This window comes from Electrophorus electricus, chromosome 10 (genome assembly GCF_041902795.1).
Source record: "Electrophorus electricus isolate QZ-2024a chromosome 10, ASM4190279v1, whole genome shotgun sequence".
Taxonomy (NCBI): domain Eukaryota; kingdom Metazoa; phylum Chordata; class Actinopteri; order Gymnotiformes; family Gymnotidae; genus Electrophorus; species Electrophorus electricus.
In genome coordinates this window covers 24,662,646-24,734,734 of record NC_137506.1, presented here as the reverse complement: position 1 = coordinate 24,734,734, position 72,089 = coordinate 24,662,646, and the positions used below count along the sequence as shown (strand labels likewise).

The 72,089-nt window shown below is 38.0% G+C and overlaps 2 protein-coding genes across 5 annotated transcripts; one reads left to right on the top strand and one right to left on the bottom strand.

The window, feature by feature from the left end:
- The first annotated feature begins 20,064 nt into the window (after nt 1–20,064).
- Nucleotides 20,065–29,874, top strand: thbs1a (thrombospondin 1a). Its single transcript, XM_027000233.3, has 23 exons — nt 20,065–20,247; nt 20,375–20,483; nt 20,654–21,213; nt 21,480–21,555; nt 21,667–21,759; nt 21,859–21,968; nt 22,254–22,379; nt 22,974–23,070; nt 23,267–23,440; nt 23,591–23,767; nt 23,968–24,141; nt 24,370–24,497; nt 24,589–24,741; nt 24,918–25,136; nt 25,228–25,335; nt 25,869–26,028; nt 26,136–26,254; nt 26,777–27,011; nt 27,091–27,318; nt 27,416–27,687; nt 27,806–27,903; nt 28,016–28,155; nt 28,270–29,874. Exons 2-23 carry the CDS (start codon nt 20,420–20,422, stop codon nt 28,275–28,277), a joined length of 3,519 nt encoding a protein of 1,172 aa, XP_026856034.2. The 5' UTR covers nt 20,065–20,247; nt 20,375–20,419; the 3' UTR covers nt 28,278–29,874.
- Nucleotides 29,701–59,670, bottom strand: fsip1 (fibrous sheath interacting protein 1). 4 transcript variants are annotated; one of them, XM_081721433.1, is made up of 15 exons: nt 59,320–59,670; nt 59,191–59,239; nt 58,561–58,715; nt 58,379–58,460; nt 57,932–58,027; nt 56,830–56,966; nt 56,356–56,472; nt 56,025–56,106; nt 55,530–55,625; nt 54,418–54,548; nt 53,966–54,070; nt 51,784–51,843; nt 49,941–50,075; nt 37,864–38,016; nt 29,701–31,127 (listed from the first exon to the last, which is right to left on the bottom strand). In XM_081721433.1, exons 1-15 carry the CDS (start codon nt 59,485–59,487, stop codon nt 30,891–30,893), a joined length of 1,803 nt encoding a protein of 600 aa, XP_081577559.1. In that variant the 5' UTR covers nt 59,488–59,670; the 3' UTR covers nt 29,701–30,890. The 4 variants fall into 4 exon arrangements, with proteins under 4 accessions (XP_081577559.1, XP_081577560.1, XP_026855996.2 ...); XM_081721434.1 differs by having other exon boundaries at nt 59,350–59,670; XM_081721435.1 differs by lacking the exon at nt 29,701–31,127 and adding an exon at nt 34,907–35,129.
- Nucleotides 59,671–72,089: the final 12,419 nt, after the last annotated feature.

Sequence of the window (72,089 nt, the reverse complement as noted above, 5' to 3'; positions counted from 1 at the left end):
GGGCCGTTTTTGTAAGTAAAAAAATAAAAGTGCGCCAAAAATAAGTAACATTCCACACATTCCCTTGTTTTCCCATAAAGAGGTTGTTTAAGTGACTGAGTAGCTGAAGGTTTTCCCTGTGTAACCAGTTGTCACTGTTTATTTATTTTAATCAAGTTGTTTTATTTGATTCTACTAAATCACTTTTCTCTTTTTTCCCCCCATGTATTATAGTAAAATAGCATCTGGATCCTCTAAAATATAACAAATGTTAAACATCTATCTTTTTTTTGTTATTGATGAGTATGGATCTGGGTTTATTTGTTAGCAGCAGTGGTTTGGTAGCAATATCTCTGTATTGTTCATTATCCAGACTTCAGGGGGTAAAACCGGTTTAATCAAAAAAATAGATATTGCATTAATTGTAGGCAAATGTTCGTATTAAACAAAAAGCTTCCAATATCCATGGAAGCTATTTTGTACAATACAAAAACTAATTAAACATTGTTTTCATAGATTGCTTATTGCTTTCATGATTAATGTTGTTTTATAAAATAAAAGGAAAGTTAATTATAATGGAGCATTGGAAAGTCTTAATAAGGCTCAGGCAGGGACAAGGAAAATGTTTCCAACCCAAAGTACATGTTCATCATGTATCTTTTCCAGATTGAGAAGTGAATTATAGGTAAAGTGAGGGTAGATAATTTATTGCTGCAGCGCTTGTCTATGGAACACTATCCCTCAGGATCTCCAGGACTGCCCTATCTTTTCACACTTTAAGATTCACCTTTTTCTCCCAGCACTTTTAATTTTCTTCTTTCTTACTTTTATAAAAACGTTTTTTGAAAAAACTGTGATAATTTGTAAAGTGACCTTGAGTATGGGAAAGGTGTTGTTATATACATGCAAAGGATTATTATTATTATTATTATTATTATTATTAATAAAGTAAAATGTAACTCTACCACAGTCTTCACATGCATGTATAGAACAAGCAGCAAATTTCTAACTGGGTGTTTTACAGTTTCTACTGATAGCACACATTCCTGCATTCACATGCTTGGATACATCTCAGACAAAGCAACTGACTGGAAATGACACCCTGTGTTCAGTATTTTATGGTGATCCCTGTTACTCTGTGTATGAATCACTGAGCATGGAGGCCCTTCTGCTTCAGAGTCAAAGATTTATGGTTAAGCATTATGGTTACAAGTACTGAGTAATTCTCCCCACAGAGATACCAAAAACATGTATTTGACAAATTATTTGACAATTAGATTTTCACTGAATTAGTCATTTTAAAATAAGTAATTATACATAATTTACATCAAAACAGCCTTTTTAAGTGAAAAACATAATCAAGGTTGACCCCTCCCTGGCATCTCAGTCTCCTAGGTAACTGCCCTTGTGTCTTTGTTTTGCTCATCTTTTCCTGGTTTCCCTGTCTCCAACCTTTATTGATCCACCTGCCCCTGATTTCTATCTTGTTAGTGTGTGTATTGAAAACCTGTGTCTTTCCCTGTTAGTTTGCTGGTCATTGTTCTAGCCGATGTCGTGTCTGTTTGTACAAGCCCTTGTTTTGTTTATGTAGCCTCTGGTGTGTTATTTGTGCTCTAGCTTTTTTTTATGTTTATTCTGTCAGTGTTCTGTGTTCTGCATTGTTTTTGCCAGTTTCCTTGTAGCCTGTTCTGTTATCATGTTTTTGCTTTCTGTTTAATGTCTCCCAGATCTGTTCGTCTCAGTGTTCTGACTCTAGTCTTAATGACCCTGATTTTGCTTCGGCCACATAATCACTCCACATTACACACTGCCGTTAGAAAATAAATTTAATTCATTTTGATTTGTCAAAGCTAGACGACGGAAATACAAAAATCTATTATGCAGGCTCCTAACATGTTGCAGAACATAATCACTATAAACTGGAGTTTTTAAAGCCTGTAAATGGAACATCACTCATCATGAGCGTAGCGTTGTTTATGGGCTACAGCCAGGCTGACAGACCTGGCCAGGTCACAGATAAGCAGGCGTGAGGCCCACCACCAATGGCACTGTGGCCTACTGCCAACACAACTCCAGAAGTGGTGTGGGCATGCTGGGAAGCAGGCAAGGGGACAAAACCACTGGCCTTATTCAGTAAGCTGGAAACAGGGAGGATAAAGATCAGAATGTAGCTGCATCCTGAATGAAACACCAATGCTCCTGAAGAATTTTCCTGCACACCTCGTCTGCCATATGACTGTAGAAATGTTCCAACCCCCAGCAACACCCACAGAGGATGGTCATAGCAGCCATCGAATTGTTTTTCCAAGTCCAAGTCAGTTTTCTAGGAGAGACAGAACTTATGTGTATCATATGCAGTGTTCTGGAATTTTCAGCATCCCAAGTCTTTTCAGCAATTTTAGATCTGTGGATTTCTGAGATGAAAGATAGGCTACAGTTAACAGAGACATTGGCTGGTCTACCCACCAATCCATCCAGGTGCTGATGAATCCCTAAGCTACATAAGCAGTTGTTGTCTAGTAAGCACAGTCCTCTTGGTCCTCTTTGTCTGAAACCTGGACAAGGCCATGTACACCCCCAAGTGCATTGCACCAGCAAACACAGAAGGCGGCGACTCTGCTACAGCATTGTTATCCTACTCATCTGTTGAATATCAGTAATGAAATCAGTATAAATATAGGCCAAGTGCCAGTATCTATTCTTCTGTATCTTGCTGCTATTTGGAGCCTCAAGCATTGGGCCATCATTGACATCATTTCGGGATGCAGGCAACACACAGGAAGGAGCATCCAGGCAGGGCATCTGTGATGAACAACAGGCCAGCTAAGTATACAAGGCTGCTGGCACTGTGGGATGGAAGAAGGCTTTGCAAGTTGGGTTACTGAAGGCAGCAAAAGATGCTGGCACACTGTATCTCCTTATGGATGAATGTTCAGGAATATGAATTCCTAATGTACTGTGAATTTGATGCAACTGCAAAAACAATTATATGAAAGTAGATGGATACCCAAAAGCATCATGGTCCATGAACTTGGAGGCTTTTGCATCACCAAGGTCAGGTAAAGAGATTCAGTGAGTGTAAAAGTCTCTAACAGGAATAGTGAATTTATTGTTATCAAGGGCGTCTTTGAGCTCTCAAATGCTGAATGGAACAGGGATGTAGTGATATTCTAGCAGTGTTAGTTGCACTCATATCTTGCAGAGTGATCTGAGCCTCAGGTTGCATGGACCATGAATAAAACTTGCTTCACGTAAAATTTCAGAACAGCTACATTGGAAAATTAACTATGGAATCATTGCAATACTTCAAGGTCACTAATGTAAAACACATGAAAGGCATTTTTCAATGCAAACAAATTAGCTGCACTTTACTTTTGAATGCTGAAGCAACAAAACAAAAGCACAGTATTTATATGTAATCAGTATACAACAATGGATGTCTTTAAAGAACACAAGTCAAGTCATTTATTAATATAACACTTTTTACAATAGTTGTTGTCACAAAGTAGCTTTACAAATGTCTGAGTCCAGGCCCCCTGGGAGCAAGCCAAGGCCGACAGTGGCAAGTAAAATCTACGTAGAGCATGAGGAAGAAACTTTGAGAGGAACCAAGACTCAAAGCGGGGGTCCATACTCTTCTGGCCGAGCTAACAAGCACTAACTAGGCTGGTACATGATTTATTTTATGCTTATGTGTTCCCCAGCTCTACTAAGTAACTTTTTATTTTTCTCATAAAGCCTAATCTGTATAAAAACAAGGGTTTGATATGTGGTGGTTAAATTTCTTGTGCATAAATATAAAGGAGGAAGAAGATAAAACAGCTTTTTAATTATCCAGTCATGCATTTCCATTTGCAACACAAAGCAGAAACAAAATACTCTGAAATATTTTAATGAAGAAGGTATATAAATTAGTTTTGCACTGAAGGAATTAGATATTTTAGCATGTAAATAAGTAAACACTAAAACCATTAGTAGCCTACATAAACTTATAGGGCATCTCACAATGATTAATAATAGTAATAGTAATAATTAATAATTTAATAATTAATAATAGTAATAGTAATTGGCCTTGCTACTATCTGTTCAATACATAGGTTAATACATGGTGTTTATCAGTTAATACATGTTTCTTAGAAATACTAAGAAAAAAATTTGTGGAGACCATGTTAAGTTGACTAGTGTAAATCTCTCATGTTGTGTGGAAATTATTGCTTAAGCAGGTTTCTGCTCTTTGTTTTCTATATCTATACCACTATATCTTAAAACCTAAGAGCTGGAAGACAGGTATTAACTCATTGATCATGCATATGACCATTTAGTTAGCACCAGAAGCCCAAGGGTTAGTTTCATAGTTAAGTTGTGATGTCTTTAATGTTCTCCTGAGTGCCAAAGTCAACATCAGGAAGCTCTGTTAAACTAGACAGAACCCAAACACACCTCCTGTTAACTTGACAGGTGATTTGAGGCAAATTGACCATCAGCAATTTGTTGAGATACCTTATAGTAAAAGAACAATATTTCCAATCTGAGGAGGATCTCAGACCAAAAGTAACATGATTTTTCAATATTTTACAAGACATTGACAGATTTTTAACTATTCAAGCAACAGTGCTATCTCCGCTGTTTTCAGTTGTTGCTGCTGTATGATGATGCGGCACAGTATTGGGGATGTACAAATATCAAATAAATCACCATTCAAAAATGGGGATACAACAAACGGGCTCTCACCTAGCAAAATGCACAACGGGACTATTCTGTCTCAGCAACCTTAAATCGAGTTTGTTTTTATTGAGGGATTCTGACAGTCCAGTATATTTATTTTGTCTCCAGCCATTTCCATTTGCACAAACTCTGTTTGTCTAAGCCAAGTTAAGCTTCGCTTCACCCCAGGCATTGACATTCTCTCAATGCCCCCCGTGGCTCATGCTCTAGTCAGGAAAAACAGACTGGGGGGGGGGGGGGGGGGGGTAATTGATTTACAAGAAAGACCAGTGTATGAGCAGAGGTCAGCGGTTCCCTTTAAGCACTCTCCAAGCTGCCTGAGGAGGCTTGCTGTCCGACTGTTTAAGGGTTCCTACTGGAGGACAGCAGCACATGCCAGGACTGAGCTTGTACCCACTGCACTTTGGAACATTCCTAGGCAATATTCCCATAATCATCATCAGCAGACCCTCTTAAGACTCTCTTAATCTATGTGGCAGTGTGTACAATAGAAGATAAAGAAAAAAGTGAAACTCATGAAAGCAAGAGCTTTTGTTGATAATGTGTATGCATCTCTTACCACGTTACCTACTGAATTACTTTAAAATATTTTGCTTTGCAGTAAACAGTTGGTTCTATTGCATTATATTTTTAGTTGGTTTCCACTTCTCCTATAGTGATGCAATGGGTAAATGATAAAGAATGATGTTGGTAATCTTTATAGTCATAAAACCAGGTATTTAACATTGACTAGTGTTCTTGGATTAAAGTACAGGCTAGATAAATTTAGGATATCTTGGACAGAATCCATTGATGTGGCTCCAAAAAGACAGAGACATAGAAAGGTTAAGAAAGATCATTTCCCATAAAAGATGATCAGCATTTTTGAAGATCTTACAAATTAGTTTCTGTTTATTTCAAGAATTGGCAACCAGTCAAAATAGAAAGACCTGACTTAGCTTTTCAGAAAATTCCAAGTTCAATGGTCCTATCTACTGCTATTTTGAAAATAATTATAGTTTGTAAAAGCATACTACAGTAACCTACTTCCATGCCTATGTAATGATTATGTCAGGTGGCCAGGTCTGAAGGACAGGTTTTATTTAAAAAAAAAAAAATTACTGAAATTTTATTAGAAAGTCATTTGGTATCTTCCCATTGCATTTCTGTAAGTAGACCAGCCTTTAAAGCATGGGAAGTGCATTGCATGGGAAGAAATCTGATTCTGACACACTCACACTCATATATACAAGCCTGATTTGTACTATTTACTGGGTCAATGAGACATAAATGTTCTTCAGATTTGATGTCTTTTTGAAGTCCCAGTGTAAATACAGAGGAATGGATTTTGTGCACATGAATAATGGCACTCTTGTCCAGTGTTCAGCTCAAGTCATGCACACCTAGGCATGCACCTTTAGATGACTCTGTGGGGAGGTGAATCCTCCATGATCCATTCTGTTCCAAGAATTTCAGTCTCATGTTCTAACTTTCCAATTACTGCACTTACAATTTTTCAATTACTACACAATTGCTACACTTTACATACCTTAACTGGACAAATCCCTGTGGATGGATGGCCTCAACAATCTTGGATTATCTTTGATATTTTTTAATCACTGTCTAGTCATGTTAATCATTTTAAACAAACCAAGAGACTTCTCCACTACTAAGTATACTCTGGCAGCTGAGAAGCTATTTGAAAGCACATGTGACAATGTACAAGGTCTAACAATGACTGATGGAATTAAAATCTCTAATAAACATAATAAAGAGTATTTAAAAACATCTGACACCTCTTTAACATGTTTGTCTTCACGAGAGCAAGGGTGCAAGCTCAGTACTACTGATAATTTGTGAATCATCTTGAAGAGAAGCTCTGAGGCTAATTTTATTAATCTAAGAATTTGGGATAAATATCATGGTAGAGTTAGAAACTAAAAGCAGCTGAAACAGACAAATCAGAAAGATTAGAGCTCCTCTTGGACCAACAGTGAATCTTTTTAAAGAGTTTTTAAAAGAAACTGGATCACTTACTCTCTGGCATGTCATTATGATGTCATGAGAAGGATTTATAATGGCCCAATGTGTAGTACTGGGTGGTTAATAGACTCTGACTGGCAGAGAGGCTGCAACTGGCAATGATGTTGTACCGCCCATTCCTAGTGTTGTAGTTTGAGTTCCTGCAACCCTCTTCCTTAAAGAATCTTAGGTAAACAGCTGTGGACCACCATGTAACCAGAACAGGCATTAAAGGAAGGCAAGTAAAATAAATCAAGGGGAGATGCAGCAAATGCAGCAACCATGCTCAAGTTTTTGACACAAGGACATAAAGACAGCAAATCAATGACAAATATATGTGGCTCATTGTACTTGTGCACAAACTCAGGGATGGTCTTTGCACTATGCAATGGTAAGCAGTCACTTGGGGCTCCCATGAACCATGAGACAAATAAAAATTAGATTTATGTGTAGATGTTAAATAACTTGTTCTTAAATATATGTGGATATATATTAAAATAGCTTGTGATCTGCTACTGTATCAATTATGTTTAGTAGTCTTATTGCAGCACCTGATCATGGTTGTAATGGTCTGTTCTATGTTTTATGTAATGACACCACTGTGAATGCAGTTATATGAGTGGAGCAGAGAAAAAAGAGGGAGGAAAACAGAAATTTTTACACTGAATTTCTGAAATTAATAAGTACTTTACTTTCAGAGTACAGTGCTACTATACAGGCTCCGCAGTCCACACATCTTACTGCTAATGTCCATATAGATTACTTATGGGCATTATGACTCCTTTTAGTAAGTTATATTAATCTGCTCAGCTCACCAATTTCTCACCAATAAAAGCAGCTCTTCTGGCTTCCAAATGGCTTTTTATTTACTTGCAGTGAGTTTTCACTTGCCAATATCAATTTACAGCAACTAATTCAGTTAATGTCAGTTAAAGTGAGTTAAAGAAAAAAATATTGCAAGATTTGAATTTAAATCTTGAGAATCGGGCTACATTTCAAGCAAGGGAGTTATGGGACGTAACTATAAAAAAAAAAAACACTTTGGTCTTCAATGCTCCTCTTGTCCACTTAAAAGAACCGGCTCAAAGAACGCCACCTTACTAATACAGATAGCCCTAACAGTCAGACACACCCCACTGTAGAACAGAAGGCTGGAGAACGGAGCATGGAAGGTAAATACTTGTGGTTGGGGTGGGAAGAGTGGAGTGGTTGGGGATACTCCTGTGTTTTGCCTGGGGCGCCATAATTACTAAATCCACATCTGCTTGAACCGCAGCAAAACCAGAGTTTCTATGATTTCTTCCCATCCTTAATTTTTATGTGAAGTTTAGTCTCGGGTAAACTGGTTGAAACATACAGACATGAGAAAGAACACAGAGAGCATTTGTTCCTTCTGTCAAAAGCAGTGAATAGTTTCTGGAGCAATTTATTGAGCAATATTTGGCAGTGGAACACTGTGATGGAAAGAGGAACATGAAACAAGTAAAGACAGATCCAGAGTCTTCCAAGAGATTCTGAGCACAGCTGACATTACTGGATGAGCTTAGCATGACGTAGAATTAATATCCTTCTTGGGTGTGTTGGTATGCTCTTCTCACACCGCTGGCCATAAATGGAGATGCAGTATAAGAATTGGGATGCACAAAAGAAATAGTCATGTTATGGCAATGTATTTCCTTTCCTGTATTATATTCACTGGGTTTCACAACCATAATAAATTATGGCCATATTGTGAGAAAAAACAATGTGACCCTATGATTACTATAGTGAACAAACACACACACGCACCAACAAAAAAAAATTATGAAAAAATTTCAACTGACTCAGCATCAGCTCAAACACAATGTTTTATCTTACCCAAGACCCAGTTTATCCTTGTTTAGAATTAAACATTCAGCGCCCTGCAGATTTCAAGCATCAACCAATCCCCCAGCCTGTGCTATTTGATTTTGGGGGCTTTGTTCTTAACTTTGACATTAATCACTGGCCAAGGGCCCCCAGGTTCACTTGATGGGAAGGATGGACCAATCTCTCTTATCAGTGCTATAACTGTGATTCCCTCTAAATCTTATGGCCAGTTGTTCAGAGATAATTTGATGACCTGCTTCTAGTGTTGTAATAGGTAAGGATCTTTACCCTTTTTCATGACATTGGTATGATGCCACTGGTATAATGACTCTGAGTCTTGTCCTTCAACCCAGCAAATTAACAGTGGAACTAAACTACTAACTAGAATCACAATGCGATATAACAGCTGTACTCTGAAGAGAAGGCATCAGAGTTAAGCTGTAATTATTTTCTTGCTGATGAAACACCATGTTACTCAAGCCTACTGGACTGAACCAGATCCTGCAAATCAATAATAATTACGTATCCTCTCTGAGCAGTTCATCTCCATTTTACAGGGCTCGCAAAACACCACACTTATGTGCTTTGCTGCATTGTTTAAATGAACATTCTGCAGATGCAAACAGCCTCATTTTTTCTGATTACTTCAAAAGTGCCATGTTGGGGCTCTGAGTGATGCATCAATTGCAGCACACTAATTTTTCAGCTTGCCAACAATTACATTTGTGCTATTCCTCAACAGCAAAATGACAACTCTGAGCAAGGCTGAAGTTTGACTTTTCATTGGTTAAAAAGAAAACTAAGGATAATTTTGGCTCATTGAAAGAACTCGACAGGGTCATATTGAACAGTGCTAAACATGCACTTCTTGAACAACAAAGTGGACTAAACACTGTAATTTCTGTGGCAGTTACCAATGCCTTGACCAATTTTTGGTCACCCCAACTTGAACATCTGAAAATGATCAAAAAAGCTACAGCGAGCTTTCAATATGCTCATTATGAACTGGAGTCACCGCAACTCGATTAGCCATCCGCATCTGACAATATCCAACAAGCAGTCCATGCTAACCGAGATCAAGCTCAAGGACTGACACGAAAAGATGAAAAGCTGCAGGCTAAGCCAATCGACATGGAAGATAGGAGTCGCAGGAATAATGTGCGGCTGGTTGGTTTATCTGAGTCTATGGAAGGCAGTAATGCCATACCTTTTTTTTTTTCAGAATAATCTGCCAAAATGGTTCCCTGCACTGGCAGATGCGAGATCCCAATTGAGAGAGCTCATCGCATGAGTGAGAAATAACAGCTCCAGGCCCAGAACTCTTATTTTTTTGACTGCTCGATTACGTTGACAGACAAGCTATAATGCATGGAGTCAGGAACGGAAGCACCACTTTTCAACAACATAGTCTACTATTTTCCTCTGTCTATATTGCGAAGAAACTGTAGCCAATAGGACAGAGATGTCTCAGTTCAGGTGGCACCTGGATGCTACGGGTCTACAGCTCCACTCGTTTCTCCGATATCCTGCTGTCTTTGATAGTGAACCACCGCGGTAAACAAGATTGACTCCACACGATAAAAGAGGTGGAAGATTTCTTCTGTCCAGCGTTGCCACTGGATGACTCTGGCAGAGATTCTGTGTTGATGCTGGACTCCAAGGACTGCTTCCCAACCGGTGGTTGTGGCGTTGGCACCAGATTCAAATGCTGCTGCTATGAAGGATTCTCAATAATAATCTCATCTGTGATGAGATGCTACAGTGACTGGTGCTTTGTACTGTAGCCTATATCGGGTCGTTGGCAGGAGATAAGGGCTGCCATGGAGCAGTCACAAGAGAAGATTGTTTTCACAAACCTAGGGACGTATATCTTTTCCCCTGCTGATTGTGTTCCTTTGTGTACATAGTTTTTTCGTTTCATTCTCACATTTTTTGCTTTGTTGGACTAAGGACAGTCCCAGTAATCTCATTTTGTATATATATGTATTTTTTGTTTGGGGGGGGCGGGGTTCTTTGATCAGTGTTATGTATCTTATTTGTATATCCTAATGGATGATGATAATGTTATGAGCTGGAATCTTCAAATGGACAAGATGTCTGTTGTTTCTACGGCATAAACATGTAGCTATCACTCTTATTCAGGGGTCCCACCTTAGACTTGAAGACTGGGTTATTTGTGCACCATCAATAAGTAAGGGGGTCCTTATTCTGCAGGCCAGAAAGTTGCCACTTAAAATTGAGCCCTCTGGGCATATAGTAAGGCCCGCTTTGCATAACCTATATATTGTTTAAGATTCACCATATAAAAATCATATTTGCATTACTGTATGCACCTAATGAGTACGATCAAGAGCTTTTCCAACTGTTTGCAACACCTTGTTGAGTTTGCTAAACCACTACTTAATCTTAGGAGGCAACATGAATGCAGTTATCTCCTCAACGATGGATCACTCCGCAGGTGTTGAAACTCAACCAGTATTCATGAACCCTCAATTAATTTGTGTCCAACCTTAAAATTGTTGATTTATGCCAGTTGCCTTCTATTCTCCAAAACACAAATTCTGTTCAAGTATATATTACATGCGTCCACAGAAGGCTCCTCCCCCCATGAGTCACATGGTATGGCCCGCCATGTGCACGGGATTCACATTTGTACTGTTTGTAACCACACCCCCCAGGATTGCACACACCTGCACAGGGTTTAATGTTTTATGTCTGTCTGTATATTTAAACTCCTGTCAGTGTGTGCATCCTCACTGGTCATCGTCGCTACATGCGTGTTAATTTCGATCTCTGTAGCTGTAACGTCAGTTTGTATAGTCCCGTGTTAAAGTGTATGTGTTCTTCGTTTAATGTTAAGTGTAGAGTCATGTTTACTGTAAGTGTTGTGTGAGTGCCACCTGTGTCTGTAACGTTGTCGCTGGCCCGAGTGCCCGTGACAGTGTCGTATATGTTTAATGTTAATAAACGTTTTGCACCGTCAAGGAAGTCTGTGCTTGATCCCCCCTCATTTCCCATTACTAACTCATTTAAATACCTGGGGATTACGATTTATCCGTCTTTGCCAGCGATAGTTAAGAACAACTTCCATACCCTGATGCAGAAGTTCCAAGATAATCTACACTGATGGACTACGCTAAAGATTTCACTGGCAGGTACATCTAGGTGGTAAAGATCAACATCCTCCCTTGAGATAATTTTCTTTTTTATATGCTTTCTACCCCCCACTTCCTGAATAAATATATTAAATGAATTCCCTAATCTCTAAATTCATATGAGATGGGAAGCGAGCTGGAATTAACCCTACAGTGTTGGAAGGACACGGATGGTCTGTTCCTGCCAAATTTGTCTCTTCCTTTGGCCTTTCAGCTATGGGCCATTGGCTCCTGGTTAGGTATGCATTTTAGGGCTACCTGGTGACTCATTGAGGAGGCCAGGATCAAACCACAAAAGCTCCAAGATTTGCCCTGTGCTACATGTTGACATAAGAAGGTGAATCTTAAGTTCGGGAGTATAATTACACCCACATTAACAGTCTGGAGGATGGCTGAAAACATTATGGTGGTATCATATAAGTTTGTGTATGTACCTACAACAGAGAATGGGCATGCTTCTCACACCCTATTCTGATGTTTGTAACATCAATTCTGCTGGCATATTCCTGCATATGTTTTGGCAATGTAGGGTGGTTACTGAAGTTTAGGATTATGTCTTATCCATGTTGTTTGAGGTCTTTGGTATTCCTGTCACCAAAAACCCTTGTCTCTGCCTGTTATGTGACGATGAGTCTTTTACTTTTACATTGGCTCTAAATTGTTTGATGTTTGCTGGTTTAACCATAGCCAAAAAGACCATCCAACACAACTGGTTCAATCCTAACACACGACTCCCGCAGCTGCTGTTTTACTAAGACATCACTTCTCTATAACAGACAACTGCAATACTGCATAAGGCTAAAGCAGCTAGTGTCCATGTGGCATTGACTCAAATTAGCGCTCAAGGAATTGCTGTATATCCCTTAACTATCTGTGAATTGCACCATATACACCCTCCCCACTTTCTTTCCTTTTTTAAGGATGTTATAGTGATTATTTTTTGTTTATCCTCACAGATTTGGATTACCTTGTTAGTATCTGTCTGTATTATAGAGCAAATGTGTAATGGTGAGCGGTAAGGAGGTGGACGCATGTGCGGAGAAGAGCGAGATTTATTATTGGCAAATCCAAAATCAGAGTTGTTAGGGCAGTCCAGGGTCATAGAGCCAACACGGAGAGCACAAGGATACATGATTAAACAAACAAAACACACGAAGGCAAACAGGGGAAGCAGGCTATAACAAAGGCTAGGATGAACACAAAGGCATGGAGTACAAAGAAACACAACCATTTGAATAAACAATGAACAGCCAAGACACAGGGAACACAACAGGGTATAAATACATGAACTTAACAAGGTAGAAACCAGGGACAGGTGTAAGCAATCAAACGAGGGGCAGAGAAAACTAAACTATGGCATGGAGCACGGAAACTGGGAGGGACTAATCGTGACAATATGTTTTCTGTTTCTGTTCTGTTTTGAAAGTTAATAAAAAATTGATCACAAAAAAGTGCCATGTGCTTTTTCAGTTCTTTTTATGGCATCTTTGTGTGGAAGCATAAGCAGAATGAACTTGTGTAGATAAAGTTATGAGGAACTCAGGATGTTCTGCTGGTCCATGATGCAATATTCTGCATTGGAGGCCAGCAGTCACATATTACATTATGGTGCTGTATGACCCACAGGTAGCTCAAAGTGGAAGTGAATCTGACATAACTTGACAGTGACGTTCAGTTATGGAGCAAGGAACATGTCAAAGCATCCAACACATCTCTGTCTCTAAACCATGAAGTTGCAAACATTCACAGCATGCTCCACCAAGCATAGTATATGCCTTTTCACCATGGCTCTAGGGCAATCTCAATGCTTGGTATCAATTATTCATCTTTGTTTAAAATTACACTTGCCTTGTGCAGGCCTGTTAGCCAGATTGTCATCCTTGTCATGGAGTAATAACCACTGGCACTTAGGAAGCCCTGCAGCTGTGGAGACTTATTCTCAGTCAACATTTGATTCAATACTGAAGCCATGTGTGATGCATTTTTACAATTCACAGTTTGGTTTAATATGCCTACCCTTGGATCAATCACAGGTTCATTACTTGGGCCCTCTTGCCTACATTTTAATTAAATTCATGCTTATTATTTTACCCCTTGTCCAGTAGCTGCCAGTAATTCCAATCAATGTTTACATTTACCTGACGCTTTTATCCAAAGGAACTTACAATTATGAGTGAGTACAACTTGAGCAATTGAGGGTTAAGGGCCTTGCTCAAGGGCCCAACAGGGGCAACTTGGCAGTGGTGGGGCTTGAACAAGCACCCTTCCAATTACAAGTCAAGTACCTTAACCACTGAGCTACCACTGCCCTTTTTCTCCTGTCTTGGTCATTATGATTGCCAATAGTCTTTTTTTTTTTTTTACATTTTAAATGTATTTTCTCAACATTTTCTTCCATCTGAGTCACAGCAATTTCCCTATATAGAGGTCCTTCTCTCCCCTGATGTATGACAGCACAACCAAAGTAGCACAATTGCCAGGGGAAAGGTCAACAGATGTTGCCTCAGCTGTAGGGAAAGATCATTACCATATCTTTCAAAATCAGACTTGCAGCCTTATTGAGCACTGACAGGTTGTTAAGAGCTCAATGCTAGCACATGATGTCATGAAAATCCAATACATCTCATAGGATAGAGGGACCCTGACTACCCACCCACCCTGAGCAATATTAATAACTGCACAGGAACTACCTCAATTTCATAATATTTTATGTGGGTTAAGTCTCTTAAGTCTCAAATATGGAATGTGAGACTGAGTCTGAAACAAGGCAATTATTTTTTGATTGCTCCTTGATCCTTTCATTTATGCTTTACATTCCCCTAAATGTAAGCTGTGTCTGGTGTATCCTGGCACCATATGAGAAAGCATTCATATAAGAAACAAGATGCAAACATTTTACACTGTGTCAAAACTCCAAAAACACACCTCTCTATAACATTTAGAAAAGGCCAAAGAAACTGCTACATTGCACTAAGGGACCAGATCCAAACCCCTCAGTTAGAAACAAAATATAAAGTAAACATCAAATTGCAGTTGACCTGAAGCTGCTCTTTGCAGATGCTTGAAAAAAAGCTCTCCAGGCTAGATACAGAGCCCAGCCAAACAGAATGGAGCACACTAATTGACTCATACACATGCTTAGTGACTCATATTTTGTCCCAGGGCAAGATGATGAGGCTTTTCACCTGAAAGGTGGCAGATGTGGATTGCATTAAGTTGAGGCCAGTCCAAGCCAAAAAAACACATAAGGTGTGTTGAACAACCTAAACAGAACTCTGATAAATCACAAATAGTCCAGCCCAGAGTCAGAGTTTGCTCACTGTTTATAGCTGCTCAATAAAATGATGACTCAGTTCAGCTGAAAGTGTGGCTAAAGCGTGCCATGAGGAAGAAGAGCAAAACTGAAATAAACAAAAATAATTTTAAGATATTAAATTCAATCAAACTAAATTTAATTTAAATAAACTTAAAAGGAAAATAGTAACCAACTTTAATTAAATAACATAACTGGACTAACACTTAATAAGTTAGCTAAATATTCACCAGAAGAGCTGGCTTTCCCTCATGTACCTAGTGGTTAGATAAAAATTATTTCACTTGCATTCTTCCTCAATTTGGCCAAATTGCTTTCAAAATGGCCTTGACCTTTTTAAAGTACAGTACCCCTTGTCAAGACTACATATGCCTTCACACTGCAAAGCTGTTTGAGACAATGACTGTTAAAGCAATAAATAAATAAAATCAAACTTAATTTTATAGGAAAACACTGATAAAACTGATATTAAGAAGTGTTATAGGTTACAACTAGCATTTTACAATCACAGTAGCGATGGAACAATCACCGCTAACTTCGAGGATGCTGTTACTGTTTTACTTCTTTGGGAAGTTTGGCAACATTGAAAAGATTGGCAACATGGCATTTTAAGAACTAGCAATTCATTGGTGTTTCTAAACACAGTGTACACAATCCCCAGAAATTCTGTAATAGTGCCATTACATTCTATATCAACAGTGTATTTTTTATAGCGAACAGACAGCACAAAGTGAACAAGAGGCCACTGTTATTTCATATTTTCTTCGTTACAGCTAACAAAAATTATGTGATGAACCTAAATATTAAGGTCTTATAGGACAGGGATGGGAAGTTTATCATGTGACAAGTTTGTGTGCCTAATCATGTTTCAGATGTTAATTTGTATTCATATTGGCTTCTTTTTACTTTGTCACGGTGCAAATGTATTCATCTTATAACAACAATAACATAACAGTACATCACATGTGGTATAGTCCTCCTAAGCATAAGATATCTCTTGCTCTGCAACACATATCAAAATACAAATCAACCGAGCTGGGGTTTGAGCCCTGATCTGGGCAAGTATATTGCACTATACCATTATGAGTCCTTGGCAAGACTCCTAGCTCCATATTTACTGTAACTCCTAACTCTCCTTGTAACATGATTGAAATTGCAAGCTGCTCTGATCAAAAGCATTTGTAAATGAAAGAAAGAATTTAACATCATCTCAAAATTCATATAACAACCTGTATAGGCTTTTGAAAATGCTTGTTTTCACTAAACTGTTTTTCCCAGAGTGATTTTACTAAAACCAGCTGTCATATTGACAGATAATGACGTAACTCACTTTGAAAACTCTTGATAAATTGTTTGTTTACTAGCCCCTCTTGGTTTGGCAAATGTTTGGCAGAGTCTCTAGTTACAAACTATAATTAACAATTCTTGTTGAATTGTTACCAATGTGAAATCACTTGTATGTTGTAACACACAAAGGGATATATGATGTGTTAAGCAGCCAATTAAGTCAGTACTGAGACTATATTAAGATGAGATGTTGGAAGTATATATTCTTTGGTATTCCTATGACCTAACTGTCACATTCATAATAAATCGGTTTATTCCTTGACTAGAATATAGGAAACACTATTCAACTTTGATTATAGTTAATGAATTATAGATCACAATTTTCCTCACAAGTGTTCAGTGCTTTTCAAATAGTCCATCAACGGCTGTGCAACTCTTGATTACCTGGCTTGGTGTACCTTTAAGGACTGGACTGAGAACTGCTTTAAGACAGCACAAACCAGGGCTTTCCAGAAAAAGAGCAAAGCCTGACTTTGCATGGCCTCAGTTTAAGCTTAAGATTCCAGTCCCTTTTCAATTGTGGAAAAGACCAGAAATTGAACTGTACATTTTCAGTTGAACTTAATGAAATCAGAAATAAACTGACTGATAAACTAGCCTCATAAGATGGCTGACTTCACCTAAGGAATTTCCTGCTCAGCTTGAAGTGTAGGGAGTGGAGAGAGGGCAACTTTGTCTTGTTAACATGATTTGAATGATAATGAAGAGAAACATTTCCCTGTTCTTCACTCTTTGCAGTATCTTGGAGCTGCTGGAAAGTGAAGCCCTGGCTTTTTTGCCCACCCAACAGTGAGAATGGCAGGCGGGCAAGGAAACTGCTACTGTCGTAATCTGGCAAGATCCAGTGCTCTCTCATGCCCCGCTTCCCTACCTACGCTCTGAAGTCACAGGCACGTCTTAACATACCTGCATTTACGTACTCACATTGAATTCCAGGAATAATAATGTTACTGCCCAGTAACTAAACAAACATGTTCACACATATACTAACACACACAAAGACACACACACACACACACACACTCACTCACACAAGCACAGACAGAGAGAGAGAAAGAGAAAGAGAGAGAGAGAGAGAGAGAGAGAGAGAGAGAGAGAGAGAGAGAGAGAGAGAGAGAGAGATGCTCTACAGCATGTCAGAGTTCCACACAATTAACCCAGGGAGCTGGTTGAAATCTTAATCAGTGCATCATGCAGTAAGAAAAAGGCAACCATTTCCCACTCTCCCCCATTAGTCTTCAGAAAGTCACTGAGCTCTAAATGAATCTAGTAATCTGGTGCAGTGGAAATCCCTGCTAAAAATCCTTTTTGATCCACAGTATTTTGGCAACAATCATGTGCTCTCTCATTTTATGTGGCTAAATTAAAGCAGATGCATAGCTTCAGATTAAGATGCGTCTCTGTTTTTTTCTTCAAACATGAACTCAACCTAAGTGAAGAGGTTAGAAATTTCTGTTGTGCCAATTAACTGCTTGAAGTGGATATTATGGGACACATTAGTGTCAGAAGTTAAAACATACACTCACCGGCCACTTTATTAACTACACATTGCGAGTACCGGGTCGTACCGCCTTTTGCCTTCAGAGCTACCTTAATTCTTTGTAGCATAGATTCAACAAGGTGTTGGAAACATTCCTCAGAGATTTTAGTAATGCAGTTGATGCAGATTTATTGACTGTACATCCATGATGCAAATGTCCTTTTCCACCACATCACAGTACTCTACTGGATTGAGATCTGGTGATTGTGTGGACATGTTAGTAAAGTGAGTTCATTGTTATGTACAAGAAAAGTTTGAGATTATCTGAACTTTGTGACATGGCACATTATCCTTTTGGAAGTAGCCATCAGTTGATGGGTACACTGTGGTCATAAAAGGATAGACATAATCAGCAACAATACTCAGGTAGGCTGTGGTAATGAGACAATGTGCCAAGAAAATATCCCCTGCACCATTATACCATGACCAGCAGCCTGAACCATTAATACAAGGCAAGATAGATCGAAGTGTTGATGTTGTTTATGCCAGATTTTGACCATCTGAATGTTGCAGCAGAAGTTGAGACTCATCAGACCAGGCAACATTTTTACAATCTTCTATTGTTCAATTTTGGTGAGCCTGTGCGAACTGTATTCTCAGTTTCCTGTTCTTAATTGACAAGAGGGGTACCCAGTGTGGCCTTCTGCTGCTGTAGCCCATCTGCTTTGAGGTTTAATGTGTTGTGCATTTGGAGATGCACTTCTGCATACCTCAGTTGTTATTTGAGTTAATGTTTTCTTTCTATCAACTCAAACTAGTCTGGCCATTCTCCTCTGACCTCTGCCAACAACAAGGCTTTTTTGTCCAGAGAACAGCCACTCTATTTTCTTTTTTGGAACATTCTCTGTAAACCCTAGAGATGGCTGGGCATGAAAATACCAGCAAATCAGCAGTTCATCATCAGAAATACTCCACCAGACCACCTAGCACGAACAACCATGCCAGGTTCAAAGTCACTTAAATCACCTTTCCCCCACATTGTGATGCTTGGTTTGAACATCAGCAGGTCTTATTGACTATGTCTACATGCCTAAATGCACTGAGTTGCTGCCATATGGTTGGCTGATCATATATTTGCATTAAGAAGCAGCTGAACAGGTGTATTTTGGCGTTAATGAGAATATTTGGAAGTATTACAACTACATTTATCAGATGTCAATAATACATCAACTCAGAAGGAATGATTAATTAGAATAGTAATGTCTGTGGAATTTCTATTTTAAAGTAATCTTAAACAATATGCAGTAAAAAGAAGGCCACAAGCAACTGTGTTCATAACGTATATTATTATACCTGTCACATTATTTTTGCGTTACCTCTTAAGATTTGATTATTTAATGCTGAAAAATCAAACTTAGACAAGGCAAACTGCCAATGTACCTACCAATAGAAGGTCATTATAGCCCTCTATTAAATTTAATTTCAGAATAAAGTACATCACAATCACCTTAAAGAGTATTAAAAAACAGAAGCATCGTTGTGTGGGAAACAGTCCAAAACAAGATTCAAATTCACGTTAAGTTGAAAAAGTATAAACACAATTTAAAAACATTTTCAATAGCAACAGTAACACCAATTACCATTCATTGAATACCACTTTACTGGTTTTTGAGAGCAAGACTAGGTCAATATTGTTTTAGATAAGAAAGGGGTGCATAATGGCTCCTAGTGGACAATAATGGAATAACAATAGTTTGCATTTTGAAATGCAATAAGGCAACATAAGGCAACTAGGGGAAAGAAAAATATCAAATGAAATTTATCCGGCTTTGCCAAGAGTATTTAACAGTGATGTATAATTAAGTGATATGTTTTATAATTTTCATTTTTGGTATTCAAAGCTCACGTAAATCCAACTAAACCAGTTTTGAATAAAAACTCTCTTATCAAATTAATAGTGACATATTTTGGACATTTATGCTTTGAAATATGATTGATTTTCTTTTTATGGGAAATGAGGGCTTGGCACGAGCGCGTCTTTACATTTTTCTGGAAATTCGACAACAGAATGACTTTTTTCTCGGATCTGACCCGCGCTGTGAGGTAAGTAGATAGGTTCGTCCCTTTTGTCCTGCGGCTTCTTGATTGGTGGAGACAGCATCTAAGGAATGTCAAGAAATGATTTAAATACCACTTTCCCCCCAAAGTCCGTAGTGAATACTATCTGAACGACGTTAAGAAACGGTTGTACGAAGGAATAGCCTACGAATGGAAATGGTTTTCAGAGAAAATTAACAACTGTATATTTATAGAAACTTGTTCGAATTTTGACTTCGATATTTATAAAAGGTGTTTTAACCGACACTTTTAAGCATTTTTTAGGATATCGGTTCGTTTAGGTGAGTATACATAAGTTATAGCGCAGTTCATAGATGTGTTAAAATGCGCTCGGATTGTACAAAATTAGGAATGTAAAGATTCCTATTAAATTGCGCACGAAGGTGACCACTAATTTTACACTTACAGCTCCTTCTGACTGCTTGCTTCGGAAGGGCTGAGTTAATTCTGACCATGACGTTGACGGGGCTATTGTTACTGTTGATGCTTTGGAATTCAGAAGGCAGTCGAATGGCAGGTGAGAGTCTTAATACCTTGTGCGATTTTACTTTTCTTGAGGTAACTTCGATAGTCTGTGGGGGAAAAAAGTGGCTGTCTCGTTTCCATTTGCTGATTTGAGTAAACCTAACGCGCATTGTCCTCTAGGATTTGTGTGTTTTTATTTTAAATGTATCCTTCAATTTACAGAGAACAGAGACGACAACAGTGTATATGATCTTTTCGAGCTTGCGCATGTCCACAAGAAGAACCACGGAGTGAGCCTTGTGAAGGGACCGGATCCTTACAGTCCCGCTTACAAAATCTTGAACCCAAACCTGATCCCCGCAATTCCAGAGCTCTCCTTCAGGGACCTAATTTATTCCATTCAGGCAGAAAAGGGATTCCTTTTCTTGGTTAACTTCAAGCAAGCCAAGAAGACCAGAGGCAGTCTTATGACTGTGGAGAAAAAGGATGGTTCAGGTCTCATTTTTGAGATTATCTCCAATGGAGAGGCTAACACTTTAGATATCGTTTACACCACAACGAACAGACAGCACGTGGTCTCAATCGACGATGCTCATTTGGCAAGCGGCAACTGGAAGAACATCACTCTGTTCGTGCAGGAGGATCGCGCACAATTGTATGTTGGTTGTGAAGAGATAAATACAATTGAACTGGACGTGCCTATCCACCACATTCTAACACAGGAGGCTGCCGATATTGCTACCCTCAGGATCGGGAAAGGAGTAGTGCAAGACAGATTTATGGTGAGTGTTCATTAACTTGCAGCATATTCCTCTAATTCATGGACCCCAGGAATTGAATTACTGTACCGAGGACAGTACTTGCATAGCTGGGAAGCATTAAGTTGCGCATCTTCATAGGCGCTCACTTTAACTTCAGTTTAAATATTAAGTTCATGTGGACGTGTTTGGCAGTGCTATTGACATCTAAGAGTAATATTAAAACAAATGTCACCTATAGGGAACTGTCTTGAATCTTCTCCAGTTCAATATGCTAACTGTCTCTACAGGGAGTTCTCCAGAATGTGCGCTTTGTTTTTAGAACAACTTTGGACACAGTGCTTCGCAACATGGGATGTGAGAGCTGTAAGTGAAAACAAAAGTGCTTACTAAACCCCACATAGTTTTTGAATTGAATCATTTTAAGTCAATACCAAAGAAAGCCATCCCAACATCAAAGTTTGTTCTCTGCATTAGCTACTTTCATCATAGACATCATCACCCTAGACAATCCCATGAATGGATCCAGTCCAGCTATCCGCACAGATTACACTGGACACAAGACTAAAGGTAAGCCCCACGTGCTCAGTCATTATGCTCTAAATCTGAGCTCTTTGCTGGACTGTAAAATGTCAGTGCTATTGTTTCACTAATGTGTCTGTGATTCAGATCTCCAGGATATCTGTGGCTTCTCTTGTGAGGACTTGGCCAGCATGTTTAAGGAGCTCAAGGGCCTTGGTATGGTGGTTAAGCAGCTGTCAAATGAGCTCCGCCAAGTGGTGAGTATCAAAACCAGCTGTGCTCAGCTTGTGCTGCCTCAATGCGTGTGTGTGTGTGTCTCTCTCTTCCTCTGTCTCTCTATTCAGCTACTGAGCCACTTGCTCTTTAGTCACTTCATTCTCCATGCCAAACCTCAAAATTAACCTCAAGTGAATAGCTCTTGTTTTTCTATTTGCCATTCCACTGATTCATATGCAGTGGAATCTCTCCTGTGACAGTGTATGACTCCTTCTGTGCAGTAGCCCTGGTAAAATGCCCTCTTTGTCCTCCTCTTGTTCTTCCAGACAGCAGATAACAATTTAATAATGAACCAGATCAAGATCCATAGTGGGGTGTGCTTGCATAATGGCATTGTCTACAAAGACAAGGACGAGTGGACAGTGGACAGCTGCACCCATTGTACTTGCCAGGTAAACCTGCTGCTCGGGCTGAGTGGTATTAAAGGAATAGCGTAACCAAATGACTCTAATAATAATTAACAATAATTGGGTTAATAATTGGAAAAGGCTAGTGTTGGGACTGTTGGTTAAAGAATTCCTTTATTTATCATCATACTACTCATTAAATAAATGATTGCTAGTATATTTTACTAAGCCAGTCAGTGTAGATGGGAAAAGGGCAGGGGTCACAATGAGTTGGAAGTGGAGTGTTGCGGTTATGTGAACTTGGCTGAAGTGTGTCCATAAACACAGACCATCTTATTATTAGCTGGAGAAAAAATGGTGTAGTGAGAGTTGTTAAAGACCAGTTATAGGCCTTTATGATTTTTGTGCGTGTGCACCATGGCTTACCCCACAGCAGGAGGTAGTTAGGCATTCTTTGGCTAGAATACCACAGGGTTTCTCTGCCCAAGTCAAAGGTCACTTACTTTCTCCTAAATACAGCCATTAGCTTTGGCAGAGAGGTTTGTGTGTACACACTGTAAAGATAACCAGAACTCTCTATAATGAACTCCACAATAAGGGCCAAGACTTCTGACCTGAACAGGGCACTCTTTTCCACAGAACTCTGCCACGATTTGCCGGGAAATTTCCTGCCCGCTCATGCCGTGTGCCAATGCTACCGTGCCTGATGGTGAATGCTGCCCACGCTGTGGAACTCGTAAGTCGAACATCTAACTTCAACATTGTGCCATCAAACCTGCATGTTACAACACACCAGTAAGGATTCTGTCCTCTGTTTGTTATGCTGCGAAGTGTTATAATGGTTTTAAAATCTTTTGGCCAGTAGTGATCAAGTCTTAAGCAACTGTCTCTCTCACTCTTTCACTCTCTTTCTCCCCTCTCTCTCACCTCAGCGAGTGACTATGCTGAGGATGGCTGGTCACCCTGGTCTGAGTGGACCCACTGCTCCGTCACATGCGGCCGTGGCATCCAGCAGCGTGGCCGCTCCTGTGACCGTATCAACAGCAACTGCGAGGGCACCTCAGTGCAGACCAGAGACTGCTACCTGCAGGAATGCGACAAGCGCTGTGAGTCACCACATAACATCTCTCACTCTATATCCATCAACCACAAACTGGGAATTATTACCTTTTTAAATTTATTTAATTTTATATCCCTTATATCGAACGCCAAATCAAAAAAAATGTTTTGACTGATATTCTAATTTTGGTTGGTAGTCAAACAAGATGGAGGCTGGAGCCATTGGTCCCCGTGGTCCTCATGCTCAGTGACCTGTGGGGAGGGTGTGATCACCCGCATTCGCCTCTGCAATTCACCCACCCCTCAAATGGGTGGCAAAGACTGTCAGGGAGAGGGCAGACAGACAGAGCCATGCCAGATGTCTCCATGTCCAAGTAAGTACTCTGCATTTTCACTATGTGCATGATAAACCTAACATAAAACAAGTTATTATAGTATAATAAGGTAATAACATTTACCTACATTAAGGGTTGGGATTGCATTTTAAAGCCCTAAGGATTTAACAAAACTTAATCTGAAGTACAATATGAATTGCAGTTAAACTCATCATTATTTATCCCTCTCTGCCAATTAGTCAATGGAGGCTGGGGGCCGTGGTCACCTTGGGATACTTGCTCTGTCACTTGTGGTGGGGGACTGCAGAGCAGACATCGCCTCTGTAACAACCCTGTGCCCAAATATAATGGGAAAGCATGCGTGGGCGATTCCAAAAGCACCCGCTTATGCAACTCTCAGGACTGTCCCATTGGTAAGCAGGACTAATGTTTTTACACACAGTCTAAAACACCACACATCAAATTTCAGAGTAAAACTAGAAACTATTTATCCATACTCAGTTTATCTGCCTAAAGACTGAAATCGCCACTGATCAGTTTAGTTTAAAACTCCCTAATTTCACTGATAGTATCAAGATGGAAACTGTTTTCTTAGAGCCTAAGTCTAGCAAACCTTAAACAACCTTTGCTTTTCTCAACAGATGGCTGTCTTTCCAATCCTTGCTTCGCTGGCACTAAATGCACCAGCTTCATTGATGGCTCATGGAAATGTGGAAAGTGCCCTGCTGGGTATCACGGGGATGGCATCCACTGTGAGGACATTGATGAGGTATGGGCAGTGTAAAAAAGATTGGTTAATAAGGTCACATGGTACTAGAGTGGTTATTTTAGTCTAAACTGTGTTTCCTCTGTTTCTGAAGTGTAAAGAGGTTCCTGACGCCTGCTTCACACTTAACGGAGTCCAACGTTGTGAGAACACGGAGCCAGGCTACAACTGTCTACCTTGTCCTCCTCGTTACTCTGGACCTCAGCCTTTTGGCAGGGGCATAGAGAAAGCTATAGCCAACAAACAGGTGAGTAAAGATCTAACCATCTAAACTACTGTTCTTCAGAGTACAGTGTAGTGTTCACCAGTAAACCTGAATCATTTGATGAAAGTATTTATTTAGCTAATAAGCTGAATAAGATTTCTTAGTGCATACCAACCAGAACTATAAAAAACAGAGGGACTATCTCTTCTCTCCTTCAGGTCTGCGTGCCGAGGAATCCATGTCAGGATGGTACCCATGACTGTAACAAGAATGCCAAGTGTATCTACCTGGGCATTTTCTCTGAAATCATGTACCGCTGCGAATGCAAACCTGGCTATGCTGGGAATGGTTACATCTGCGGAGAGGACACTGACCTAGATGGCTGGCCCAATAATGACCTCCATTGCATTCAGAATGCCACCTACCACTGCAAGAAGGTACTCACAGTCCTCTTAAACATATGATTAGAAACCACCTGGCCATATAATTGAGGTTGCAACCCCTTAATCCAAACATGTCATCCTTCAGGACAATTGCCCAGACCTTCCCAATTCTGGGCAAGAAGACTACGACAAAGATGGAATCGGGGATGCTTGTGATTACGATGATGACAGCGATGGGATTCCTGATGATAAGGTGAGACAAAAACACATTCTTCTCATGGGACTGTTTGAAGTGCTCATCTGAGGCAGAGTGCTGCATTACAACTGAGTAAACAAAAGATCTGGAAGAAGCAGAGGAGTGATCAGTCCTGCCAGTAACATATAAATAATAGTTTTGCCATGGGCATCATGTCAGTGGCCAAGGACCTTTGATTCTTACAACCATAATTTAAAGTTCTATGTTGGGGGGAAAAATAACTTAGAAAGTAAACAGTAGCTCCACCAGAGGCAAATCTAACACAGTTGAATCCTGAAGCATGGAGTGCATGGCATACAGCCCAAATCATTGATTTAGTACTGGCTTTGATGTGTAAGTGTACTTCTAACTTTCCTTCCACAGAGCATGGAGCAGAAAATGGCCCCAGATGTTTGACTACCTGTTTTAGTATATCCGTTCAGTCACTGCATTGATGTTTGAACAAAGGATTTTACTAAACATCTATGCTTTACTAAACCTTTACTAAAGCTCTCTTCTAAAAATTCTTATTAAAATCTTTTTTTCTATAGGACAACTGCCCATTTGTCTTCAACCCAAGGCAGTATGATCATGACCATGATGAAGTGGGTGACCGCTGTGATAACTGCCCATATGACAGCAACCCAGACCAGACTGATACAGATAACAATGGAGAAGGCGATGCTTGTGCCATTGACATCGATGGTGATGGTAAGGGACAAAAAGCAAGTGCAACACAACAGGAAGCCTGTATATAGCTCCTTAAAGGGAACAGTCCAAAGTAGCACTTGGTCATGAAATCATCCTTTATTGCTCAGGTATTTTGAATGAGAAGGACAACTGCCCATATGTATACAATGTGGACCAGAGAGATATGGACCGCGATGGGGTTGGAGACCACTGTGACAACTGTCCGTTGGAACACAACCCTGATCAGGTAGGACTCTCTCCACTTCTAAGGTAATGTTTTTTCAGTTACTGTGACATTTCTTGCCTCTTTTTTCAGCTTATGAATATGAAGGAACAGACAGTATTCCTAGATTCCTAGATACTTAGGTTTTAGAGATTTGTACTTGCTTCTGACAGTATCTTTTGACTATAACTGTAATTTAGCTAAGTGACTATTGGGAATTTTTCAAAAAGCTTGAAAATCACATCAAATGAAGCCTTTGTTCCTCTCAGCTTTTCAGCTCAACTCTAATTAGAGTTGCATTCTATGTTAGAAGAAATAGGTCTGAGTAAAGATACTGACTGAAAACAAAAGATAAATGCACAATTTTCTTATGGCATATTGAGTCATGAATGGAAACACTCAGCTTTGCTATGAATAAAGACTCAGAATGACATTTCAATGAAAAGACAATTCAGTAAAAAGGAATTAGTGAGGCAGTATAAAACTAGTCAGTACCACGTTATGCCAATGGCATGTACATCTACATTCATTGCTTTCCTCCTACAGATTGACTCTGATTCAGATAATGTGGGTGACAAGTGCGACAGCAATCAGGACATTGACGGGGATGGCCATCAGAATAATCTGGACAACTGCCCATACATCCCCAATTCAAACCAAGCTGACCATGACAAGGACGGCAAGGGGGATGCATGTGACCATGACGATGACAATGATGGCGTGCCTGATGACAAAGACAACTGCAGACTTGCTTTCAACCCAGACCAGTTGGACTCTGATGGTAAGTACAATCATAAAATTATATGACTGGATTTGTTGTTGTTTTCTTTAGCATAATGTAACTTTGCTCTTTCTCCTAGGTGATGGACGTGGTGATGTCTGCAAATTTGACTTTGACCAAGACAATGTACCTGATATTGAGGATGTTTGTCCAGAGAACTTTGCCATCAGTGAGACAGATTTCCGCAGGTTCCAGATGGTTCCTCTAGACCCCACTGGAACATCACAAATTGACCCCAATTGGGTAGTCCGCCACCAAGGAAAAGAGCTTCTGCAGACAGTCAACTGTGACCCTGGCATTGCTGTTGGTAGGTAGCAGAAAAGCTCAAGCCAGGAGAACATCTCACCAGATTAAATATCTATGAGATCATAAGTAAACAATCACTGTCTTCTACTGTATTTCAGGTTATGATGAGTTTAATGCTGTGGACTTCAGTGGAACTTTCTTCATCAATACTGACCGAGATGACGATTACGCTGGTTTCGTGTTTGGCTATCAGTCTAGCTCCCATTTCTATGTTGTGATGTGGAAACAGATCACACAGACCTATTGGTCTCACACCCCCACAAGAGCCCATGGCTACTCTGGACTGTCCATTAAAGTGGTTAATTCCACCACAGGGCCAGGAGAGCACCTTAGAAATGCTCTGTGGCATACCGGAGACACCCCAGGACAGGTATTCAGCATTTTCTTTTCTGATAGAGAAAGTTTCTTAAAAGGGGAAAATGCTAGGAAGCTAGTTGTTTTAAGGATTATTATTCAGACTCCATTTGGATTTGGATTGTACATTCCAGGTGCGCACTCTGTGGCATGACCCCAAGAATATTGGCTGGAAAGATTACACTGCCTACAGATGGCAACTAATCCACAGGCCAAAAACCGGACATATCAGGTTAGTGTGGGTGGATAAGGAACCACCTATGACATACTTCTTTTAAAATGATTATTTTACAGTTAAATGGGAGAACCTCTCTCACACCTTTTTCTGCCTATTTGATTTTCAGAGTTATCATGTATGAGGGCAAGAAAGTCATGGCAGATTCCGGGAGTATAAATGACAAGACATACTCTGGTGGAAGACTTGGCCTTTTTGTCTTCTCCCAAGAGATGGTGTACTTCTCAGACCTCAAATATGAATGCAGAGGTAAATCATTTACAGGTTTTTATTTATAAAACATTTCCAAAATGTGTGTCCTTCACATAAACCCTTGGTTGATGCCTGTACTAATGTTTGTTTTTTTCTGTTCCTTCTGATCAGATGTATAATGGGATTGATTGGGAATTCCCTGAAGAATGTGCCTACCCTATTTGTCTTCAACCTATTTAAATATGTTGTGTATGTTCTGGGACAAAGCCTTAATGACTATTTCCTATTATGGGACCAAAGGACTTAAAGGTCAGGGCATGTGGCCTTGGGACTGACATGAGGTGTTATTTGGATGAGGACCATAGATCCCTGCAGCAAAGGCATGGATATTTCTGCAAGGAACCACAAAGAACCATTTAGTCTTCTGAATTTCTAAACTGGTCAGGTTCCCCCTCCTTTTTGGAGGACAAAATGGAAAAGTTATTGTCTGTAATTGCAAAGTTAAACCTCACATCTGCTGTGGACTATAATTATGAAAGGAAAAAACCTCTTAGAAAATTAAGAAAACAAATAGGAGTTCCACTTGTTTCTAGTGGGTTTCCACCCCCACAGAGGAACTGTTGAGAGAGGATGCTTGGGATGGTGTGAACAGATATGGACTGTAACTTTGAGAATGAGTGTTTTGAGAATGAATTCTGTGTATTTTTGTCGCAAACACCCCAGACTTAGAGACTTGTCTTGCTTTTTCAATCAGGTTAGTATGCCAGTTCCATAAAAATTGGATTAGAATTCAATTCACTACCAAAAGATTTTGTAGCTCATTCATGTTCTCAGGGTTAAAATGACCTTTGTCATCATCGTTTCAAAGCAGAAGTGTAGGTCCCAGAGGATTATTAAAAAATATATGTCAAAATAAGAAAAAGGTCACTGCATGTTACTGAGGTGTAGCAAGCAGATGTTTCAGTCACAGGCATGTTTATATTGTTGACAGAGCTTGGACAGACCTTGAAGTATTTCTCATCTTCTCTCATCTCATAGTAACTTACCACTACAAAATTCTATAACATTGAAGAACAAACTGCACACTTGGGGTATAATTTCCTTAATTATGTATTAAATAGTAGTGTTTTAATATTTATCAAAATCAGAGCAGATTTATAGTTTTTGTCCCTTAGCTTTCTAGCACAGAGTGCCTGACTAGTGCAGATGAGTATGTTAACAACAAAGGAAGATAAATATACAAATATTACCTCATTGTTGTACAATTGAAACCAACTAAAATACAAATATTCTAGCTGCAGATTATAAATGTTGGCTTCCTTAGTTACCAAATGTAGTACAATCATATATTTTTCAAATGTATATAGTAAATTTTTGGAGCTTTAAATACCCCAACAGGGCATAAATGGATTTTTAAATTATGTCGTGCTTAATGAATGAATGATGCATTTTAAAAGAATAAGTTATTATTGTTTGTAGCTGTTTTAAGAAATAATTTCATGTGTGTACATATATGCTATTTAAATAATTTATCAGGAAGTGTGACCTGACATTGGAAGTTTTTTTGTCTGTATAAACTGTTTGCACAATGATTTAAGGATGTTTTTATTTTTGTTTGTTGTGTATTTTGGGACCCCCCCCCCCCCTTTATTTTTTTTTTACAATTAAAGTTACCTTGAATTATAATATTACAATTTTATCCAACAAAATGCTGTTTTTACTCATATCACTTATTTTTTAAAGAACAACAAAACAATAAACAGTTTAAAAAATAAATTGATCTTGCTTCATTTTAATGTCTTGAATTTCTTTTGAGCAAGGTAAAATGAAGAAAATAGTTTTCTTTTCTATTGCTACTAAGAAGTTAAAACCTAAATGTCCAATAATCACCAGAGAATTCTTTAAGAATTAATCTGTTTTCAAGCAGCCATTATCCATCATCTACAATCCTGCAAAGTGACAAGCAGCACAATCTGCACAAGGGTAGTACAAAAACACCCTTATTACAACATATACTTACAGACGATGTTTGTGGATAAGGGAGTGGGTATTTTGGGGAGCCTAATTACACCCTGCTGAGACATTCTTCTAAGAGACAACCTTTGCTCTTTGTCTGCTTGATGTGTAAGTGCTAAATCCAAAAATAGAATCAGGTGTACTGATTTTATGACTTTTCACATCCTGTTTTAAAAGCCAATGGACATTCCCACAATGCCCAACCATTCATAAATTTCCCTAAACTTGGGGTCGCTCTGGCTAATATATGGCACATAATAAAAATATAAGGAAAACCAATCAGAAAACACATTTTTTTCAGGTTACAAATTACATTTTCAACTGGTAATTTTAAATTACTTTCCGAGACATAACTGTTTATGATGTAAGCACATAGTATAATATTTGCATTTTTAAAATGATTTGTTGCATACCAGTTAAAAAATATACAGAAATACACATTGACTTGAACAACTATATATGAATGCTCAGCTTATGGATAAAAATGAACTTGGCAGCAACATACAGAGAAATGCCCTTCTAGCAACAGCAGATAAAAAGAACTTGCACTTTGGAACAAATATGCCTGGAATGTTCTACCCATAAATCAAGCCATAATAATTTTTTTCCCAGTCTAACTTCAATAAATGTAAGGCTCTTGGTTAAAATTTATGTTTAACAAGTGTTCTATGCAGTAACATCTAAACATTTAAAACTAACAAACTGAGGCCAATTTCTCTGGCTCCATTAGCAGCTGCATTTGTGTTTCATTAGCATGCTTCAAGCTGCTGAGCGGTTCAATCCAGAGTGGCTTCTTCACACTGGTAGGAAGTGTTATGAGTTGCAGAGGCTTCCAGCAGCAAGTCTGAGAGAGCACGACTGGTCAAGCGGGGCATTCTAATCAGCAGAGATATGGCACGGGCATCCAGAGCACAGTAGGGTAAGGAGGACTCTCCTGCACCTGAACCAGAATGCCTGCTCTGGGCCATCTCACATTCCATCAGCAGGCTCCTCAGCTGCTCTTCAGGTAAGCTCTGCAGGTGCAAACAGAATCAGAGGAACATAGAGGCAAGCTGCTTGATGTGAAACATAACCAACCACCAAATCAAATCCAACAAATCAAATAAACGAAGTCTGATGACAGCAAATGCTCATCACTGAGGTTACTTTTGACAAGTACAAACATATTAAGGTGCCTTAAAATTGCAATTATTGCAATAACCTAGTATGTATCTTTTATCTTCCTTAATACTAAATTAACAGCTTACACAAATCATTTGTTGTATGCATTGGTAAAAAAGTTTAAGCACTATATGATCTTTTTACCCACTATTACTCCAGATTTTGCTCTGGTATTTTCTAATGATAAATCAAGCTGTCCATGAAGTTCCCTGAGCTACTTGTACTGGACCCATCCCAGAGAAGGTTCAGCTTTGGCCTGAAAAAACAGCCAGTGGCCTAGGATGGGTCCAGTTGGAGAGAAGGTTGTTTTTGTATCCAAGAGTAGGAAGAATCTGTGCTTGTTTTTCTAACTGGAGCTACAATGCTTCTCTGCCAAACACTCTGGGACTATGAGAGTGCAGAGCTAGTTCATCAAATGATGCCAGTAAGACCATCCTGAGAACAGCCGTCTTTAGAGTACCGTAAAAGCCATGTTTCCACACTTGGAAATGAATTATGCATGACGCATTTTACCCTGTGTATAAAACTGCTCTATGGTCCTGTTTGATACAGCAAATTTTTGGGCTGTCAGTACTGCGCCTTCCATACTACATATCTTTATCAGTTCTGCTCAAATGATCAGGGCCACCTCAAATGATCAAAACCACCATTTGAGTCATTTGTCTCCTGGTGGGTGTGAGCTTCCTTTTATATCCCATCTTATGGACTCCTGACCTACAGCCATCCCACACCATTCTTGTGTCTCATCTATTTATGGAACCTGTGTTTTGCTGGAGTGAAAATTAAGCAACGGTGCATAACAGCGTATTGGTCTTCTCTTCATGTTATGAAGCTGGAAGGCCTCCAGTATTCCTTGGGCTCATCTGACCCCTCAGACTCTACCCAAGTGCACACATGGCAGTCTCTTTCAGTAGCCATCGCAATGCCTCTGACTTGCTTCACTGATACTTTGGCTGTAGTGTATTACCTGCTGTCTCTGGCACAGTCTGTCAGAACTAATGACCTGCCTTAGGCCAAAAATGAGGAGGGCCCCGCTCCTTAATTTAACTCTTTGGAATCATCTGCCTTGGTTCTTCCCCTGATCTAATAAAGTAATGTAAGGTGGTAGTCTTTCACCAACACATTCCTTCTCCTTACACATTCCAGCTCCTTACCTTACACTTAATCTCCTCTGATCTTCTCTGAACTGTCAAGACAGGCTCCATGGACATGACTTATGTCCATAGACTTGACCTTCAACCTTTATGCTTGAATAATGAAGCTTTAGTCTAAGAAGGCATGTTAACACATATGGTCTTGGAAAGATTTCTTCTAATGATCAGTGGAGCAAAAGGGGATTTTCCCATTATGGCACAATAAATCAGTTAGAATTCTTATTTATTAACAGACATCAAAACAGGCTTTGGTATCTTATTTTTAGCCCCCCCCCCCCCTTTTTTTTTTGACATTTGTACACTTCATACATCTTTTCAGTGTAAGTCTAACTTTAATGATTACTATTCCTTCATGTCTTTCCACACTTAAGGACACTGGCCACTTCTGTAGCAGTGTCATACAGCAGGACCTTCGAGAAAAATTAAAACACCATGCTGAGAGTAAAACAAAACCCACTGGGGAGGAAAATGAGGAACGCTTGACCTCAAGATAACACCATGATGACACCATAATATGCTATATTCTTGGGTATAAATTCAGGTGGGTTTTAAATCAGTCTTGATTTGCTGAAGACACAAAGTAGGGGAATGGTCAGGATTAAACGGTGACTGTCTTGCACTGGAGCCCTTGGCCTGGGGAAAACATGCCTTTGGATCAGGGAGATGTGTGTTTGAACATGCTGGAACTTAAACAGTTACTGAGGCTCTTGTTGATCTCTCTATAAGCACAGGAACTGCAAAGACATGTTAAATATTAGCAAATGGTGAGAAGTCCATAGATCATGTCTTAATGCAAAATATCCACTGGCACAATTAATATGCTATACTGTTAAGTGGCCTGCTAAAATATTGGCAGTGGACTAGCCAGCCTAAGTTCAGCTTAATTATCAAATATATAAAAGGAAGTGACTGCCTCTTTTAAGAGGAAAAATAGAAGTTCTGTTAAAATGTTGAGAACCAAAGAATGCAACTGCGGATGTTAGTTCAACTGATAATGAATGCGCTGTGCGGAAACATCCCAGAAAAAACAAACAAAACAATGGAAGTAGAAGACAGATCATGAGTACTTATTATTCAAGTGCAACACATAGCAGCATCATAATGGATTTGTCACTGCTCAGGACTCTGCTTCACACACTCCTCTATGCCTTTAGTGCCCCAAGGCTGCCTATATATAATCCAGAAGACATATTTCAGAAGTCAAAGAGTCATAGCTTTGACTAGAGCCAAATATGCTGATCATATTAAATATGGCCTTATGAAAAATACTTTCATGGTAAGGGAGATATGATTTTCCAATTGTGATTTCAAGAGACCCTTCACTGCTGAGAACTGTGTAGAATAGACTTTTTAAAAAATGCCTACAATTAAACATAGTTCTAAAGACTTTTCTCCTCAAACAGCCTCAAAATAAAAGTTATGCAATGCCTGTAACGCAGTTGTGGCTGGTAGTGTGTCAGCAAATGATTTTTGTTTACTTCTCCTCCAGTCTTTCTAATCTGAATCTCTGGATGAAACGAGTATAAAAGCAGAAACCCATCCAGCCTGTCTTTTATCATGGAATGCATGGACATTTTATCTGAGGCATAAAGCCAGCTTCCTCCAGCCTGCATCAATATCCTTGCCCTCTCTAAACAGAGTTATGGTCAGGCAAAGCACTCGCTCTCTACAATGTAGAAAAGTGTTATGAAGTGCTGGGCTCATCTTCTCTATATAGGATTACATAACATTTCTGAGAGAAAGGGAGATGTGGCAGGTTTCTAAGGGCTTAGAGCAAACATCTTCAAGGAAGTGCAGTAGCCTATGCACATACACCCAGTATACAGTGCATACTGCACAAATGCCATGGATGAAAATTGGCTTGGGAGGATACATTATAGTTTTTGGGTGGACCTTCTGCCCTTACTATGATGCCAAAATAAATTATCTAGGGCCAACATCTAGTGTCACAGTTTAACACTCTGGAGGCTCTCCTCACGTTACAATAAATACCTTGGTCCTAATATTTAAGGCTTTGTTGTAATGACTCATAGTAGCTTTTGACTCATAGTACAACATTTACTGAAGTGAGCTTGAGTTATAGCTTTTCTGTATATTAAGTATACTTTCAATTAGGTATACCCTTAAAATGTGATCTTTACAAAAAAAATATAACAAGTCTCCAAGTGCCAAAATTGTAGAAATACCATACTGTATGCTGTATCAAAATAATGTAGTCACAAAACTTATCAATAATTGATCTTTGTGATTTATTTGTTGTTTGTATTGAAATTGTTTCATGGCTGTAGAACATCTATAGCAGAAGTAAAAAAATTAATTTAGTTTGACAGCTTTTTAAGTATCTATTGCATAAGCATGCCACAAACATGCATATTTTGTGTGAGAAGCCACTAAGAAGAAGTATATTTAATCTGAAATTTATAGGCAAGTCTGTATAAACTCTGAAATGTTAGCAGGTTTACTGAGCCAATCCAGATGCAGAGCTGATATGTAGTATGAGGGAGTGACCAGACTGACCCCTGTTGAGGATGAGGACGTGACCATCTGGAGAGCACTGGGCTTCCACTCCCTCTGAATGTTTATTGGGATTACAGGAATTACAGGATGAGGGAACTTGGCCGAGCTGTGCACTTTGGTCTGGTCGGGTTTAACAGAAGGTCATGTCGTGGGTAGCCAAACCGGCAGCTCTGCTTGCAGTGCCTGTAAGGTTGGGGTACTTCCATAACAAATCCAAACACTGTTTTGCAATGTTTAAACAATTTAAGAGGTGTTGGGCCAAATCAGGATACACAAATTTAGGGAGTTCAGAGTGGCTCTCATTTCTGTAAGTAGTAATTGAGCTACTGACTTTCAACATGAAGCTTAAGACCTAATCAATGAAGAAATGCGAAGATTATGATTTTAATCACAAAACAAATACTAACACTAGACTAATACAGGAAATACAAAGGCCAGAAATATGTAGGTATGAATTATACAAGATAGGAGCAAACATGGGCAAATGTATAAAATGGAGGGAAGCAGAAAGTCCAAGGTGCATTTATGGATTAGGTGATGAGACCAGTAACAAACAACAGGTGTTAATCAAAGAAGACAGAGCACTGGAGGCATACCAGGTGGACCCGTGACAAGGGCAATATGAAAGTACCACTTGTCATCTCTGAAATCACAACAATATCGTGCCATATCAGCTATGCTTATATGCGTGATAACCTTGGTTGTGGCAATGCTATTAGATCCAATAAAAAAGTGACCCTACAAGAATATAACATTAAACTAACTAATGATCCCATCTTCACTTTGCCACAATCATTGTAAAATATTGAATGTTCTCGGTTCTTTCAGTAATAATCCCAGTCATCATAATGGAGTTTAGAATATCATGAATTATACTGCCCATAGATCTGGACAGCAAGAATCTTTAACAATATACCTCCTTTCCCACAGTTCCACATGGCTATGACACTGAATTATATGGCTGGCTGTATACAAATGCAGACCAGCAACTTTTAGAAGCAAGCCTGCCTGTTGCACAGGCAGGCATTACCGTACTTTTACATTCCAGATCATCTCGAGCCTAAGTTAAACAGCAGTTGGCCTGTAAACCTGAAATAAGCCTAAGGACACGTTCACCACATTTACGGCTGTTTTCTTAAGCTTGATCTTGGACCAAACAGCACTAGACATTGCTCAGCATCCAACTGGATGAACATAGCCAATAGGATGAACATTATAGAGCAAGATATATATAGGCTGTTGTTGCAAGCAAGCTGAATGGTTAGCCATTGTGTTGAGGCAATACAATGATTTTTAGACAAGGGAGTTAAAGTACTGAGTTAAATATTATTCTGTACCCTCATAAAGTGATTTATGATCTCAGTGTATTGACCTCTGAAGGTCTCTGCAGGCTTACCAGATGCAGAGTGAAAGTAGTGAAAGTATTTGAGGTCATAAAGATCATTATGAAAAATTGTTCATTCAATTAGAATCTTTTTCATGCTTCTGCAGGCATCTGATGACACAGTGCAGAGAGTTTCAAGACCACTGTGTAGGAGCAAAGTGGATTATTCCGGTTTATTACTACATCAAGTACAAAGGGGTAAAGGAAACTAACATTGATAGTAGGTAGGCAAAATGACACCTTTTCTTATTAAAAAAATGTATTTATTATATTGGAATATAATAGTGTCAAACTTCAGTTTACATATTTTGGATATAATGGTGGTAACCAAAGACTGAAATATAAAAAAGGAGGAGCAATGACCTCATTACTCCTGAAAACTGTAAAAATTGAAGTGTCTTTGTGTAACTCAGACATTCTCTGGAAGGTGCCTTGAGTGCATGTTATCTACTGCTATTCTCTTCAACTAATTCTTGGGTCTGCATCCTTATTTTCTTTCTGATTCATAACTTAAAATCATCAATTTGAGAATTTAGGAACCATAGTGCCACCAGTAATTCAGAGTGAGGCTTGAGTTATGGCAAAGAGTCCATAAATCAGGTCTAACAAATCAAAGACAGTCTCATATATAGATGTTGAATGGGACATATACTTGAAGTTGCAAGGAAAAGATGATATTGTATTTTATGAGTAAGTAGACATTTACTCTTGTTTAGTAATAGTAGTCTGGTTTGTTTGAGGCTTTAATGATCTGAATGCTTTAGTCTCATGAATAGCATTATTTTAAAATAACACAGACAATTTGTTTGGACCAAATAGACTTGTTTTACATGGATGGGCAATAAAGCCATTCATCCCAAACTTTGAGACAGGAGTAGCTGGCATTTTTTGAAAGCACAACCAAGACAGAGCTGGCAGTTCTCTGCAATGTTTTTCTTTTTTTAATCACTGAGACAAAAATCAAACAGCAAGAAGTGGTGCCTGCTGCCAAACTTTGCCATCTCTTGTATAACCAGGCAGGAAAGAGACCAGACCATGGCTTTTGGGACAAGGTCTTGAGCTCATGCTTGGCTAGCCAGATTAAATGGGACATAAGTTGTGTTAGAAAAGCTAACCCATGTCTCTGAATCTCAAATTCTTCCTATTGTTTCTATTTTAAACTAGAAAAGGATTTCCTACACTGCAAATGTGTTGCATGTGGCTATGTTAAGCATGAGTTGAGAATCTAAATCCCATTACTGGCTATAAGGAAAGAACAATCTAATGTTAGAGAACAGAGATTATGAACATGGCAAGATCAAACTGTGCCAATGTCAAATGGTGCAAGATACATCAGCATGAATTAGAGTATAGACATGGTAGTAAGTCTTAAAAAAATTAGGCCATGAATACTTCAGGCTGGGGATATATGATCTTTGGTAGCCGCAAAGGCAATGAACATTTTTATCACTTATTCTCAGTGGGAGTGTTTGGTCTGGGTTAAGTATCGGCCTCCTCTCCCTCTGAACACAATGCTAGCCCCTTTAAACTCACCATGGCCTGCTGGCTGTGCCCCAGGTGCTGCAGTTGCTGCTGGATGTCTTGCAGGCACTCGCCTTTATCTCTAGCCTCCGTCAGCTCCTGTGGGGTCTTCCCCCCAGCCATCAGCTCCCCACCTCGCTCTCCATCCGAACCGAAGTGCCCGCCCTGATGCACAGCACAGGACAAGCATTAGTAAGCATTCATAGGCAGATTATATGGCCTTACATATATTTGGTACAGATGTTACTGAATAAAACTGAAAATCCTTTAAAAAAAAAAGAAAATCCTTAGTTTAAAAAATCTTAGTCAAATTGGAACTAATTGGTTGGGTTGCACTGAAGAACTGGTAAGTAAAGCTTGAGATCTAGATTAGCTTGACATTTTCAGCACCTACACACCCGCATTCACGCACACAACTTCCCATGAAGGTAAAATAAAGTTTAGTCTAGCCTATACCGTAGCTTCTAGCAAATCTACCTAGCCTAGCCAAGAAAACCCACCAGCACCTTCAGTTCCTGCGTTGGATAAGAAGAGCAAACATGTTTCTATTTAAACTTACCACCTTCTATAGGGAGACAGAGAGTTAGTGTTTCCGGACAAGCTGTCTCACAATCTAGTATGGTAACTGTATCGTCTCAGTCCCTACAGCGGCTTGTGAGAACAGATGAGCAGATCATCAGCGTGTCTCTAACCACCAACACCTCCTACCACAAGCACAATATCCACAAAGCCACCAGCTGCGTGGATGATCCCTCCTACCCCTCTCCCAGTCTCCTCAACCCCTACACCAGAGAATCCATGCCACCACTGACAGACTCTACAACAGCTTCTTCCTGGAGCCAGACTGCTTAACACACTGCTGCGAACACCCACCTGTAGTAATTAAAAAGTCTTTCATTCACTACTGTAAAGACTCATCCCAAGGATCGCAAACTCATCCCATCACTCACCCTAAGTGAAAATGCACCTTTCTGGCACACTTGCACTTTAAACCAGAGAATTATCTTGTGGATTGTCATGTCCTTAGAGGCAAATCTTAACCTAAGATAGGTTGGTTACTGATAGGTTGGTTACTGATGTTTTCTGTAACTCTGTTTTAATTGGCTGTGTGTTAGTTGTCATCTCTTGTTGCATAGAAAAAGCTATGATTTGACCATCATCCTATAAGACCTTCACAGTGCAACAGCATAATGATTTAAGATAAAAACACTTCCTTTAGGCAACACAATTCTACCTTTGTGACTGTTCAATAACTGCAACTGCAGTTTTTAAACACTAACAAACAAATTCTAACACTTTGAACACAATTCAACAAATTGTCCTCAGTTTCCTTAGGCTTTTATCAAGAAAGCCCTGCCATGAACTATGAACTGTGTGTTCTAAAGGTGTAATCAACCAATGAGAAAACAGTTATGCAGTTTAAATCTATACAGAGGGCTAAAATAAAAAAAAAAAGAAAAACCTAAATAAAAGTGGGCGCTTCCTCATGTGAGGTATCATTTTCCTCTCTCACATGTATTTCACTTGTTTGGATGCCACACCCTGCCCTGCCCCATATCCAGACAGTGTAGAGTTTTTTCATTTATTGTACATCCTTAAGCAGCCTCCAAATATACTTTATCATGTTACTCTTACTTGCCAGTGTGCCCAGGCCTATTACTGTCACTGTCCTTTGTGCTTAATGTTCTGAGTACTTATTATATTGCATTTAGTGTATTTCCTTATGTAATGTCCTGCAGTACTGTTGTGTTGTACCACAGACCAGAAAAGGCCACACCTAATTTCAATGTACACTAAAGTATACAGATGAATGACAAGAAAGCCCAAACTTGAATCTTGAACAAGCACTTATGCAATTAAAATTGTTGCATCTAAACACTTTCTTTGCATACTGGTTGCCTTTCACAATTCCTGTAGCTTTTCATAATTCTTGGAGTGTTAGTGCTGATTAAAAAAGTAACATATGGTACCAAATAAAAGACTGTAATTAAACAGTGAGATCATTTTGCTTATTTAGTTTGCTGTAGTGCAGTCTTACTCACTCAACTCACAAGGCCTATTTATAGGCCTTAAAACATTTCATTGTCTCATAAAGCAATTATGGAGTGCATAAATGTAAAGCCTAATCTAAAATTTACAAACATCCTACGCAGATGCTCCATAAAGTGCAACATTCGCTGCTATCAAAAAGATTTTGCAATAAGGAGTCACTGCTACTGGCAGACCATTCTTTTCCCAGGCACTCACGGAGGCTCAACAACAGCAGTATTACAAAATAGCAATGTGTTTTGTTAGAGATTGGCAGCCCATTGTCAGTGATGGCTGTTGCATTTGAATAATAAATTCAAATATCTTCAATGCTTCACCTTTATCCAGATGTCTAGTTTATATCAATTCAGAAATAAAATTATTATTAATTTTCATGTCTTATAGATGTCTTCAATCTGTAAAAAAGTTTGCAGTAGGCCATGATACATGAGAAATCTATGATCTTGACTTTCATGAAATCCAGTGCTTCCTTCATAGCCTGTGCCTCCTGCATCAATTTTACTTCTACAATTTTACTTCTATGTTGCCCAGATTTTGGGGGCACGGTATAAGCTATAGCCAGAGAGAGTGAGATGCTTGAAACTATACCCTTAGGGCTCTTTTTCTAGTCAGTGGCCAACAACAGACATTTTATTCTTAATATTCCCAATATGCATGAATGTTTTCAAACGACTGCAACAGCAAAATCAAGTCCAGACAGTACCGACACTCCAGAAAAAAATCATTGTTTTTCAATATCTTGTCTAAAATAATTAGGATTTTAAAGTACAGTCCACATATGCAAGGTTAAGGATTCAGAACATTGCAGGTTATCCAAATAATATAATCCAGTGGATTAATCGTCTAGGTTGACTGGACATATTTCCTCATTGAGCTTCTGCTCATGCAGACAATGGCAATCAACTGCAGTCACAGATAATCATTTCAAAACAAGAATTGTCTGTTAATAATAATGCTGCTGATCAACAGAATGATTGGCCAGCATTAGAATTGCAATGCAGCATGGATTCCAGCGCCCTGTTACTTAAACTTAGCCCTTAAATCCAAACCAGCCCACAAGTTTGTAATCACTGAGCAATTAATTAAACTGACTGGCCATTGGTATTGTCACAATTGATCCACAGGTTAAGGTCCTGATGAAAAACTGCAGGACCCAGCCCTCAAGGAACGAGGCTCAAGTTGCTATTTTTTAGATGGTGACCACCTGATATTTGAGTCAGGGGAAGAAGGATTTCTTGACATCATCATTTCTATTTTGATGTGGGCCCCATATACTGTCTGCTCCGCCATAGTCAGCATCCAGGCCTCTGTTGATGCAATACTGCAGCAGATTCAATCAAAACATGAAAACTATGGATGAGAACCTAGGTCATTTTAAAAACTGCCATTCACCTCAGCCAATTTATTGTACTTTCTACTTCAATATTACTCACTTTTATGAGTACTGAGTGATCAGGATGTGCAGGCCTGGGTTAGATTTGTGGCAGAGTTCTTGGGGATAAAGTGGATTAACAAGATTTGATACTTACAACAGCATCTGCAAGATGGAATTACATTGCACGGTGGCCTGTGAAGGAATGTCATGCTGCCAAGTTCAGGAAGTTTGCTAGGGGTTCCTTGTTAGCCTAGTTTGGCTGACCAACTTTAGGCATGGCCACCTACGACCAGGCTTTTGTGGTGTAGTTCCCTGCTACACTGATAATCAATGAGATTTGTGCTGCATGGTATTGAGAATAATGTCTGATGGCTGAGTCTGAACAAAACTCTTACAACAAGCAAGTATATACACTGCCTGGCCAAAGAAAAGGTCACCACCTGGATTTAACTAAGCAAATAGGTAAGAGTCTCCCATTGGATCATTACTGCATGGGTGATTATGTTTCAGCTGGCAACAAGTTATTTAACCCTAACTGATGCCGTGAGTAGCTTCTCATTTGTTAAACAACCATGTCGAAAGACATCCTGTGTTAATCTGTTTCAGAAGGGTCAAATCATTGGCATGTATCAAGCAGAGAAAATATCTAAGGAGATTGCTGAAACTACTAAAATCGGGTTAAGAACTGACCAACACATTATTAAAAAGTGGAAGGACAGTGGGGAAACATCATCTTCGAGGAAGGAATGTGGTGGGAAAAAAATCTTAAATGATCATGATCGGCAATCACTTAAACTTGTGGTGAAATCAAATCACAGAAAAACAAGAGTAGAACTCAGGGATATGTTTAATAGTGAAAGTAAGAGCATTTCCATACGCACAATTCAAAGGGAACTCAAGGGATTGGGACTAAACAGCTGTGTAGCCTTAAGAAAGCCACTTGTCAGTGAGGCTAACTGGCAAAAACGGCTTCAATTTGCTAGGGAGCATAAAGATTGGACTCTGAAGCAATGGAAGAAGGTCATGTGGTCTGATGAGTCCAGATTTACCCTGTTCCAGAGTGATGGGTGCATCGGAGTAAGAAGAGAGGCGGCTGAAGTGATGCACCCATCATGCCTAGTGCCTACCGTACAAGCCTGTGGGGGAAGTGCTATGATCTGGGGTTGCTGCAGTTGGTCAGGTCTAGGTTCAGCAATGTATATGTGCCCAAAGAATGAGGTCAGCTGACTACTTGAATATACTGAACGACCAGGTTATTTCATCAATAGATTTTTTCTTCGCTGATGGCACAGGCATATTCCAAGATGACAATGCCAGGATTCATCGGGCTTAAATTGTGAAAGAGTGGTTCAAGGAGCATGAGACATCATTTTCAAACATGGATTGGCCACCACAGAATCCAGACATGAACCCCCTTGAGAATCTTTGGGATGTGCTGGAGAAGACTTTGCGTAGTAGTCCAAATCTCCCATCATCAATACAAGATCTTAGGGAAAAATTAATGCAACTCTGGATAGAAATAAATGTTGTGACATTGCAGAAGCTTGTGGAAATGAGCCACGGCGAATGCATGCCATAATCAAAGCTAAAGGCAGTCCAACCAAATATTAGAGTGTGTAACCTTTTTTGGCCAGGCAGTGCATGTTAGGATTTTTTTAAGTAGCTCTTTTGAACATGAAGTTGCTAATATTGCAATATATAACAAATAATATTTCGTACAGTCCTAGATGAGATGAAGAAAATAGTTCACAATTTTGGATAATTCTCCAGATCTAATTCTGCTAACAGCAAGAGCCAACACATAAATAGGGTGGAGATGAGTCTTGAGCAGTGTTCCTCCTGGAATGCCGCAGTGTTTGATTTACCTGACTGTGTCATGAAATCCAGCATTGGTTATGTCTTTCCCAGCTGGGAGGCAACCCTCTTCTCCTTTTGTGGTGAACTCTATCACACATAGACTACTTGGCTCTAGAAAAATCTCTAACTCCAGATTCTGCGGGAAACAGCTATAAATTGCACAGTGGTGTTGTTACAATATCAAATTAGGGTGTTTTATAACTGTAGTGTGAATACTATAAAATTATTTTAGATAAAATGCAGCTTAACTGAGCTCTAACTGAGAGGTAGAATTCACTGGTCACATATTTTGCATATTTTTGAACCTTTTATATAGAACATTTAAAAAAAATCCAAATAGTTAATTTTACTCTAAAATCAATTTATTTAAAAAATCTATACAGGGCATAAAAACTATAAAGCCACAGATATTCTATATAGTTATGCATGTATACACATATAGAAGATGATGATGTTAATTACAAGAAGACCTGAAGTACTGAAAACTCTGAAAGTACTGCCTAATTGGCTGTTGAGGCATTTCAATGACACTTGACTATGACTTTAAGAAAAGTCAATCATTGGGGATGGGTTATGACATTAAGCTAAATGTATTGAACTGGCTGGGTTATATTTGCAACTGTTTATCATAGTGAAATAATTCTTCTGTAAATTATGTCACTTGGCAATCACATCACAAGGTTCTTTAACACTATTGCTGGATGGTTTCATGTTTCTGTAGGACTACCAGCAAAAAGCTGTCTTCAGGAAACTTTTTGCAGTCCTAGTTTTTCCTGTTATGCCAACCCAGATTGTTTGTTTCTGTCAAGAACTGGCAATGTTTGCTTTTTGTGAGCACTGGCAACTGCAGCTACCACAGCTGGATGCTTTTGTAACAGTTCTGAATTGTGCACTGACAGCCATTCAAAACAAAAACCTCTTTAAAGACACAGATGAATTTATTTTTCTCTCAAACAGTTCAATTAATAAGATATGGTGGACCCTGAACTTGAAAATATGTCTGTGTTTATCTCCGGTCTGGAAACTTTGTCATCTTTATATTGCTAATTTCAACAAGTGATGAAGTCCTCTGATACACAAATAACTGGTAGAAACCATTGACCTCTACAGCAATGAACACTCAAGTAGTCCCAAAGCACATTCCTTGAGTAGTCTCTCCTGTGCGCCCTCACAGCCAGGAAATGTAACATGAGCCCTGGAAGTTGGCCTGGCTCTAACGAAAATACAGGCAGCATGAGTCACATAGTCTGCCCATCAGGGCTAGGCTCCAGTGCCTGCCACGTGGAAAGAGGATCACAGCCAAAGCTCTTCCATGTACAGCACTACCATAGGGCATATTAAAACTATGAGGTTCATTTTCTCATATTAAAACTCTGAGCAAAGCTGTAGCACAGCAGCAAAATCCAGTGTACATCATCCCTTATAGGAAGCCATCATTGCTGCCAATTTTAAAGCTGTATATCCGATAAACCTTAACACAGAAGTTTGCTGCAACCACACTGAAGGACTAACACCAGCACTGGAGAAACTAATTAAAAGAATTAACAGTCATCCGACTAACTGGTTGACAAATCAGCCATAAAGCTTCTATCTATTGCAGTGGTTGCAAAATGCACTGACTGACACAGGCCTGAGTTTTATACAGGTTTAACTGAGAAAGACACCAGAGCATATTTGGCAAAATTGTGCAAAAAAGTGGTTTGTTTTTTTTCCACCGCACATTTATTGAATATGGGAATGAAATGTTCATTTCAACCTTTCAGTTTACCTTTTAAGGCAGTGAAAATATTTCACCTAGTATATCTGTTCAAAATGTTTTTGACTGTGAATAACTGTTAAAGCATCACTGCAAGTTATTACTAAGCAAACTCTGTGATGTGTTGCTGGATTGTGAGATATTATATTATATTATATTATATATAAACAAACATCCTTCTAATGATCTACTGTTGTCTCAACATATAAACTTTTCCTAGTGAGCATGAAAGTTCAAATTTTACATGCATGAATGCCACATCATTCTGGCTGAATCATTCACAGATGATGCTTTGATTCCCACACATTCCTGAAGTATTAGAAGATAAACTTGTGGGTCATCTGGACATTGTAGCGTGACTTTTGGGGAGTAGGGTGGTCTGGATAAATGTGGTGTTTTTGACAGACCAAAACTGTACGGCTGCACAAAAATCACGACACAAAGAAAAAAAGCACAAAAGCTCAATGTGAAATAAATGTACTTTTAAACCTCCTTTTAAATGAAGAGGCATAAGAATAGCAGCTGATATAACTTTGTCTGTTGAAACACCATGTCTCCTGAAAATGATTCTAACTTTATCATTTGCAGCATTGGCCAGTGTTATAGCATGTGGCATGGCTCCGACGAAAAAAAAAAGAAAACAGAATAAAGACAACCAGTACATAAAATAATAATTTACTGTGTGAAACCACTCTGAAAACTGGAGTTATAAAGCTGAAAAAACTTTCTCTTTTTTTATGGCTCCGGTAAGTCGGGTTGGGAAGCAAACTGAAATGGAATGACAAAAGAGGAATGGCATTAGAACAACAGGGAGCTTTAAGCCAAGCTGAAAAACTCTTAGAACTAGAAATCTCAGAGTGATGTCTTCTCATCTCAGAATAAAGCAACTGCATTAATATTTTAAGTATCAAAAAACATTTCTTCAGTATTTACTAAAAGCATCTGTTCCTCGGCTAACATGCTCATTCTACATTCTACATAGATTCCCTGAAATCTATACAACTGCCACCAATGTCATCAACCATAAAATGTGACCTACATTTTCATCTGGGAACAATCTCTGGTGGTGACGTTACATTTTTTGTACTGATGAAACACACTATTGAACACAGGGACTGCAACTGAACTGTGTGTACAGCCAAGCAGATCAGCCAAGATCATCTATCAAGGCACACGGTCAAAAGGGGATGAAGGATGTGGTAATTTCCTATGTCAACATTAGGAGCTAAAGATGTAGGCCATCTATATTCTTTCCCCCTTGTGTAATTAATGACAACAACAACAACAACAACAATCAGACACAAAAACAAAAATGAAAAAGAAAAAACACACTCAAAGACAAAGTGCAGTGTCTTGTCACAACCAACAAAGCCTTTAAATCTTTTTATACCACAAAATAGATAAGAAAAGTCACCTAAAAAAATTGAAATTTTATGGAGGGAAAAAGTACAGATTTTTACACTGAAATCTACAACTGGAGAAACTAGCCCAGTTTAATTATTTTTGAATGACTGCAACAGGTCATCATGAAATGTAACTAATAGCAAGCTGCCAGATATGGAGAGTGCCTTGATGAAAGTGAATCAATCAAGCTCTCTAGATGTTGTAAGCAAAACTATACAGGTAAAATGGAACTTGTTACATATCTTAATTTTTATTCAGTTCAACAAAGTTTATATAAGGTCTAACTACATAAGACACAACACAGCAGCATCAGCAGAAAATTGAACACTATTTTTGTAACATAATTTCATATATATCATAGCTAAGGGTGAAAAGGGTAAATCCTGCACTTGAACAGCCACTGAATCTTATGTTGAATTTACTGTGTGTTTGCTTTTGAATTTTACTACACCTTTGATCATAACACCATTCAGATTTGCAGCACATATAACATTAAAACACAGATACTTTTTTTTTTTTTTTTTTTACAAAGTGAGCCTATAAATTAAAATCAGCATTCTCTCCACAAAGTATTCTATTCCACTGAACATGAACTTTGGAAAATTGACTTTCAGCCCAGTTAAACTGTTTTGTCTGAAGTCCGAGAAACCATAGCTGAGCTCCTTTCCAGAGGAATGGAAACATGGCTCAGGCCTTCCACGTGTGCCTAACAACATATGGAAGGGTTAGGTTCTGACAGAAAACCCAAGAAGATTAGCAAGTGTTTCAAATGTTCCATTGCTGACGGGCCTGAAATTAATCTAGCTAGCCCTTCCAAAAGCAGTTCTGTGACAGCCTCTGGAAGTGCTCTAAAATGACAGAATAGCCCAGCAAGGCTCTTCTGGCTGGTGAAAGAGACAGCTCTTATCTGCCAGTTGGTAAAATGGTGAAATGTGGAACTCAGGGTTCTGTGGGGCACAAGGCCAGTATGCAGTGGGCATAGCAATGTGGAGGTGAGCGATCCCACAGATGAGTGTAGGAGCTGCATTATCCCAGTGGTTTTAATCAAACATCTATGCTGAGGCATAACAGTCTGAGGCATAACAATCAAAAAAGCACATTATAAAGGTGTCTGAACACATTATGAAGGAGTCTGAGCATTTCTTGAACTCATCATTACTTTGCACATTTTTGTATTATAGTCATACTTTTCAATTGCACTTTTAAAATGTGGAAATATATACTATCTCAAAATTATAAAAAGTGTAAATTGTCAGTCTGAATGAATAATGGCAAGTCAGGTGAGAAATCAGTACATGGCACTGGGCAACCTTTTTGCCAAAATTATTGGGAGAGAAAAATATGTGTCTTGCTGTTATAACTTTGACTAAGCCCTTGTGCAAACAAAAGAATGTGCTTTTCTTCCATTGATTTTTAGACATATGGGAACATATCTTCTGCAGATACAGGGAAATGGTGTTTGCTGGGCAGATATAGGAAGCACTAACTGTGCAGACAGTATGGAAGTAGGGCTTGTCTTAAAGCCCTGACTCCCTCTCCACACCTGTTTCTGACAAAGCAACATACAAATGGTTCTACAGCACATTGACATCACTGACCATAACCACTCAACATTGTGTGCTTAACCTGCTGCAGAGAAAGGCCACTGATGAGAGCCTCAGGGACAAAACACACATTCACATTCACTTATGATTCCTCCCCTCTAATTATGCAGCAAATTACTGAATGCTACAGTCCCAGAGGCTGAGGTCACAGGCCTTACCTCACTCCAAAATGGGAAATCAGCAAGAGAAAGACTGAATCAGTCCCCAAGACAGATCTCAAAATTTCATCCCAACAAAGAGTCAAAGCCAGGAATGAGTCATTTGGCTCACCCCAACTTTCAGCTACCACATGCGGTTATGATTAGGGCTCAGAATATGATGGTGCAGTAATCAGAGAGATACCTGTGTCTACAACTACATGACAACTACATGATAGAGATATTATATTTTATATGATTGTAGTGATCATATAGCATGTTTTTGGGAGAAAAATCTCAAGTACACCTTCAATCATGACCACTTTTTTTCAAACTTTAGGCCTTTATATAGACCAGGGGATGTCGAGAACGAGGGTTCACAAAAGGCAAATTCCACAATAGCTGGGTTGACATGAAATGTCAATGAAATGAGTCTGATTGAAAATTTTGGGTTAACTGCTTACATGGAATGTGACCCAATATGGTCTGGTGCTTGCATGCAACAATGCATTTAATCAGAACATCCATGTAATATGCGCACACAGAGCTAGACAGAACTGAATGATGATATATACTGTAAGTGTAGGTAGTGCACCAAATGATGCCTAATCTGCCATAAAACCCAAAGAAGAAGATAGGAGGATGCAAACTTGTCAACACAGGCTCTAATATTAATAATAAGGTTGAGTTATTTAAGGATTTGAGTTAAAAACAAGCCCTTCACTGAGGTCCAGTTGAGCCTGAAAGCCAATTTGAGAACCATATATCACCGTATATCAAGACAGAAGGACAGGCAGATGGGAGGTAATTGGAGCAAGTCATTTACATGGGTTCCATTTTTATTTTGACTGGTTTATGAACATTTTAAAGTACCCCTCTGTAATCGATTGAAAATCGATTGAGGCATTTATATGGAGCATTTTTCTTTGACTTGGGCTTTGAAGCCAATTATAATTGCCACATTAGGTCCCGTGTAAATCCAGCTAATATCTTCACAATATTTTTCAAGGATTAGGCTCTATTATGTAAACACAATGGATTTTATTTACACCTAAAATCATAGTGCAGATGTGCTTTCCACTGTTGCCGGCGCCATGCTTTCTCAGGAAGATGAACTTTCAATCATCTGCTATGCTTCTTGAAGCATGTTTGGCCGAATCCAAAGCCCACCATGTGGATCTGATTTTGGATCCTGACACTTCATAGTGTCACAGGGTGTAGAAGTCATTAGCTCATGCTTGACACAATGCACTGCTAAATATGTATTCACTTATTTCAGATTCATCCACTGTGCTGCAGCTCTGTCTTATGTGACTCAAAAGGAACACATTTACGCATAAAAGCAAAAAAGTGCCCGATTTGTACTGAAGACAATATTGCACTACACTTACTTTCAAAAGGAAAACATTTCAGTATCAGTATCAGTAACAACCCCTTGTAGTGTTTCTGTGCTGACCAAGTGAAAAAAATGACAAGTGAAAAAAAATGAAATGCAAAGCAATACTTAAACACATGTACAGCACCACCCACTTAGTGTGCTGCTCATACATTTGTAGCCATGATGTCAGAGGAGCACCCAGTATCGTTACACAAAGAGCCACTGTGTGTGGCTGTAACCCAGCAACACACTTTGGAGGAAGTGAGTGATACATCTCTGTTCTCCTTAGGGTGGGACCAAAACCAGATAAAGGGTTTACAGTACAAGGCAAACAGATGCCAAGCTCCCTTCTGAGATTTTGGGAGCCATGAACTCAGGGCTAAGGGCCCAGGGCTAAGATCTATGATGGTTCCCAGTGCACTTTAGTGCAGCTGAGGTCGACACCATTTTGTGCATGTTTGATGGGGTCTCAGAGAGGCTGAAGCCCCTGAAAGCCACAGGCAACTGCATGTAGGAGCATGACACCCACCTGAGAGGAGCTGTGGGCAGCATAGGGGCTTTGCACAAACAGAAAGTCCTCAACAGGAAGCAGGAGCTGCAGCCTGGCATCGATCTGAAACAACTGGTTGAGCTGGGCCTCGTCCGGCTGATAGCCTTCGCCAGGCTGCAAGGAAGAGAGGAGAACAGAGTCAAGGGTCACAAGGACTGCTGCCTAAAGGACAGTTCTAAAGGACTATTGAAGCATATAACAAAAAGAACTCATAATGAACTTATTATTTGTAGATTCCAAAAGTAATTCCAGACTCCGTTCACCTTGCCGGAATTTAATAAACCCATAATCTTATATCTGATTATCAGGTGTAAATATCTGGACAGGATTGGCATATTCATTTAGATAATTTAGCTGACATTTTGACTATGGGAAAACAATGCTGATCAGTGCCACCATTAAAGTGCTGTCACCAGAGCAAATTATTACTAAAAATGAGAATACAGTATGGAACCAACATTTTGATGAGTACCTAAAATGAAACAGTAACTGGATAATATGGTCAAAATGAGCATCTGCTTACCTGGATATATATCCCTACTGCTTAAACAAAGGCACAACGGTTTATTTGCACCTGGCATTTGCATCGGGCATGCAAACAAGATCCTTATTTCTCTACTTCACTCGTCGGTCCAAAAGGTTCTGAGTTAAAAGCATATTTCTCACTACAAACCTTCCCTTGTCAGTTTCCAAATGAGCACATCTCCCACCAGACCATTAGTCCATGGGGCAGTACAGTGCATGGTAAGGTCAGTGGCACTGTGAAGCTGATGTAATGGCTGTAATATTGCACATAGTAGGCTGGAGAGTCACTGTTGGTTTCTTACTCTGCTCTCAGTGAGTGGCCATATCAAAAATATCGGAAATCTTCAAGATTGAGATTCTCAGTAGTTATTGCAGCTACTGTGATAGTTCTGGAAAGGATAATAGAACTTATCTGAAATGAAGCAAAGCACTTCAAGGATTAAACTGATCAGTGTTGACAACTGTTGTAATCTGATTAAAAAATCACAACATAAGGAGACAAGGAAGTAAAGTGAAGCCAAGAAAATGCAGCACAGCCTTAGCATTCTGATTAGTCTTATTAGTCAATAGTGATTCAAATCCGTTCCCTTTATCTGTAAACACAAGAATTAACGGCGTTCAGAGCTACTGAAAGTGGGTTACAAAAATACATAAAATGTTGATTTATCTTTATATTTATAACAAATGTGACATTCCATTGAGATTAAATTATACTCTTCATTGGAATATCACTCTAATCATCTTTGGGGACTGTTTGTTCCTGTTTGCCTGTTTTCCATGGTGACACAGGGACTAAGGTTAGTTTCCTCTCATCCCCCTCCCTCGTGCTCCAGCTCTTTCTACCTCCGATATGCCATCCCGATCGTCCTTGTTTTATCTCAGACTCAGGCTAATTCTTTTTTTGAAAAATGCTTTTCTTCATTTGTCATATTCTGTTTATTTGTCTTTGTCATGTAAGGTGTTGGCAAAGGATAGGCAATTTTCTCATTTATAGTGGTTGTTGATCTGCCATTGCTTTTGCAAAGTTCTTGAAGCCACTCGTTTATTGCTCTTGACCACGTAACAACATGCGCGTGCACAACATGCGCATGATTGCCACTCCGCCAGACATTCCTCCTGACTCTGATCGGGTGCTCTGATTCAGGCACAGTGGATTCTTGCAAATGCCATTAGGAGTCAGAAGAACCTGATTTTTTTCACAGATTATCTCTCTCTTGTACTCCTGTCAGGATAGTGACAGTTTTTTAGTGAAAGTTATTGTGAAAGTTATTAGTGAAAATTATTTTATACAGGTTACCTTCTGCTGCTTTAACTCTAGCCAGGTCCCAGGGCTAAGATGTGTGCCAAATTCAAGTTCCTTGGAACATAGAGGGGTTAATGGCTATTGTAGAAGATATAACAGACGAATAAGATTGCTTTTTTTCCTGGCAATCCACAAACAGCAAATATTACCTTCTTATGAGAAGGACAAGTTATGTTTAGCTATCACTCACAAATATGTGTTAGCATACGAAAAACTGCAATTCAATAAAGTACTGATGCAAAACTCATACAAAAAAAGCATACAAAAGATCTTTAATCTAAAACTACCAAAAACCCTCCCACAACTTCAGTCTGCAGTCTCAGAAGAGTAAGAGGATAGTGTAGCCCAGGTAAAAGGCACACTTTAACAGCTCCAGGGAACAGTTCTGAGCCTAAGAGTAATAAAATGCAGAAGACAAAAACAGCAGGCATATGCATTTGATTATGAGGTCATATCAGAGTTTGCCAAGGCCCTTCTGCATCACGTTGCCCACACGTCATGTCACCACAATGAGCCAAAATAATATCCACAGTGGGTATCACAACAGGGGCTTGCTATAACAGGAAGTTTTTCAGTGTCGCCCTTCGGGAAGCCGACAAGCATCTACATACCTCTGTTTGCTCGCCAAGTGTAATTGTAGACGAGTGGAATGTAATGGGAAGAAAGGATGGGAAGAAGTATACCGTGCACACATCCTTTCTCTGTAGCCAGATCATTTGGCAGCAGCTTGAGGATGGAGAGAAGTTGGATAGCAAAGCAAAACCAAATACGGTGCTACTTAGCATGTATCAGAATGGTGGCCAAACTTTCACTAGTATATATACACAAACACAGTCTGCTTGCCCATAACATTAAAACCAACTGTCTAATACTGTGTATGTCTCCTTCGTACTGCTGCCAAAACAGGTATCTGGTAGCAAAAAAATAGCAGTAGATCTTTTAAGTCCTGTAAATTGCAAGGTAGGGCCTCCATGGATCGAACTTGTTTTTATAGCACATCAATCCACGTAAGATCTGGGGAATCTGGACGCCAAGTAAACAGCTTGAATTCTTTTTCATATTCCTCAAACCATTCATGAACAATTTTTTCAGTGTGGCAGTGTGCATTATCCTGGTGAAAGAGGCCACTGCCATTAGAGAATACTGTTTTCATGAAGGGGTGTACTTGGTTTGTAACAATGTTTAAATAGGTGGTATATCACAAAGCAAGTTCCACGTGAATGCCAGGACCCAAGTTTTCCCTGCATTACACTGCCCAGAGAATCACACTGGCTCTGCCGGCTTGCCTTGCTTTGCCATTACACTGGTTCTGGCCAGCTTGCATTCTTCCCATAGTACATTCCCATCTATTCCCCAAGTAAGTGACATACATGCCGTCGACATGATGTAAAACAAACCATGATTCATCAGACCAGGCACCTACTTCCATTATTCCATGCTCCAGTTCTGATGCTCATGTGCCCATTGTAGGCACTTCCAGCAGTGGGTGGGGCCAACACTGGTCTGCGATTATGCGACAATACGTAGCAAGTTGCTGCGTACGCACTGTGTGTTGTGACACCTTTCTGTTGTAGCCAAGAATTACCTTTATCAGCAATATAAAGGTTGGATTGGAACAGATGGGCTAGCCTTTGCTTCGAACACATCAGTGAGCCTTATGCAGCCATGACCACATCAATGGTTCACTGGTTGTCCTTACAATATATATACTGTCTCAAAATAATTATATAAAAATGTAAAATTCAGTGAATTCAGTTTGAACCAAACTCAGTTTGTTTACTATAAACTCAAAGTACATGGACAACTGACTTGTGTCATAAATAAGCATTTACATAATCTTTTTTTTCTTTTTATATTGCTTTGGTTATTTAGAATGTGAAGCCTAACCAACCAAACCAACCAAACCAATATACTGTGTAAACACTCTAGGATACTTTGCATCCATGAACTTTGCTATAGGGCTTGATATCATAAAAAAATTATGACTACTTTCTCTTATTCATCTTTACTTTATGATAAATGATCAAGCAGGGCAACGGGACTTTACATGACTGATAGAATGTTACTTGCAGTTCACCTCCCAGTCAATACTGTGACAGTGCCTGAGAAACAATGGAGAATTATCCTGCCCAACACTATAAATATGTTCACAACGTGTGTGTGTGTGTGTGTGTACCTTAGGTTTGGCTGATGGATCATCATAAGACTCATCATTGAGGATCTCCTCAAGGCGCTCTTTCTCCTTATGTGTCATCATCAGGCCTCCTGCTCCACCAGCAAGCTGCCTCATTTACACACAAACATCAACTTCAATATGGACAGGCTAAGGGACTGTGGCACACATCAACGCCTCAACTCTGCTCTCAAGTGCTTGATACATGACTCCAAATGCGAAGCCAAAATTTGTCCTCTGTCTTCGCAGTAGTCTGACATTTGACACCTTCACAGCACAAACTCATTAGCAGGTGAATTAATGTACCAAAGAGTACAGTGTTGGCACAGCTTGGTTTGGATACAGCCCAGCTTTCATAATTACATTATGATTTCAGAATTATTTTGAATTCTGTTAAAAGTGGAAACTTGATTAGTCAACCATGGAGCCCTCAAAAAGGCATGATAATGACATACCTCAATGTTTTTCTTGACAAAATCCTGTCTGTGTTTGGTCTTTTGCACCTGTCTGCTGTCTGTCTGCTTGCCTCGCCTCATCTCCTGATCCTCTTCAAGAAAGCCTGAGGACTCAGTGTGCTCTCTGACCCCTGCACAGGGTCACAAGCAAACAGACTCAACTAGTAAACAGTGCAGACAGTTAGAAATGCAGAGCAGTGAGCCTTGACATTGATGAATGAATTTTTAAGACTTGGTGGTCTAAGCTTTGGGTGGTTTCATCCTTCTTCTTTTTTCTCTTGTTGTTGTTGTTGTTGTTGTTGTTGTTGTCTTTATTACAAGACTGGATTCATTTATAGGGCATAACACAAAAAATGGAAACCCGTGAAAAGACATACAAGTGGGAATACAAGCCGGTTCTGAGTATTAACTTTAGCCTTCCACCGAAAGGTGAACAAACCCTGTTTGTCCATTGACCTTTAAACTTATACGTGGACACAAAAATTGCCACCAAGTACCACGATTTTAATTTTATGTTTTTATTTTTAGATTACATTATCAATTAATTTAAAATGTTATTTTTATTTATCATCTATTTATAATCATCTATTTATAATAATTCATTTCAGGAGGACTTTTGGAACTTTTAAATTTTACTTTTATATATTTTAGTTAGTAATCAGAGTAGTGAACTGAGACTGGAAGCAAGACAGGATACATCATCTATCAGATTTCTTAAGCAGGCCTGCCAGTGCTTTTCCATTCTTCTAAAAAATATACCAGTATTGAAAAGCACATATCTATTCAGTACAGAAAAATAAAAAACTAAATTTCATCACTGTATACTGTTTCAGTTTGTGTAATGGATTTTTTATTTACTTTTTAATTTTGTTTATTATTTTTTTCAGGTGTGGGGTGGTTCATGTTATTGTAGTTTACTAACAATCCACTCACAAAATAAACCTACAAATATCCATGTCACCCATAACAGTCCTTGGAAATTATTATTTGTGAGTCCAGGATGCCCTCTAGCGCACAAAGAGAAAAACTGAATCAGGTCACCAAAGCATGCAATGAACAATGCTTCCTGTAGGAGCAACATTGTTGAAAAGTAGAGTACAAACAATCCTTGCCTTCATTCCAAACTCTGAAGTTCAGGCCACTGCTTTCATCTGGAACTTGGGTGCCAAATACAGGAACAAAGCCCTCTTCTTCACTGCTACTCTTGGCTACAGTTAATGAAGTTAATTTTAACAGTTTTATTTTTAACAAGTTAATAAATATTCCTTCTGATAGAATTTTTTCATTAAAAAACAGTTTTCATAGAAAAAACAAAGCAAATGGAGCAAACTGGAGTGTTAATTATGGGTGCCTAATACTGAAATTCTACATCTACTGCTGTTATGGCGACCATCAATATGATAGACATATCCAAAAACGTGATTGTCCTCACAGACTGCCCATTAATATTATGCTTAAACAACATTCATACAAAAAGCAGGTGCCATCACATATGAACTGAAAGACGAAATATTACTTTTGAATTCATTGAGTGAACATGATCAAATATTATGCATTACTAAGTAAAGCAAATGTATGTGATCCCTCTTTCCTCTCGTGTGACTTACAGGTTCTGGTGGTTAGCTCCAAATACAGCCAGTTGTTTTCTGCATCACTGCTGCACTCTGAAGAGCTTCTGGGTCTGAGATTCTACAAAGTATGAGCACACACAGACTCTGCTGTACAGTGAAAAGTATGGTACTTCCACATGACTGAACATTTCATGTCATTCACCTACCAATTATGATTTGACAGTGTCTGATATACAGTGGAAAAAAATATTATAATATTATGCCTAATATTTACATTACATAGTTACAATATTTCCAATAATGTTTACATTGTGTTTTTGTGTGTGTGTGTGTGTGTGTGTGTGTGTGTGTGTGTGTGTGTGTATACCTTAGGTTTGGCTGATGGATCATCATAAGACTCGTTTTCCAGGTCTTTGATAAGCTCCTCCAAGCGCTCTTTTTCCTCATGTATCATCATCATCAGGCCCCCTGCTCTGCCAACAAGCTGCCTCATTTACACACAAATATCACCTTCAATGTGGACAGACTGAGGAACTATGGCAAACACCAATGCCTCAGCTCTGCTCTCAAGTGCTTGATATATGACTCGGAATCAGAAGCCAAAAATTGTTCTCATAGCCTTCGCAGTAGTCTGATTTTTGACGCCATCAAAGCACAAACTCATTAGCAGATGAATTAATGCACCAGAGTACAGTGTAAGCACATTTGGGTTTGGATACAGTTCAGCTTTCATAATTACATTATGATTTCAGAATGATTTTGAATCCTGTTAAAAGTGGAAAAAGAGCCGAATTTGATTAGTCAACCATGGGGCCCTCAAAAAGGCATGATAATGACATACCTCAATGTTTTTCTTGACAAAATCCTGTCTGTATTTGGTATTTTGCATCATGGTCTGGCTACTGTCTGTCTGCTTGCCTCGCCTCATCTCCTGAGCCTCTTCAAGAAAGTCTGAGGACTCAGTGTGCTCTCTGACCTCTATGCATGGTCACAAAGTACACAGACAGTTGGAAATGCAGAGCAGTGAGCCTTGACACTGAGGCATAACATTTTTTAAGACTTGGTGGTACAAAGTTCAGGTAGTTTTATTATTATTATTATTATTATTATTATTATTATTATTATAGGATTGGCTTCAGATATATGGTATAACCACAAAAAACTGTGGAAAGACATACAATAAGTGGGTTCTGAGAGTACTAAATTTAGCTTTCACCCAAAAAGGGCTGGAAGCAACTAACTGTCACTGTCAAGTAACTCTTTCCTCCAAGACCCCTCCCTGTGCTCGAGTGATGTGTGTGTATGTGTCTCCATCACTACGCCCCTACCTTGTTAATTGTTCATGTGTCACGCCTGTCCATTGTTATCGTACCTGTTAGTGTGTATTTAAAGCCATTGGGTTGTTGTTCATTGTCAGTGTTTGACCCTGTGTATCATACACTTCACTGTTGTTGACTATGCTTGTGCTACATGATTGTGCTTTAATGTTTATTGTGTTTCATCTGCTAGTGTAGTGTGTTTTAGTTTCATTATCTTTTTCGTGTTAATAAACATCTGTATCGATTTATCAACGGCTCGTCTCTGCATCCTGCCCCGCCTCCCATCGTTACAGTAACATACAAGATACATTTTTTTAAATCACCTTTTATTATTTGATTACTTTTAAAAAAAAAATTTTGATTACTTTTAATATTTGATTACTTTTAACATTTTTTTTTTTGCTTTTTTTCTTAGGGTGGTTCATGTTATTGTAGTTTACTAATAACCCAGTCACAAAATAAAACTACAAATATCCATCTCACCTTTTGAAATGATTAGTTGTGAGGCTAAGATGCCCTCTAGTGCACAAATAGAAAAACTGAATCACGTCACCAAAGCATGCACTGAGCAATACTTCCTGTAAGAGCAACATTGTTGAAAAGTAGAGTCCAAACAATCCTTGCCTTTATTCCCAACTCTGAAGTCCAGGGCACTGTTTTCATTTGAAATTTGGGTGCCAAATACAGGAAGAAAGTCATCGTCGTCACTGCTACCCTCGGCTAGAGTTAATGAAGTTATTTTTAACACATTAATAAATGTTCCTTCTGATATAATTTTTCATAGAAAAACAGAGCAAAGGAAGCAAACTAGAATGTTAATTATGGCTGTTTAATACTGAAATTCTAAATATACTGCTGTTATGGCTACCATCAATATGAAAGGCAAAATCCACTAAACCTGATTATACTCACAGACTGTCCATTAATATTATGTTTAAAACTGTCTATTAATATTAACGCTTATCATGGAAATACCAGATACTGGCACATATGAACTGAAAGATGAAAACATAATTTTGAATTCATAAAGCACACCTGACCAAATGCATTGTATGACCAAGCATGACTTACAGGTGCTGGCGGTTAGCTCCAAGAACATCTGGGTATTTTTTGCCTCATCGCTGCACTCTTTGGAGCTTCTGGGTTCGAGATTCTGCAAAGTAGATCAGGACTAACACATCACAGATGCCACTGACCAGTAAGCTGAATGCACACAGGACTCTGCACATATGCGGATGCACATGTCATTGCACCTTCAGTTCCTGCCAGAGCTTTTGATGAAGTTCCCTCCTTTGCTTCGTCATCTCTTTTTCCTGGGAGATTCTGACAGCAAGGATTGTGTCAAGTCTTTTCATTTCCTCGATGGCTTTTTGCAAGTCCAGATCTTCATTCTCTTCATCAGATGAATCTGCAAAACAAAACCCTCCACATTTCTTATATGGAAATTAGCATTTAAAGGCTGTCTTCTGATTTTCAAACAATATCCACTTCATGAACTGCAAATATAGTCCAAAGGAAGCTAAAATCATCTAGTAAATTACTAAAAATGAGCTTTGGAGAGGATTTGTAAATCATCGTGTGAGGCTTCACACAATCATTTACATTGCTAAGTATGCAAATGAGAGTGTGAAGCATGACGTTTTTTTGTCATTTTGGCTATGTATGCCACCATGTTACAACTCAAAAGAAATAATTACTACAAGGTTAAAGCCGATTACTGAGTTAGAGCTTCAAAAAAAATATTAAGGATCCTTTTTGATCCTGTGTATTTCCAAGAAACCTGCATGCTCCAGCTGTACACCATTGCTCACTTGTGCAAGTTTGAACCAAACTGCAAATAAACAACTGCAGTAAAATCCCCGTTGTGACCAGCATTCACCTACCTTGGTCAAGGAGCATATTTTCTGTTTGGCCGCCCTGTCCCAGATGAGCCTAGTATAGAGATAAATAAAAACTTATCAGAGTTTTCAGAAAGAGGGCTTAAATTGGTTTCAGAAGAAGGACAGATCTACCTGTGTTTCAGTGACATAGGAGCTGAGTACCTCTAGGGACCCAATTCTATGCTGGTTTACCCTCCCCACCTCAGCGAGGGACACGGTAGACTCGCGACTCCCAGCTCGAGAACGCTCTTTGGAGACTGGACGAGAGATGTAATCAAAACTGCCCTTTGTAATATCCATCCAATTTATGCACAAACATTAAGGATAAACATGAATCGCAAAGAAAAACAACCTTAGGCTAGTACATAGCTATCGTTATATGGAATGTTTCTAATCTAAATTATTTAACCTAGCTAACTATCTTAGCTAGGTTTGTTCTTGTTTACAATCCAAGACATGGTATCCAATGGCGACAAACTTGGCTAGAAACATGGAGCATGTTCCGGTCTGTATAAACGGGGAGCTGAGTTCCCCCCTCCCTCTGGCAAACATGTCAGTGACACGCGTAGCAAGTTTCACACATGTGGAAACAAAATCGGAAATGCCAGTTTAGTCTTAAATTGATCGTAGCATCTTAACCTAGCTATACACTTAGTATACACCAATCAATTTTGTTTAATTGATATACCCTCATATACTATCCTTTGTACATATTTAATCAGCTACCTAACAATAATGATATATTAACTGTTACTGCTACACTGGCACATAAAGCTGATACCAACAACTAAAGATAGCTAGCTTGCAGTTATCAGCTAATTATCAACTAACTGACCCATGTTAGCTTTAGCTTGTGTTAGCTTGCTAACAAATCAGTTAAACATCCCATGTCCTCTTCTTCCCCATCCCCCCATAGAACTATCTCTCATGACTGTTATATAAACTGAATTGTAAATACTTTTATAGGATCTTAAACTGTTGCAGTTTTGCAGTGTTTCTATTTATATGGGAATAAGGATATGAGGGTAGGTTCCTGCAAATTCTGATTTGTGTATATTAACTTTCACAATTATTATAATTAAATGTATTGTTAGCAGTCTAATGTATTAACTTTTGAGTGAACTGTCTTTATTTATCTTTATCTATGTAGCCTATCAATACAAAAGGAATATGTAAATACACCATGAAAAAATTATCAGCAGTTTTAGTAGTTCTGTTACAAAATACACAGGTAACACTCATATCTTAACAAGCTAGCATCTCTGTAGTATTTCATACAACAGCTGATCTCATTATAGAGTAGCTATATACTTATAGGGGAGGCTTTATATAGAACACTAGTCCTTTTTTTCCCAGCTGACCATTTCACAGTAATTGCAGGGAACATTTTCTGAATTAGAACATGTCTTATAAAATGGTTATTGCTTCTCTTGTCACTTGTTTAGTCCATGACATAGTTCTGCAGTAAGCATTTCCTTTCAAAACCACTATCAAATATTAGCTCTGGCTTCCTGTAGCTTCCACCTTAGATGTCTGCACTTATATTTCGGTTGTATTAATAGCCTAAATAGATGTAATGCAGATGTGGTGCATGTTGCGGAAGTGATGGTCCAAGGAGTCAGAATAGGCCACATTGTCATCAAGGTAAATGACGGATTTACCTAGGTACACTTGAAAGACCTCATTCATGAACACCTGCAACACGAAAGGTGCCGTGGCTAGGAAGATTTGTCCAACAAAAAAGTCTGTAGGATCATTCCCAAGAAAATCTGAAGCTGTTATAGTACTTAGTGAAGTATGGAGTATTTCAGTTTAGTTAATACATTTGCAAAACATTCTCAGAAAATGTTTCTTCTTATCTTGCAAGTCTTGTATGTAGATTGATGAGAAAATAGTTGAATCTAATTTAGATTAGCTTGAAATATACCAAAATGTGGGAAACTTGAAAATTTCTGTATGTACTGTGGGTAGACTATGCAGCATTGTCTGCTTCTGGCCATAAATACTTCAGCTTAGGCAAAAATATTTTACATGTGATAGAATTATATCTTGACCATGCATACTGGTTTTACTAAAAATAATCAAAAGGTCACTAGTAATGCAATTTGCAATTTAATGCCCATTACCAAGACTTTTTAAAGTTTAATCTTTCATAAAGTCATGCATTAAGACATGTTCTGATGTCAACGATTCAAAGTAAATTGATGGTTCATTGTTTTCCATTCACCTGTATGTCCTGCCACCTGTGAGTCCTTATATGGTCATGTTTCTTCAGGGAGTGGTCTATATATCTCCCCAATCCATAGAGACACCCTCTTACTAATCAAGTCATGTCCGTTTTCACATGTTCATCATTCCCTTCTGCTCAATAGCCTTGGTCTCTTCTTCTGTATACTCTATGAAATCTATAGTTTACCCAACTCAGTTAGTCTTCTCTTCTTTGTGAAGTCCAATAATTTATCCTACTTTGAGTGTCATGAAGTGCAGTAAGAACTTCATCACATTTCTGTTAGTATGACTGGAGGCCTGGTTAACACATTGACAACACATGCAACACACTATGAAGCAGAGACAGATTTGCATGGTCACAGTAGTTTTTTGGGAAATTAATTTGCATTACCATGTAAAGTCATGCACATTTACAGCTGACCGGTGGTATATCTATATCTATATATTTGCACTTATAAAAGTCAAGTTGCCATGGTAGTTTGAAGTTTTTTAAATTAACATTGCTGATTTTTTTATACTGCATGTCAAAATGAGATGATTCCCAATTCTGATTTTATTTTTTTGCCTTTCAAAGACGTTTTAATGTAAATCACACTAGTAAGAGAAACAGTGACTTGTAAGAGAAAACTAGTAAGAGGAATGGCTATAATACATTCATAAAACATTAATAAGTATGATGCTGAACCAGATTTTCAGATATTATGAATGTAGCATTACTTTATCAAGCTCTGAAGTATAGCAAGGAGTTTGCAGTAATTTTATGACTAATCAAAGAGGTCTGAGAGACATCATATATGGGATGTAGGATATTATTATTACATTTTAAATTCATGCATATTTTCTTTGAAAGTTTGCATGTACAACAGAGATCCTTGCACTACTGTGCACAAGAAAAGCTGCACTACAAGAATAGCTAATAAAAGCAGATTTGTTTTATAGATAACTAACACTAAATATGCTTTCGTCACAGCACAAATATGATTTGCAAGTGAAATTGATAGATGACTGTTCAGAGCAGTAGTTGTGAAGTTGCATCTCTCTCCAGATAAGACCTCTTCTGATATACAGTTGGTACATGATTCAGTTTAATAAAATTATTAAATAAAACACAAATTTATTAAAGGTACAGGTAATTCTATCTCCAGCAGGTCCCAGAAAGTGGGAATAATGTCTTTCATCATGTGGAAGTTCTTCTGGCTGATAGCACTGATATTCTGTCACACTGTCTCCTCCTCCTGTAAGTATGTTACATTTGAAGTTAACAAATGATTAAAATTAGAGAACTCATTGATGGGTTCGTACATATTGTGCTATTAGGTACTTATATACTTTTAACAGTTAAAACCTAATAAAAAGTTTAAATAGTTTAAAAGTAATAGATAGTTATAGGTTATATAGTTAAAGTAGTCACACAGGTAGTTATACACTCAAATTATTTGATTTATTGGTAGATTTCATTTTGGTCAATATGTGATAAAGGAAACAGTTGTTTTTTGTTTTTGTTTTTTGCTAGTACTTCTTAGAAGCCAGATTAAATACATCAAAATGTAAAAGTCTAAGTGTCTCTGGAATATTCATTAAATGTTCTCTTTGTTTCTTTAGGCTATAAAAATAAGATCATAGCTGACCTAAACTCTTCTGATATGAGCACTCCAGAAAGATACAATTGTATGTGCAAGTTAAGAATGTGTCATAGTAAGGTTGAGTACACATTGTATTTAAATATCACAAACAGTAGAAACTCAGCAGTTTTGTTTTGTTGTTGTAATTTGTTTAGGCTTGTCCACACAATGTCAGCCAGTGGTTGACACATTTAGAGGAAATCTTTGTTTAATATCTGTCTTGCAAGAAAAGTACAAGTCAGGTACTATGAGTTAGATCTGGTTCCAACAATTAAGATTCAGATTTCATTAGAGTTAGAATGTCCAGGCTGTCACTTGATAAAAAATTTGCTTTTTTTTATTTAAAAAAAAAAACTACTTTTGAATTTCAGAAAGACTATGAAAGACCTCAGATCCTAAATATAAAAATAATAAATCAAAATAAAAAATAATCAATAATCAAAATAAAAATAGGCCCTGTGTACCCATTTATTTATTTATTTATTTAATTTATGTTCTTATTTTATATAAATACAACTATTTAAACAGACATCATATGTTTAAATATGTTTACTATGCAATATGTTGAATGCAACATTTTACAAAATGGTCTGTTCAAACAGAGAAAGAAATGTAGCATTTTAACAAATGGAAAGAAAATATCTAAGTAAGCATGCTCCTATGTAGCAAGCTTCAGTGTCTGCATGAAGTATTTGGCCTGACAATATGAGTTTTGATACCTTACATGTCTGTATGTTACTAGCAGTGATGAAGTTAACATTATGCATATTGCACTTTGCTAAGTGGTGGCTACTAGCATTCACTCATTGTTATTTAGTTGTGCTTGGTCATACTCCTCTTCAACTGTTCTCTTCTGAGATGGTTCAGATACTAGTTTTGGGAATGCAGACAATTCTTAGAGTCTTTTATATTATGGGGCTTTTGTCACTAATTGCAGCTTAAAGCTGTAGCTAGTTTTCATACTTAGTATGCAATATGTCTTTATATTCTTGTTGTTTTCCACTCTTAACAAATGCATCATGTGAGGATTACTACAGTGAAAATTGCTTTTTAACTCAACAAGTTGCACAGATGAATTTTACTACTGCAGTGCTGAAAATGGTGTCAAGGAAATTGAATGCAACTTAAATGGTGCCATTAGTTGGCATAAATCCCATACATTTTGATTTCTTCAGGTAGGCCTAGGATATTTTCCTAGATAAACACCCCCCTTGTTCTTGGAACAATATTAATCTGTTAACAATCGAGATATCTGATAGCTGTACTTTAACTGTTCTTTTAACTAATCTTATTTGGGCAGGTCTGCCAGAAGTTTTGAGTCTGGAGAGTCAAGAGAATCTAGAATTCACAAAATGGTCCACACCAAACCAGTTCTAGGCTTAAGCCCCGGTATGATTTGTAGACGCAAACAGCTGAATATTTAATGTACAATATTTTGTTGTGTTCATTTAAGGTTGTCTGAAAATTACAAATGTTACACTTGAGGAGCACTGCAATGAAAACTCCAGTTATAACTCAACAGGATGCACAGGTAAATTCTATTTACAACTTCCTCTGTGATCAATAGTTACAGGAAGGAAATTGGATGCAATATAGATTTTGTCATTAGTAGGCATAAATCCAACATTGTTATAGATCTGGTTCCAACAATTAACAGTTTCATCATATTGACATTTCATTAGAGTTAGAACGTCCAGGCTGTCACTTGATAAATTATTTGCTTTTTTTATTTAAAAAAAACAAAAGTACTTTTGAATTTCAGAAAGATTATGGAAGACCTCAGATCCTAAATATAAAAATAATAAATCAAAATAAAAAATAATCAAAATAAAAATAGGCCCTGTGTACCCATTTATTTATTTATTTATTTAATTTCTGTTCTTATTTTATATAAAAACAACTATTTAAACAGACATCATATGTTTAAATATGTTTACTATGCAATATGTTGAATGCAACATTTTACAAAATGGTCTGTTCAAACAGAGAAAGAAATGTAGCATTTTAACAAATGGAAAGAAAATATCTAAGTAAGCATGCTCCTATGTAGCAAGCTTCAGTGTCTGCATGAAGTATTTGGCCTGACAATATGAGTTTTGATACCTTACATGTCTGTATGTTACTAGCAGTGATGAAGTTAGCATTATGCATATTGCACTTTGCTAAGTGGTGGCTACTAGCATTCACTCATTGTTATTTAGTTGTGCTTGGTCATACTCCTCTTCAACTGTTCTCTTCTGAGATGGTTCAGATACTAGTTTTGGGAATGCAGACAATTCTTAGAGTCTTTTATATTATGGGGCTTTTGTCACTAATTGCAGCTTAAAGCTGTAGCTAGTTTTCATACTTAGTATGCAATATGTCTTTATATTCTTGTTGTTTTCCACTCTTAACAAATGCATCATGTGAGGATTACTACAGTGAAAATTGCTTTTTAATCAACAAGTTGCACAGATGAATTTTACTACTGCAGTGCTGAAAATGGTGTCAAGGAAATTGAATGCAACTTAAATGGTGCCATTAGTTGGCATAAATCCCATACATTTTGATTTCTTCAGGTAGGCCTAGGATATTTTCCTAGATAAACACCCCCCTTGTTCTTGGAACAATATTAATCTGTTAACAATCGAGATATCTGATAGCTGTACTTTAACTGTTCTTTTAACTAATCTTATTTGGGCAGGTCTGCCAGAAGTTTTGAGTCTGGAGAGTCAAGAGAATCTAGAATTCACAAAATGGTCCACACCAAACCAGTTCTAGGCTTAAGCCCCGGTATGATTTGTAGACGCAAACAGCTGAATATTTAATGTACAATATTTTGTTGTGTTCATTTAAGGTTGTCTGAAAATTACAAATGTTACACTTGAGGAGCACTGCAATGAAAACTCCAGTTATAACTCAACAGGATGCACAGGTAAATTCTATTTACAACTTCCTCTGTGATCAATAGTTACAGGAAGGAAATTGGATGCAATATAGATTTTGTCATTAGTAGGCATAAATCCAACATTGTTATAGATCTGGTTCCAACAATTAACAGTTTCATCATATTGACATTTCATTAGAGTTAGAACGTCCAGGCTGTCACTTGATAAATTATTTGCTTTTTTTATTTAAAAAAAACAAAAGTACTTTTGAATTTCAGAAAGATTATGGAAGACCTCAGATCCTAAATATAAAAATAATAAATCAAAATAAAAAATAATCAAAATAAAAATAGGCCCTGTGTACCCATTTATTTATTTATTTATTTATTTATTTAATTTCTGTTCTTATTTTATATAAAAACAACTATTTAAACAGACATCATATGTTTAAATATGTTTACTATGCAATATGTTGAATGCAACATTTTACAAAATGGTCTGTTCAAACAGAGAAAGAAATGTAGCATTTTAACAAATGGAAAGAAAATATCTAAGTAAGCATGCTCCTATGTAGCAAGCTTCAGTGTCTGCATGAAGTATTTGGCCTGACAATATGAGTTTTGATACCTTACATGTCTGTATGTTACTAGCAGTGATGAAGTTAGCATTATGCATATTGCACTTTGCTAAGTGGTGGCTACTAGCATTCACTCATTGTTATTTAGTTGTGCTTGGTCATACTCCTCTTCAACTGTTCTCTTCTGAGATGGTTCAGATACTAGTTTTGGGAATGCAGACAATTCTTAGAGTCTTTTATATTATGGGGCTTTTGTCACTAATTGCAGCTTAAAGCTGTAGCTAGTTTTCATACTTAGTATGCAATATGTCTTTATATTCTTGTTGTTTTCCACTCTTAACAAATGCATCATGTGAGGATTACTACAGTGAAAATTGCTTTTTAATCAACAAGTTGCACAGATGAATTTTACTACTGCAGTGCTGAAAATGGTGTCAAGGAAATTGAATGCAACTTAAATGGTGCCATTAGTTGGCATAAATCCCATACATTTTGATTTCTTCAGGTAGGCCTAGGATATTTTCCTAGATAAACACCCCCCTTGTTCTTGGAACAATATTAATCTGTTAACAATCGAGATATCTGATAGCTGTACTTTAACTGTTCTTTTAACTAATCTTATTTGGGCAGGTCTGCCAGAAGTTTTGAGTCTGGAGAGTCAAGAGAATCTAGAATTCACAAAATGGTCCACACCAAACCAGTTCTAGGCTTAAGCCCCGGTATGATTTGTAGACGCAAACAGCTGAATATTTAATGTACAATATTTTGTTGTGTTCATTTAAGGTTGTCTGAAAATTACAAATGTTACACTTGAGGAGCACTGCAATGAAAACTCCAGTTATAACTCAACAGGATGCACAGGTAAATTCTATTTACAACTTCCTCTGTGATCAATAGTTACAGGAAGGAAATTGGATGCAATATAGATTTTGTCATTAGTAGGCATAAATCCAACATTGTTATAGATCTGGTTCCAACAATTAACAGTTTTATCATATTGACATTTCATTAGAGTTAGAACGTCCAGGCTGTCACTTGATAAATTATTTGCTTTTTTTATTTAAAAAAAACAAAAGTACTTTTGAATTTCAGAAAGATTATGGAAGACCTCAGATCCTAAATATAAAAATAATAAATCAAAATAAAAAATAATCAAAATAAAAATAGGCCCTGTGTACCCATTTATTTATTTATTTATTTATTTATTTAATTTCTGTTCTTATTTTATATAAAAACAACTATTTAAACAGACATCATATGTTTAAATATGTTTACTATGCAATATGTTGAATGCAACATTTTACAAAATGGTCTGTTCAAACAGAGAAAGAAATGTAGCATTTTAACAAATGGAAAGAAAATATCTAAGTAAGCATGCTCCTATGTAGCAAGCTTCAGTGTCTGCATGAAGTATTTGGCCTGACAATATGAGTTTTGATACCTTACATGTCTGTATGTTACTAGCAGTGATGAAGTTAGCATTATGCATATTGCACTTTGCTAAGTGGTGGCTACTAGCATTCACTCATTGTTATTTAGTTGTGCTTGGTCATACTCTTCTTCAACTGTTCTCTTCTGAGATGGTTCAGATACTAGTTTTGGGAATGCAGACAATTCTTAGAGTCTTTTATATTATGGGGCTTTTGTCACTAATTGCAGCTTAAAGCTGTAGCTAGTTTTCATACTTAGTATGCAATATGTCTTTATATTCTTGTTGTTTTCCACTCTTAACAAATGCATCATGTGAGGATTACTACAGTGAAAATTGCTTTTTAATCAACAAGTTGCACAGATGAATTTTACTACTGCAGTGCTGAAAATGGTGTCAAGGAAATTGAATGCAACTTAAATGGTGCCATTAGTTGGCATAAATCCCATACATTTTGATTTCTTCAGGTAGGCCTAGGATATTTTCCTAGATAAACACCCCCCTTGTTCTTGGAACAATATTAATCTGTTAACAATCGAGATATCTGATAGCTGTACTTTAACTGTTCTTTTAACTAATCTTATTTGGGCAGGTCTGCCAGAAGTTTTGAGTCTGGAGAGTCAAGAGAATCTAGAATTCACAAAATGGTCCACACCAAACCAGTTCTAGGCTTAAGCCCCGGTATGATTTGTAGACGCAAACAGCTGAATATTTAATGTACAATATTTTGTTGTGTTCATTTAAGGTTGTCTGAAAATTACAAATGTTACACTTGAGGAGCACTGCAATGAAAACTCCAGTTATAACTCAACAGGATGCACAGGTAAATTCTATTTACAACTTCCTCTGTGATCAATAGTTACAGGAAGGAAATTGGATGCAATATAGATTTTGTCATTAGTAGGCATAAATCCAACATTGTTATAGATCTGGTTCCAACAATTAACAGTTTCATCATATTGACATTTCATTAGAGTTAGAACGTCCAGGCTGTCACTTGATAAATTATTTGCTTTTTTTATTTAAAAAAAACAAAAGTACTTTTGAATTTCAGAAAGATTATGGAAGACCTCAGATCCTAAATATAAAAATAATAAATCAAAATAAAAAATAATCAAAATAAAAATAGGCCCTGTGTACCCATTTATTTATTTATTTATTTATTTATTTAATTTCTGTTCTTATTTTATATAAAAACAACTATTTAAACAGACATCATATGTTTAAATATGTTTACTATGCAATATGTTGAATGCAACATTTTACAAAATGGTCTGTTCAAACAGAGAAAGAAATGTAGCATTTTAACAAATGGAAAGAAAATATCTAAGTAAGCATGCTCCTATGTAGCAAGCTTCAGTGTCTGCATGAAGTATTTGGCCTGACAATATGAGTTTTGATACCTTACATGTCTGTATGTTACTAGCAGTGATGAAGTTAGCATTATGCATATTGCACTTTGCTAAGTGGTGGCTACTAGCATTCACTCATTGTTATTTAGTTGTGCTTGGTCATACTCCTCTTCAACTGTTCTCTTCTGAGATGGTTCAGATACTAGTTTTGGGAATGCAGACAATTCTTAGAGTCTTTTATATTATGGGGCTTTTGTCACTAATTGCAGCTTAAAGCTGTAGCTAGTTTTCATACTTAGTATGCAATATGTCTTTATATTCTTGTTGTTTTCCACTCTTAACAAATGCATCATGTGAGGATTACTACAGTGAAAATTGCTTTTTAATCAACAAGTTGCACAGATGAATTTTACTACTGCAGTGCTGAAAATGGTGTCAAGGAAATTGAATGCAACTTAAATGGTGCCATTAGTTGGCATAAATCCCATACATTTTGATTTCTTCAGGTAGGCCTAGGATATTTTCCTAGATAAACACCCCCCTTGTTCTTGGAACAATATTAATCTGTTAACAATCGAGATATCTGATAGCTGTACTTTAACTGTTCTTTTAACTAATCTTATTTGGGCAGGTCTGCCAGAAGTTTTGAGTCTGGAGAGTCAAGAGAATCTAGAATTCACAAAATGGTCCACACCAAACCAGTTCTAGGCTTAAGCCCCGGTATGATTTGTAGACGCAAACAGCTGAATATTTAATGTACAATATTTTGTTGTGTTCATTTAAGGTTGTCTGAAAATTACAAATGTTACACTTGAGGAGCACTGCAATGAAAACTCCAGTTATAACTCAACAGGATGCACAGGTAAATTCTATTTACAACTTCCTCTGTGATCAATAGTTACAGGAAGGAAATTGGATGCAATATAGATTTTGTCATTAGTAGGCATAAATCCAACATTGTTATAGATCTGGTTCCAACAATTAACAGTTTCATCATATTGACATTTCATTAGAGTTAGAACGTCCAGGCTGTCACTTGATAAATTATTTGCTTTTTTTATTTAAAAAAAACAAAAGTACTTTTGAATTTCAGAAAGATTATGGAAGACCTCAGATCCTAAATATAAAAATAATAAATCAAAATAAAAAATAATCAAAATAAAAATAGGCCCTGTGTACCCATTTATTTATTTATTTATTTATTTATTTAATTTCTGTTCTTATTTTATATAAAAACAACTATTTAAACAGACATCATATGTTTAAATATGTTTACTATGCAATATGTTGAATGCAACATTTTACAAAATGGTCTGTTCAAACAGAGAAAGAAATGTAGCATTTTAACAAATGGAAAGAAAATATCTAAGTAAGCATGCTCCTATGTAGCAAGCTTCAGTGTCTGCATGAAGTATTTGGCCTGACAATATGAGTTTTGATACCTTACATGTCTGTATGTTACTAGCAGTGATGAAGTTAGCATTATGCATATTGCACTTTGCTAAGTGGTGGCTACTAGCATTCACTCATTGTTATTTAGTTGTGCTTGGTCATACTCCTCTTCAACTGTTCTCTTCTGAGATGGTTCAGATACTAGTTTTGGGAATGCAGACAATTCTTAGAGTCTTTTATATTATGGGGCTTTTGTCACTAATTGCAGCTTAAAGCTGTAGCTAGTTTTCATACTTAGTATGCAATATGTCTTTATATTCTTGTTGTTTTCCACTCTTAACAAATGCATCATGTGAGGATTACTACAGTGAAAATTGCTTTTTAATCAACAAGTTGCACAGATGAATTTTACTACTGCAGTGCTGAAAATGGTGTCAAGGAAATTGAATGCAACTTAAATGGTGCCATTAGTTGGCATAAATCCCATACATTTTGATTTCTTCAGGTAGGCCTAGGATATTTTCCTAGATAAACACCCCCCTTGTTCTTGGAACAATATTAATCTGTTAACAATCGAGATATCTGATAGCTGTACTTTAACTGTTCTTTTAACTAATCTTATTTGGGCAGGTCTGCCAGAAGTTTTGAGTCTGGAGAGTCAAGAGAATCTAGAATTCACAAAATGGTCCACACCAAACCAGTTCTAGGCTTAAGCCCCGGTATGATTTGTAGACGCAAACAGCTGAATATTTAATGTACAATATTTTGTTGTGTTCATTTAAGGTTGTCTGAAAATTACAAATGTTACACTTGAGGAGCACTGCAATGAAAACTCCAGTTATAACTCAACAGGATGCACAGGTAAATTCTATTTACAACTTCCTCTGTGATCAATAGTTACAGGAAGGAAATTGGATGCAATATAGATTTTGTCATTAGTAGGCATAAATCCAACATTGTTATAGATCTGGTTCCAACAATTAACAGTTTCATCATATTGACATTTCATTAGAGTTAGAACGTCCAGGCTGTCACTTGATAAATTATTTGCTTTTTTTATTTAAAAAAAACAAAAGTACTTTTGAATTTCAGAAAGATTATGGAAGACCTCAGATCCTAAATATAAAAATAATAAATCAAAATAAAAAATAATCAAAATAAAAATAGGCCCTGTGTACCCATTTATTTATTTATTTATTTATTTATTTAATTTCTGTTCTTATTTTATATAAAAACAACTATTTAAACAGACATCATATGTTTAAATATGTTTACTATGCAATATGTTGAATGCAACATTTTACAAAATGGTCTGTTCAAACAGAGAAAGAAATGTAGCATTTTAACAAATGGAAAGAAAATATCTAAGTAAGCATGCTCCTATGTAGCAAGCTTCAGTGTCTGCATGAAGTATTTGGCCTGACAATATGAGTT

Bases quoted from the DNA above. Each gene is read 5' to 3' on its own strand.
- thbs1a (XM_027000233.3), top strand. From the start codon at position 20,420: ATGACGTTGACGGGGCTATTGTTACTGTTGATGCTTTGGAATTCAGAA. The intron at 21,969-22,253 runs GTGAGTATCAAA...TTGTTCTTCCAG, and splicing joins CAAATGAGCTCCGCCAAGTG to ACAGCAGATAACAATTTAAT. The intron at 24,498-24,588 runs GTATGGGCAGTG...CTGTTTCTGAAG, and splicing joins ACTGTGAGGACATTGATGAG to TGTAAAGAGGTTCCTGACGC.
- fsip1 (XM_081721433.1), bottom strand. From the start codon at position 59,487: ATGGATATTACAAAGGGCAGTTTTGATTACATCTCTCGTCCAGTCTCC. The intron at 58,028-58,378 runs GTAAGTCATGCT...CATTAACTCTAG, and splicing joins GGAGCTAACCGCCAGCACCT to CCGAGGGTAGCAGTGACGAC. The intron at 50,076-51,783 runs GTAACCTGTATA...TCTTCCTTGCAG, and splicing joins TAGAGTTAAAGCAGCAGAAG to CCTGGCGAAGGCTATCAGCC.